The sequence below is a fragment of the Eschrichtius robustus genome, chromosome 9 (assembly GCF_028021215.1).
Source record: "Eschrichtius robustus isolate mEscRob2 chromosome 9, mEscRob2.pri, whole genome shotgun sequence".
In the NCBI taxonomy this organism is placed as follows: Eukaryota; Metazoa; Chordata; class Mammalia; order Artiodactyla; family Eschrichtiidae; genus Eschrichtius; species Eschrichtius robustus.
The window spans coordinates 46,771,050-46,843,138 of NC_090832.1; the positions used below are offsets into that span (position 1 = coordinate 46,771,050).

Below are 72,089 nucleotides of genomic sequence, written 5' to 3' on the forward strand. Positions count from 1 at the left end.
TGTCTCCAGATTAGAAGGCCAAGGTGAAGAGTAACATCTCTAGTTCAGGGGGGCTAATGAGACATGATTTATGAATCCTACAAGAAAATCTTAATTAGACACTGGAGCACTGTTTGTTTCACTGTTAAAAACTATCCAATCCGCGAAGAACTGAAGAATAAGTAAAGACTAAAATAGAAAGTAGTGTTATAATTAGGCCCCCTGAAATGAGAGTGATATTTTCCCCGCCACACACCCCAACACACACACACGGAAAGTATTTGTCACTTATTTCTCCTAAATAACTCAGTATTAGCATTTACAATGAAAGTTTGATATAAACATTCTTGAAATAGCTAGACATGTGGATACCGAAGAAACAGGAGATTATGATTCAACAAAATTCCGCTAAGAAGGCAGTTTTGTTGTGAGTTTTAGCTGCAGCAGTGTTAGTTCCATCCAAGTTAATTAGCAAGATGACTTCATTATGATTTTCTTCTTGTTCATTTAATAGGTTCTTTCTATCAAGAAACACTACTTTTTTTTTTTTTTTTTTTAAGAAACACTACTTTTTAACACAAGGATTTCATAATGCAAGGCCACATATTTTGGAACTGCTTCCCTTTATTTCACTGGCACTTTTTTCAGTCTACCCATCACACCCAAAAGGGAAGCGGGGGCGATGGGAGGAGCAGGGCGGTAACATAAAGGGATAGTAGACATTTACTCAAGCTTCCTAAAGCTAAGAGGGTGGCATACCCACAATGATATGCATGGCCAACAGGCTTTCCAGTAATATTTGATGTTCTAAATTTTGTTTTCATTAGTAGGTTCAAGATAAGAGCAGAGAGGAAGAAAAGAGGGGAGGGAGAGAACTTTGGGGACATTCATTTACAGCTTCAGAAAAATTCCCCTTGCTAAAATAAGAGGTGGGAAAAATATTGCTGGCATTTTACATACAATTAGTTACAAAGTATGCTAATAAACCAGATTGTCAAATTGTGTCAGTCCCATCTAAATAACAAGCAAATTGCCTTATGCAGATGGAAAATGTGTGAGATGAATAGATCTCCTGTGTAAACTACCTCAACTAAGATTTATGAATTTTGTTCTACTTATCTATCCTATTTAAAATCATACCCTGCATTCTTTTCAACTTCTTAAAAAAAAAAAAATCATTAAGCCTAAAGCTCATTTCAAAATCTTCAAGCTTTCATAAGTCCCCTAATCTTTAGCAGGGGGTGGGGGGAATCCACCTGTACAGAGTTCCCAAGAAAATGTCAATTGCTGTCTCCTCATCACTGGAGTTTCAGAAATGGAGCAAGAGTACACCCCATATGAAGTTTTGGGGAGCCATTTAGCAATGGTTCTAGTTGTTGTTATATTGTATAAAACTATTGGAAAAAGAAAAGCTGTTTTCTTTCCACACATACTAAACCCCAAAAATTGTGTTTTGAAGAGAATATTCTGAAAAATAAGAAACTAGCTGGTGATTTTCTTTTTTTTCAGCCAGGGTGGTCTTTAGTGCCTTTCCCTTGGGCTAAGCCAACGCGAAGTCCTTCTGGAGACTCAAGCCCCACAGCAGGAATGGGAGGCAAGAGGGGCTGGGCCGACCGGAAGCCCTGCTCCGATGTCTGGGTCAGGGAGAAATGGCCCTTGTACCTTGGTCCTCTTGAGGCTTGAAGGGCCTGCTTGGCCATGGCCACGGAGCTGAGGGGAAGCCTGTGCTGACTGGAGAAATCTCAGGCTCACAGGGTCCAGTAGGCATAGATAAGGGTCAGAAGGAGGAAGATGGCCCCAGACAGCAGCATGTTCTTCCGGTTCTCCTAACAAAGCAACTGCAGCTCCTTCTCAGAGTTGGAGGCTTTGTTCATCAGGCTGCTTTTCTCCTTCTCCAGAGACCTCCTGGCCTCTGAGCTCAGCTCTGCCCCATGAGGTTGACCGATGGCTTTCTTCTGTCCAGTGGCCACAGATAATACCTCTTGCCCCAGCTATAATGAATGTGTACTCTTATTCACAGTGATAATGGGAAATAATGGAGGGAGCAAGTGTAGTATTTGGAAATAATATAGAAGATACATCCAGCTCTGACCCTTCTTAGCTGAATGATGTTTGACCAGTTCTTAGTTCACTTCCCTGAGTATCACATTTCTAAGTGAAAGTGCTCACAATACCTAGTAACTTTGCTTTGAGGATTTTATGATGTAATATATGTGGGAGAAATGCTCTGTAAAATATCAAGCAACAGATAAGTGTACAGAAGGGACCAGAACAAGAAAGAATGGGGGAATCAATGAAATCCATCACTGCTATTTTGAAAGTTACTGAAAGCACATACTCTTCTGCCCGGATAAAGGGCAGCAAGATAAATAAACCCTAACCAACTTGGAGGGGGTCACCCGAACAGGAGGGGAAGTGTAATTTACTCTTGCATAACCACATATGCCTAGATGCCATTGCCAGAAAAACTGTTGAATGAATAATGCCAAAGTTGGCTAATAAGAATATTTTAAACATTGCTTCCCAACTTTCCTTCCCCTTTCTACATGGCAGAGTGAAAATCTTACTACTCTGCGAATCAGGAGATATGTCGTCTAGTTTCAGTTCCCTAGGTGTGCATTGCATTGTTATTCATTCATTCATTCATTGGACCAATGTTTATTGACCTCTAAGTGTCAGGTCCTGTACTGAGCACAAAAGATACAGCAGTATACTTCGCACATCCCTAGCAGGGATCACTCAAATTCTCCATCTAGAACTCCTGCATCTGTAAGAAGTGGGAAATGGGCATGATGCTCTCTTCGGTCCCTTTCAGTTCTAATGTCTTTTTTATCCTCTCTGCAGATTTTCATCCTATATTCTCCTCCAAAGACTCAGGGAGTCTTCATGCTGATCTTTCCTATTCATTAAATTATAAAATAATATTTATGAATATGTATATAAAGACATTACAACGTCTATAATGTATACACATATGCACGTATATAACTTATTTCCTAAATAGCATTCCTCCATTCATTTATGCATCACACCTTGAGAGCCTTTGAGGGGAGTCACTTCGCTATTTGTGGTGGCATGTGCAGATATATTAAACAGTCCTTTTCCTCTAAGTACTTTGTAATAGAAGAGACAAAAGATATTCACAAATAATTACATGTCAGAATCCTTTCTTTAGGAAAAAAAAAAAATCCTTTCACTTGATGGGATCAGAAAAGATTTCTTGTAGGCAGTGGTGCTAAAATGAGCCTGGAAGAAGGGATAGGATTTTGAAGCAAAGTGGAAGAAGAGAAGGTCATACAAGAAATAGTATGGGCAGAGGAAAAGACTAAGAACAGGATATCTGAAAAAGTACTGACCATATGGACATTTCATGTGTGAGACATGAAAGATGAGGCTGTTAAAGGAGACTGAGGTCAAGTGTGAATCACCATGCCAAATGCAGGTGCTGGGACTTTATGCCTTTGGCTAGCACTGTCTATAGCATATAATGCAAGCCATATACATAATTTTAAGACTTAAGTGGCCTCATTTAAAAAGGTAAAAAGAAACAAGTGAATTAATTTTAGTGATATATTTTCTTTTACCCAGTGTGGGCAATGTATCATTTCATTTCAACATATAGTCAATATAATCAATACAAAACATTTTAATGAAATATTTTACATTCTTTTTTTCATACTATGTCTTTCAAATCTGTGGGGATTTAACACTTGCAGCAATGTGCTAATGGCTAGTGACCAGTGACTACACTATTGGACAAAGCAACTCTAAGCTATGCACAGACATTGCTGGGTTTTGAGGTAGAGAGTGGTTCAGTAAAACCATTTTTAGACAGCTGAATGATGTTTTAGTATGTAGACATGTATCAGATTGTGAGGATATTATGGTCACAGGGAGGATATTATGGACACAAGACAGGGAGATGATGTTGTGGAAATAACCTGGCTTTGAAATAATTGAAGATGGATTGTGGTGGTTGACTCATGTATTATAGAAGTTTGGGAGAAATGCCAAGTCTGCACAATCCAATTGAAGGAGAAAGTAATGAGCAGTAGGCCAATTCACATAGTTAAAGGAAGAGGAGAAAAATTTGTTGCATCACCTGATTATCTTGCTTATCTCACTAGATTGGAACCTCAGTTCCACAAACATCTACTAATGAACTGTGCCAGGCTTTGGGGAGTTTATAAATATATATATGTATGTATATGTATATAAATGTTTATAAATGTATATATATGAACATTTGTTCTTAATGTAACTTAACAACATCATGGGCAAAGCAGGCATTTACACAACAGAAAGCAAAACCTGATTTTGAACACTTTGGAAACCCAGAAGCGGGAATGTACAGTTCTGTCTGGAAGAATCTAGAAAAGGTTCTTGGGGGAAGTGAGCTCAGAGCTGAATATTTAAGAATAAGGACAATTTCTACAAGTGGACATAAAGAAAGGACATCATGAGTAGAAGGAAAGGCATGAAGGAAATTAGAAAAGTATCTGGCACGTTTTGGAAACTAAATATTTGCCAAATTTAGGGTCTGTATGGACATATCATATGAAAGGAAGCTGGAAAGGTGATTAAGGAGAAATCGGGGTGAGGGAATGTCAACAGCTAGTTAAATGAACAGTGTTCCACTTTGCTGCAGAGGCCTGGAGTGTCATCAGGGAAAGAAGCCCACTTCCAGAGGTGGGCGTTGGGGAACATGGCTTTAGCTTGAGAAAAAGATGCAGAGGGGTCGGCTTCCGAGCGAGTAATATGAAGACAGTAGTTTGTACATTATAACTCGGAGTACTGACTTAGTGTCGGATATAATGATCTGCCTTTTCACTGAAACGTATCCGACATTTCACTAAATTGACCTTTTCTTGCCAATAGCAGACTCAATTGCATCATCCTCTCTGTTCAAAGTTTGAGCATAGAGCTGGCATTGTCAGGGGTACAGTGTATCTCTTGAAGGCAAGCCTTCCCTGTTTGGTACTCAGTATTCTAAGAGAAGAAAGAAATCACTACTGCTTTTTTGTTTTCTTTAAGCTACAGATGATGGGGAAATATGTCTGTATTGGTTTTCTAATGCTGCATAACAAATGACTTGCCAGCATTGCAACTTAATACCGATTTATTAACTCACAGTTCTGTAGGTCAGAAGTCCAGGTGGGCTCAACAGGATTCTCTCCGGAGAATCTCACAAGGCTGAAATCAAGCCATCAGTTTGACTGGGCTCTTATCTAGAGAGTCTGGGGAAGGATCTACTTCCAGTTTCATTCGTGGTTGACAGAATCTAGTTCCTTGTGGTTGTAGGAATGAGGTCCCTGTGTTCTTTCTGGTTGCTGGCCCGAGGTTGCTCTCACTTCCCAGAAGTTGCTCTCCAAGTCCTTGTACCTTAAGCTCTCAACAGCACATCAAATCCTTCTCTTGCTTGGAATCTCTCTAACCATCCCTTTTGCTACCAGCTGGAGAAAACTCCCTGCTTCTAAAGAGCTCCTCTGATCAGATTAGGCCCGCCTGGGTGATCTCCTTATTTTTAGGTCAACTGTTTAGCAACCTTAATTACAATCTGCAAAATCATTTTGCTCTATAAGATAACATAATCACAGGAGGAACACCAGGGGCAAAGGTCATGGAGGAAATGAAGAATTCTTCCCCACCTACTGTGCCCTTACTATATCATATCAGAATACATTTCAAATGGAACCATTTCATTTTTTCCTTGTAAATTGAAATAAGCCCCTTTACAAGATGAAACAAAGACACAAAATTTCTTTGTCTATAAAAGGACAAATTTCGTCCTTGCTGAGTGACTGATTAAACAGATGGGCAAGAAATTTATATGAGTCTCAGGGGAAAGGAATAAAATAAAAGAGACTTTCATTTCTGGCAGTGTGGTCAAATAAGTACCCTGTATCGCACTCACTATTGAAATGACTAAAATGTATGGTGAAGTAACTAAACTGTATGTCCATCTCTGTAAGTATATAACTATATCTATGAGGCTATTTGAAAGGAGGGAATCAATGGAGCCCAAAAATGAAATAAAATGAGGAATGATTAGTCAGTAAGTTCCCAAGAGAATATTACTCCGAGAATTTCTACCGAACCCTAGAATCCTCTAGCTTGCACGTTGATGGTTATGTGGGCTTAGCTTTGAGAAAAAGCAGGGGAACTGGTCAGTGCAAGGAATCTAATAAGAGACACTCATAAAAATAGTATTCTAGAAGACTATGCTGTTATTTTAAGAATGAATTAGAAATAAACCCTAATATTCCACAAGGAAATCAATTTTGGCACAGAGTGAGAAGACAAAATTCCCTGAGGATTCGTAATCACAAATTGGTCCTCCCTTGAGTTTGGCGTTCTAATTCATGCTACAGATGTGGTCCAAAAAACCTCAAGCGTTATCCCAGAGGATCATGCCCTCAGGCAACTGGCAGAAGCAAATCTGTAACTCCTTTGAAAGACCCAACTTAAACCCAGGCTTCCTGCTAAATGGGAAGGAAATCTAAAAAAGAGTGGATATATGTTCACGTATAACTGGTTCACTTTGCTGTACAGCAGAAACTAACACAAAATTGTAAATCAACTCTACTCCAATAAAAAAAAAGTCATGTTTCTTACAACATGATCATCTTAATACTCAGTTTGCGTTTGAATCAGATAGTGGCTGTATGTAGTAGAAGACATACAAGAATATGTATTGCATTATTCCTAATAATGGAGAAAACTTGAAAGCAAACTTAGGTGTCTGACAGTTGCACGTGTACTGCATATATTTTTAATTGACTTATTAAACTGATTTTATTTTAAAAAAAAACAAAAAAAACAGGCTTCCTGGGTTAAATAAAGTTCCTTAGAAAATGAACAACCCAGAATGAAGAATCACGGAACAAACAAGGAAATAAGACACTATGAGTAAAACAAAAAACCTCAACAGCCTCAGATAATGGAATTTTGGACGATATTGATAAATGCAGATAAATCTAAATAAGCAATGTTTTGTAAAACAGTAATAACAAAAATAATGCCTAACCTAGGAGGTGTTGCAGAATCACACTAGAATGAATATCCTGACCCGAAATGTACATAGTAGCTGGGAGAAAGTGATTGGAGTTAATGTGTTAAATTTGTAATTGGCATGATGATTGTTATTCTCGGGAATTATTTAACTAACTGGTTTATGTCCTCTTTTTCTACCCTTGATGAAAGTATTGTCATCCTTCTCATCCTATCAGGATATTTTTCTGGGAAGAACTGATGATCCAACCAGAGAGAGACAGAAAGGATATTAACACTTGTTAATTACTTTATACCGCTTTCTTTTCTTCCAAGCGCTATACTTTGACAAAAATCACTTTAGCACTCTTTCAAAACGTATAGCACCCAAGGATTAGATTTGCACTGATGAATGAGTATCTAGTCCTGGTACTAAAATTAATGCCAAATCTTCATAGAAAGAGGATGAATTTTCCCACAAATACTGACGGTCAATACAGCTAGATTCTATTTTGAACTCTGCCAGTCATTAGCTAAGTGGACCTAGGACTGTACCTGGACCAGGCATTGGCTTCCTCATTTAGAGAATAGAGAATAAAATAGTTATTGTCTCTCATATCTTTGCTGTTAAACTCCAATAAAACAATGTTTAAACTAGAGCTTTAAAAACTGCAAAGTGCTACACAAATAGATAGTAGCTTTATGAAAACTGTGTTTTTATGATGATTAAGTAGATAATAGGAAATCTTTCTCTAAAGTTTTTAGGTTGTTCTGATACAAATTCACTTAAATTTTATGTTAAATGTGTTGAATTTTCTGAGTCCAACTTTGAGATTTGAACATGGTGCATTCACATTTCTGTGCAATCAGTCTGCTAATGGTTTAATTCTTCACTTTAATGTTAAAATCAGCATCATCTTCAGATTATAAAAGAAATATATAGCTTAGTGTTATAGAGGTTAAAGGGGAGGAAAAAGTCGCTGCAGACAGAGGATAATGAAAACTACAATGAAATAAAAGTTAATGATAAAAGTACCACCATACTTTTAATCTATTTGTGGCATTAAGGTATTTTTTTATATACATCATTTCTTTGATCCTCACCAAAAACAAAAACAAAATTTGTGAGACAGGAAATTAGATTTAAAAGTTGACTTCCTATCTGGTAGTTAATACTATACTTGATTTTAAAATAAATATACTCAACTATTACTGAGTATGACAAGCTGAACTGATATTACTATAAAATTTACCAGCTATACAAGGCAGAGGGAAGAGCTTATCCAGTTAACTTGAGCTCTTTAGCTGCATGAGCCTACATTACTGGCATGATCTGTTTGGACCACGTATCTTAACTTAATTACCTGTATAATTGTCATCTCTCCAATTCACACTGTTCTATGTAAACACAAGATTAGAGAAGGAGAGATTCTGCTTCTGAACTTATCAGCAGGACAAATTTACTAAACTCCAGTAACTATTTAATGAAGTGAAAAGAAACTTCAGGAGGGAAAAAACATACCCTTCTTCTACAAACGTTAGTTACATATACCAATGAGATACTGAGATGAAGACTAATTGGGATTTCATGCCAAAATAAAATTCAGTTCCCATCTCTTTCCTTAAGACATCATTCTAGTAAATGAGACCCTGAAACAGAAACAGAATTAACTGGTTCCTTTTAAGTTTAGTAATTACAAATGCAAAATGAGTATCCTCCTGCAGAGAGCCAGAGGACTACTCAAGCTAACACAATAATGGTAGCTGTGATAAATTATGTATGCACAATATCAGAAGCTGAATGGAGGAAAGAAATGGAGAACCCATTTGAAAATTTGGAATTTGCTCAAAGCTGCTCCTGCAGTTAACTCCCAGGAGGATAAGCCCTCAGCCCGGAGCCGTAATAAACTCCACAGTTCTATATAATTTACCAACTTTTTCCTTTTCATTTCTAACATTGACCCTTCATGGTTAACTGAAGAAACAAAGAACTAAATAGCTTCCTTAGCCATTTGATGGAGCAATTATGAGCATCCTGACGGATACATTTTCTGCTTAATCTGCTAACAAGTGGTGTCCATTTTCCTCTTAATCTACACCCGTCTCTTCACATTCGACCTGACACATGCAGAACACCACTTCCCATGCCCTTGTTCTTGTACCCCTCTTCATTTGTTTCTTTCTCCTTACAGCTCTCTTATGTGATCATAAGAAGAAAAGAGAATTCTTTGTGACACTTTTCCTCAGCTGCCCTTGGTTAATTTTTTCAGAACGCGATTCCTATGGGCTCCCTGACGGCCGGGCAGATTGAAAGCTCATCAGTAGACTCTTTCTTAAGTGTCGGTGTCTTTTCAAAGAAATTTCATGTCTTTGAATGAGAGAATTGCTTTTCACAGTGATAGGCAGTGGAATGTGAGGCAGCCATCTTGAAAGAGTTCAAGACTATTTACACCTGGAGGCCAATAAGCACTTAACAATTGAGATTCACCTCAGGCACTAATTTCCCCCCCACTGCAATTGTCTCTACTTCCTTACGAATTAATCTCTCCTTATAAGAACACTCATTTAGTGCTAATCTGATGGAATTCCTTAGTGTAAGAGAAGTGTAGACCCAGAAGGGATTGTTAAACTCATCCCTTCCAAACCCTTTGTTTCTTGGGAGGAAAAATCAGAAGACCAGGGAGGGTAAATGATTTACCCAAAGTCACGGAGCAGGGGAGTAACATAGTTTGAGCTTCCTGTTTTGTTTTACTTTAAAGGGAGCAGAGAGGTGGGAGACAGTTTTCTGCCATATAATAGGAGCAGATTCTGCAGTCCTTGGGTCTCTGCGTTTTCTTTTTTTTTTAACGGCATACTCTTTTTTTTTTTTAATTAATTAATTTATTTAATTTATTTTTGGCTGTGTTGGGTCTTCGTTTCTGTGCGCGGGCTTTCTCTAGTTGCGGCAAGCGGGGGCCACTCTTCATCGTGGTGCGCGGGCCTCTCACTATCGCGGCCTCTCCTGTTGCGGAGCACAGGCTCCAGATGCGCAGGCTCAGTAGTTGTGGCTCACGGGCCTAGTCGCTCCGCGGCATGTGGGATCTTCCCAGACCAGGGCTCGAACCCGTGTCCCCTGCATTGGCAGGCAGATTCTCAACCACTGCGCCACCAGGGAAGCCCTCTGTGTTTTCTTATTTGCATGATAGGGATGCTGATACTGCCCTCTTCACCTCAGAGGATTCCCCCCCCCCCCCGCAGATCTATGGTAGGGGATCCCCTCTGCTGGAGAGAGTGTGTGTGTGTGTGTGTGTGTGTGTGTGGCCACATTATCCTTGCGTGGCCCATGCTCTTGTAGGGATATTGTACTTAGGACTGTAAGGCTTTGTGGATAGCTACCATGCTTCTGAAAGCAGACACCATTCCCAGGGTTGGGTACCCAAGGAAGAGATGGGCCTCAGGGAAGACCACAGAACTTAGAGGGAGAAATGAAGGGGAGTGGAATCGCAGTGCTGTAAGAAGCTATGAAGGAGTGTGTTCCTACGTGATGGGGTTAAGACAGCACCTCTCTTAAAGCCAAGCGTCTGGAAAAAAGAGGCACCGCTGTGAAGGCCCACAGCCTATACACAAGTAATCCATTCTCTGAAGGCTGGAGGGCCTGGCAGCAGGACTGTACACATAATTTGTGGGACCCACTACAAAATGAAAATGGGCTCCTTGTTCAGAAATTATTAAGAATTTCAAGGCAGTGACAGCAGAGCCTTAAACCAAGCATTCGGCCCTTCTGAACACAGAGCCCCATGCAAATACACAGGTCACGTGGCCAACAGCTAGCCCTGTCAGGCAGCAAGTTGTTCCCTTGGGAAATTCTGGTCTAAACATCCCCAACGAAGTCTTCATTTGCAGGGGGTTTTGAAGAGAGGAGTCTTTTAAAGGAAGACTAGTGCCTTTTGGAGAGTGGTCTGACTGTGGATACTTGGGTAGGAGGCAAGGACCCTCCACAGGGGAAGTGGATCTTAGGGCCAGGAGATGAGACTCTGAGGTCCAGCAGACCCCGCCCTTGTGAGGAGTCTTCCTTCATTGCCAGTCTAAGAGGATCTGGGCTCTGTGTTTAAGGGAAGATGCAGTTTCCTTACACTTTTAACAAGAGTTGACCTTGAATGCTGGAAGACGAAGAGAGTAATGAGGCAGGATCTGTGTCCCTTGTTGCCCACATCATTCCCAGCGTCTGCAGTAAACATGGCAGCACTCAGTAAACATTTGTTGATGAATGGTAACATAGGCAGTTATCTTGAGAACAGAATTTGGTGGAGCCCTTCTGGCCCTGAAAGGAAGATCTGAGATGCCGAAAAAAGAGGTGTCTATGGTAATAAAAAGAGGAATGCTTTGAAGCACATTAATAATACTGCAATTTAGAAAATGTTAGCCTGCCCAAGAAGGCGACTTTTAGAATCATTTTGCATACAAACTAATTATAAATTATTTTACAGATTTATTAACTACTCAAAAGATTTTTCTAAGACATGTAGCTGTACTTTTCTTTTGCTATCAATGCTAAGAATAACAGCACTGCATCCTTTCTCTTTAAGTTCTGTTATTTAAAGAACATAGTGGCGGGATGCAGGGAGAAACTGGAAGCAGGCACAGAAAGCTGAGGACAAAGACCTAGAAAGGTGAAAATAGAAAGAAAGGGATTACAAGGGCCTCAGAAGTGAATATAGTCTCTTTTGAATTATGGTTTTCTCAGTAGTGGGATTGCTGGGTCATATGGTAGTTCTATTTTTAGTTTTTTAAGGAACCTCCATACTGTTCTCCATAGTGGCTGTATCAATTTACATTCCCATCAACAGTGCAAGAAGGTTCCCTTTTCTCCACACCCTCTTCAGCATATATTGTTTGTAGATTTTTTTGATGATGGCCATTCTGACTGGTGTGAGGTGATACCTCACTGTGGTTTTGATTTGCATTTCTCTAATGATTAGTGATGTTGAGCATCTTTTCATGTGCCTCTTGGCCACCTGTATGTCTTCTTTGGAGAAATGTCTATTTAGGTCTTCCACCCATTTTTTAATTGGGTTGTTTGTTTTTTTGATATTGAGCTCCATGAGCTGTTTGTATATTTTGGAGATTAATCCTTTGTCCATTGCTTCATTTGCAAATATTTTCTCACACATGCACCCCAGTGTTCATTGCAGCTCTATTTACCATAGCCAGGACATGGAAGCAACCTAAGTGTCCATCGACAGATGAATGGATAAAGAAGATGTGGTGCATATATACAATGGAATATTACTCAGCCATAAAAAGGAACGAAATTGGGTCATTTGTAGAGATGTGAATGGACCTAGAGTCTGTCATACAGGGTGAAGTAAGCCAGAAAGAGAAAAACAAATATCATATATTAATGCATATATGTGGAATCTAGAAAAATGGTACAGATGAACCTATTTGAAGGGCAGGAATAGAGACATAGATGTAGAGAACGGACATGTGGACACAGAGGGGCAAGGGGAGGGTGGGATGAATTGGGAGATTAGGTTTGACATAGATACACTACCATGTGTAAAATAGACAGCTAGTGGGAACCTGCGGTACAGCACAAGGAGCTTAGCTTGGTGCTCTGTGATGACCTAGATGGGTGGGATGCGGGGTGGGGGGGAGGGAAGACCAAGAGGGAGGGGATATGTGTATACATATAGCTGATTCACTTCATTACACAGCAGAAACTAGCACAACATTGTAAAGCAATCATACTCCAATTAAAAAAAAAAAAGAAATGAATGTAGTCTCTTTAGAAAGGGAGGAGAATGGAGGAGGAGGCTAAAGAGGGAAGAGGAGGTGACAGACAGGTACACTGTCCTTTTCCCTGATGGCACTTGGCAGCACACTACACACTCGGTGGGCACTCAGGAAAGATGTGATTAATGAATCCATAAAAGAAAAAATGGATGGGACATGGTTAGTAATGTGCTGGTAAATACTTCACAACCTGCTCTTGGGGAAGGGGGATGTTTTGTAGTGTTTCTCAATATCAGTTGTATAAATCCTCCCTCCGTGGCCAATTTTAAACCACCCACATGAATTCACTAAGTGTGGAATTAGGAAGAGAGGCACAATATTATCTCCACTGTACAACACAATAGACCAAACTTTAGGAGCATAGATAATAGTAAAATGTAGTATGATAATTAGGAAATAATGAGTTTTCAATATTTATTGCCTTTGTTTTTTAATTTCTTTAATTGGGAATGTCTGTAATGTAGTTCTTAATCATGGCTTTAAGAACTAGCTTGCAAAGTACGAGCCAGCTCCAGCCCTCCGATGGATGGGCGTCATCAGATGCTGCCATTATTCACGTTGTATAGAAAGAGCTTTTTCCATTTTTCTTTCTTTAAAAGAATTGAGAAAAGCAAATAGGAGACAGTACAAGAAATCTCCTGAGAATATTTTCTCCTTAGCCACTTTTCCAAAGGTGTTTTTTTTTTTTTGATACCTAACTCATCAGAATTTACAAGTTGACTGTCTCAGAGAAGATGAGTGATATATCTATTTCTACCAATAAACTCTATAACATTTTCAACGTTAAATGAACATAGTAGGGAGGCAGAGTTGCACAATATAAAAAGCCTGAAACTAGCAGTTAGCAACCCCAGGTTTAATAGTCTGAGGCTTTGAGCAGGTCATTTCACTTTCCTAGGCCTCAAGAATGCCCACTGCCCCACTTATATCACAGGACTTTGTGGGGATCAGGTGCGGATCTTCTAACATGCTGAAATGTTGATAATCTGCTACTCATTCTGAAATGGTTTAGTACAAATAATATATATTTATATAGAGAAAGATAAAGCAAAGGTGTCAAAATTTAACAATCGGTAAATCTAGATGAAGGATATGTAATCATTCAAATTTTTCAAAATAAAAAGGTGGGGAGGGACTTCCCTGGCAGTCCAGTGATTGAGACTTCGCCTTCCAATGCAGAGGGTGCGGGTACAATCCCTGTTCAGGGAGCTAAGATCCCACATGTCTCCCAGCCAAAAAAAAAAAAAAAAAAACATAAAACAGAAGCAATATTGTAACAAATTCAATAAAGACTTTTTAAAAAAATGGTCCACATCAAAAAAAAAAATCTTTAAAAAAGAAAAAGGGTGGGGAAATGAGATTATATATTAATGAGGTTATTATACACATATGGCACTCTGTAAACCTGCAAAGTACTAAACAAAGATAAAGTACTTTTACCTGCTTAAAGAGATGTGGTATCCAGATACCATAGCTATTAGGATAGTCAAAGTTCATTTCATCTAGCTGATTCAATTATTCAGCAATTATTTACTGAGTATCTGAGACCCTAAATGCTGGTGATACAATAACGAGCACGGCGCAGTCCATAATCTCATGGAAGTTACATTGTAGTTAGAGGGACACACAGTACACAGGCAATTACAATTTGGTTTCAATAGAATTAAATGATGCTGTGCTGCCACATAGAAGGAACATGTAAGCCAACCTTGTGTGGTCGAGAAAGACTTTCCCAAGGAGCCTAAAATCTAAAAGATAGGAATTAATCCAAGGCCTGGAGAGAAGTCAGCATTAGTAGATGTGGCTAATGTTTATTGAGTATTACTATGTGTCAAACAGTGTTCTAATTACTTTACATGCTCATTTCCTACTCACAGAAGTTCTTTAGGACGGGCTATTAGTATCCTACTGGAACACCATCTATTGGTGCCCCAGACCCAATAGATGAGGCACAAAGTTATTGTTTTTAGGCTCTGGAAACTTTATGTATCAATAGAAAGGCCCTGATGCAAAACTGACCATGACCTATTCAAAAGAGCTGCAAGTTGTTCTGTCTACTGAAGTTTGTACAGAACGTGCTGGGGGAGGGCTGGTGGTAATGAGGAATTGCGGTGGAAAGAAGTAAAAGGCCTTTTAAAACCCTGTGGATAATAGGGTCCCATTAAAGAGTATTAAGCCTGAAGGCAACAGGATCAAATTTCTGTTTGGAAAGACCACTCTGTCATCAGTGTGGAGAATAAACTGAGGCAAAAACAAAACTAACAGTGGGGAGGCCAGTTAGGAGACCATAAAATCTGAGGGAAAGAGAGTGTGGCCTGAACCAAGGCAGTCACAAATGACAGTGCAGAGAACTAGGTAGAGTCTAATAGTACTTCGGAGATAGAATTTTACTGGCGGGGTGGAGCCAAGGATGATTGGATTCCAAGGTTTCTGGGTTGGGCAACCCCATCAACAGATGGGAAGCCATTCACTGAGATACTGAGGAGAAGAGCTGGGGGGAGGTAAGATGAGACGGGGTGATAATGAAAAGGCAATAAACGGATTTAACCAAGATCTTACAGAGATCAGGACAGAAGAATCTGAATCAAGTGGCAGTCAAAACCAATGTTATTTTGATCCTCTACCAAAAAATCTTTCAAAAAGAGAGTCAGTTCTTGAATTATGGGGCAAACAAGTGGGGTTCCCATGATTCTGGTTGGTTTTAATCATAAACAGTATAGTGAATATGAAAAATACATTACAAACTATAAAGACATTACCTTTCATTATTATTTTCATTATCATTATTATCATTACTTATTAATATTTTCCCTTCCTTTTATTAGGTTCAAACCACCCAAATAGCCCTTTTTATTTACCCCTCCATAAAAATGTTTCCCTCTTTTACTCTTTCTTTTCACCTGCTCATCTTCTACTTCAAGGTTCAATGGAAGGAAATTTGAGGAGAGTTGAAGTGGTTCTGTCTGCTCGCATCAGTCAATAAACAAGTATTTATTAACGGTCTCCCAGTGGTGATCATTTCTAAATGTATAGAAATATCAAATCACTATGTTATGCATTAGGAACGACATAGTGTTGTAGGCCAATTGTACTTCAAAAAACAAATACACAAACTCATAGAAAAAGAGATCAGATTATGGTTACCAGAAGCAGGGGTTGGGTGTAGTGGGTGGGAATTGTATGAAGGTAGTCAAAAGGTACAAACTTCTAGTTATAAATAAGTACTAGGGGTGTAATGTACAACATGATAAATATCATTAATACTGTTCTATATTATATATAAAAGTTGTTAAGAGTTCTCATAACAAGGAAAAAGATTTCTTTTTCTTTTACTTTGTATCTGTGTGAGATGATGGATGTCCGCTAAACTCGCTGTGATAATCATTTCATGATGTATGTAAGTGAAATCATTATGCTGTACACCTTAAACGTATACCGTGCTCTATGTCAATTACATCTCAATAAAACTGAAAGAAAAATTTAATCAAAAAAAAAAAAAAAAAAAAAAAAGCACCTCTCAGGTGAGCATCCAAAGCTCAGGGAGTGACATTGCAATCAAGGAGTCATGTTCTTTGGGGTCAGATAATTCTGAATTTAAATCCTCCTGCATTTACCAGCCACATGCCCTTGGGTAAATAATCTATTCATCTCTCTGCTCTTCAGTTTCCATCAGAAAAAAAAATAAAACAGATAATACCTCACAGGTCTGTTGTATTATGTGAGATAATAAATGTGAAAGAAAGTAACAGAGAGACTGGGGCTCAGTAAATGTGATTCCTGTCCACCCCATAAGGCTGTTGCCCAGGATAAATGAGCTGATACTCAATAGACTGTTGTGATTTCCTTGGAATAATTCTGCTATATAAGTTCAGTTGTTTTTAATGAACTTTGCTGATGTTGTTTCTCTTATCGTTTTTACTGGTACCAGGGGCTTGCAGCAACCGTGTCTACAAGCCTTTGAAGAGCACTTGAACATATCTTCATTATTATTATTTTTGAATTCCCTTATTTCTTTGTGTCAGCTTGGGAATCATTTCTTTCTTTGCTTAGTGCTGCTTTGGAGAAACAGCCAGATGTCTCTACAATTTGTCGTTTCTGGCCACATACTCTGTTATTTAGATACTCGGCTTTGTTCCGCTAAGATGCCGTGTCTATTAAAGCTTTCATAGCCTGGAGAAACTATAATTGTGCTGTTCTTGGCACGCAAAATGAAAGAGACTGGGAGATTAAAAACTGGAGATAAAGGAGGGCTTAAATGTCACTGTAGGTCTTTCACTTTTTTTTAATAAAAAGAAATAATAAATTTTTTAAACCTTTAATTTTACATAAATTGCCTATTACCAGTATGACTGCTCTGATGAAAGATTATTAAACTATCCATTAAAGCTGGCATAGCTAAAGGGAAGGGACTTTGGGGTTGGAGAAGCAGTTAACCTTCTCCCCAATTTAATAGCATTGTCTGTAAGGGTTAGATGGTATGGCTTCTCTGTGACTTGTACTCCTAGACCAAGACCTGCAACTCCCAGCTTTTAAGACTCCATTGTGGCAGATGCTTGAGCACTTCGTTATGTCATAGAAAACCGAAGAGGCATCTTGAATGTTAAATTTGCCAAGTACGTTTGGTTTTCCTTTTTTTAAATAAATTTATTTATTTTTGGCTGCATTGGGTCTTCGTTGCTGCACGCAGGCTTTCTCTAGTTGTGGCAAGAGGGGGCTACTCTTCGTTGTGGTGCGCGGGCTTCTCATTGCAGTGGCTTCTCTTGTTGCAGAGCACAGGCTCTTGGCGCACGGGCTTCACTAGTTGTGGCACGTGGGCTCAGTTGCTCCGCGGCATGCAGGATCTTCCTGGACCAGGGCTCGAACCTGTGTCCCCTGCATTGGCAGGCGGATTCTTAACCACTGTGCCACCAGGGAAGTCCACCTTTGGTTTTCCTTGAGCAAGGTTTATTCTGTGGCTGCTCTAATACTATCTCTTAGCACATGATCTGAGTGATTACAAAGCAGAATGAGATTTCACTTCCTGTGTCCTAGAGAGCCTCATTAGAAACTGCAACCTTGGCCCCCCTCACTTCTCAAAAATTCCAAGAGATTTTGACTTAAGTGTTAACTTTTTGTTTGTTTGTAATTGTGCCATCTTGCTTTGAACAGCAATTATAGTGTGTGTTAGCATTTTAATGTTTAACAGGAATTTCCATTGAAAGTTATTTATATAAAAGTGGACTTAGTGTTTTGCAATCCAGTTGCACTATTAATGAGAACTGCATTTATTTTATTCTTTTCTTGTTAAAGTATTACCCTCCCGAAGATACTAATTCTGCTTCATTTTTGTGAAGTGCCCAAATGTAAAGTTCTATCCCACAGTATCTTACTCAAGGCTCCTGTCCTAACACCCCTGCGAGACAGACATTATTATCTTCATATTACAGGTGAGGATACCAAAACTCAGAAACTTTCAGTTACAAAACTAAACAAAAATGTGACTCAAGGGCTTTGACTCCCAATCCAATGGTGTTTGTACTTCACCCTGTACAACTTGTTCATATTAGTTGAGGTCTCAAATAAATATAAAAATCTTAGTTTTCCTCAGTGTCACAGTGGGCATAAAGATGCTTTGGAGGGCATAATGGACCTTCCATAAGTGGACGAGGCAGTGTAAAGAACTAGGCCAGCCCTGCAAACAAAAGGCTGGAGAAATCAGGACTCCCAAAGAGAGAAAACCCCAGTGGGTGTATTTAAGTCATCTCAGACATAAAGAAGCTGGGCCGGCAGCAGCAACTTATCCCGCAGAGGAAAACCTTCATGGTGATAACGGGGCTCATCGCAAAGGAAGAGTCTGTGGGTGGAGCATTGGAGACTTCGAGACTGAGCGACATTCAGTGGCAGTAGAAGAAGTAATGACCCCATATTCAGTCAGGTTTAATAATCTAATGTTTACCAGATGATATGTGCGTTGCGATAGAGAACTGGAGAACTTTGCCATGATATTCTCCTAAATCTTGGGCTACTTCCCCAGCAGCCTTCACATCCTTAGTCGCTTTTTTCGTCTCTTTCCTGCCTGCTCACTCAAGCAGAGTTCAGCTGTGAGATGCCTTCATAGCTTCACTCACCCCATGCAGGTAAATGTCTCCCAAGTTTTATCCCTAAACCCAGCTATGACCCTTTGGTCCCATAATTATCTACACAAGGGACCTGACCCATTACTACCTACCAATGGGAAGGAAGAGTGTTGGGACTTTTTCCCCCAGATTCCACCTCCACCAGGCCCACCCTCCCCAGGAAGATATCAGTGGAATCTGGGAGTATTAAAGGAGGAGACATAGGAAAGACATTCCAGGCCAGTGAGGAAACTGGCAAGAGCATAGAGATGAGAGCGCAGGGGTATGGGGAGCCATGAAGAGGCCGACCTGACAGGCATGGGGCTGGTGTTGGTGAGTAATAAGAGGGAGGAAGCCAACTGCCCACGCTGGGACCTCAGAAGGAAGGGCCTGGGCTGGCAAGGGGAAGAGATTGGACTTGATCTACTGAACAACTGAAAACAGATGAGCGACAAAATAAGTTGTATTAGGAAGGTTAATCAGACTGTCTGGACCATAGGAAATGAACACAGAGACACACCCAAATGTTAAGAAACAAGGGAGGCACTAAGTGCCTGGACAGGACAAGGAGAGACGAAATTAAGGAGAGTTTACTGACCGTGGTGACCAAAGAGAAAAAAGATAATAGAAAATGATTTGGAGTTTTGTGTGTCATTCCCTCCACTGTAAAAATACAGACACAAGATTAATACAGACCTGTTGAGTTGGAATCTCTGAGTAGGGGGCGGGGGTGGGGGGGCAGGTGTGTGTTTTCTAAAGACTCTGCAAGTTCAACGTGGGGAACCACCAGCCTGTGTCGCAAAGCAGGCAGATTCCAGGCGGACTGCCTTTCAGTTAGTTTTCTCGGATTTCTCAGTCAGTCAGCGGGCTTAGCCCATTGCTAGGAGGTGTGATGGAACACGCAGAAGGCAGCAGCTAATGCTAATGCAACACTTCTGAACACTGGACTCCTAACTGTGGTTCTAACTACAAGAACAAGAATTCAGGAGAGGAGGGGGTGGACCATGGACTAGGGCATCAGCTGGAGAGCCCTTCCTAGAGGGCCTGGGACATGGCCCAGACCTTGAAGAATGGCTGAACTGTAGCTGCAGACAGACAGGTGGATCAGGGAGCTGGTGAAAGCAGACTAAGCATCATGCGGTATAGTTTTGAATGGGGAGCGTGAGTGCTACATTTAGGTAGCAGAGGAGGCCAGGTGACCCCCAGCCTCCCTCCAAGTTGCTCCTCTGTATGAGGCCGGTGACCCTCATTGAGGCCACGGGCAAGCACATTTTTACCTTTGCTTTTCCCATCTCTCCCATTTGTAGCTGGCCCTCTTCAACAACATCCTAGCTTTTACTCTCTCATACTGTTTGTGAGCACACATTAAATTCATTTACACTAAGATATAATGACACATAATCCCTTATGTTAGCCTGGCATATCAATAAACCTTTGTGTAGTGATGTCACTTGTAGAACCCTTACTTCATTCTCGTTATAGCCCTATGGAGTGGGGAAGTTAGAGATTGTCCCCATTTTATAGAGAAGGAAAAATGGTTCAGAGAATCTAAACAGCCACTGCAAGATCACTAAGGGGAGAATTTGAATAGGGGACTTGAACACAGGTTTCTTTCTGCCACCCTGTTCCACATCTTGCTGCAGTATTTGCATTTCAACAGGGATCAGAGCCCTGTGCTGAAGGTAGGTGGCTCTGAGGACTTCAGACATCGACCCAGAGATAGGAGAAGACTGATTCTTTCAGTGAAGCCCTGAGTCGTGCTACATAAGTTACTGCCTTTGCCTCCACATTACCTGCAAGTTGTGTGATCACAGGCAAGTTAGAGAAAATTGTCTGAGCTTCACTTTACCTGTTTTTGAAATGGAAATAACTGTATCTGCCTAGTAGGATTTTTCTGACAATTTCCTGAAATACCACCTGGATAATGTCCTTGTCACGCAGTCGGTCTCAACAAACCTCCTTTTCTCTCCCCCTTTTCTTCCCCATTTTATCTACACACAAGGCAGACCGACCGTGCTAAGCTAGAACCCCAGCCTCACCCACTCCCTACAAAGACCTTTCTTATTGCCTCTTCTTTGCTTTTGCTCTTAGCCCTTTCTCTTCTCCCCTAAATCCCTGTGTCCAACCACACCAACCTTCCTTCGCTTCTCAAACTAGCCAAGCTTTTTCCCTGTGCAGTGCTTTTGCGCACACTGGTTAGTCTGGCTGAAACCCCCCTTGCCCTCCTCCAGCCCTCCTTGGTCCTTGTTGCTCCAGGCATAAGCCCAAATGTCACTTCTTCAAGAAGGACGGAAGTAGCTTCCTCCTGTATTCTTTCTCACTGCATCCTGTACTTTTCCTCTGTTATTACAATTTGTAGGTACATGTGAATCCTACATTTACTGGTTTAGTTTCTGTCTTCTCCACGAGACTACAGCCTCCCATGTTGGCCACTATCTCTGGGGCACCCGGTACAGAATCTAAAACCTAAGTCACGTTCCATAAATATTTGTGGGCTGTGTGTTGGGTGAATGCTGCTCTTCTCTCTCCCTTTTGGGATGACCTCCTACAGCCTCCTCACCAAATCATATACTACATACCACCAAACAGCATTCCCATCGAGCCCACATACCTGACCATCTCCTTCATTTTCTTTTCCCAACATTTATTCATACATTATCATGAATGAGGTGGTGTTCTCTGATTGTTTCATGATTACCTAATCACATCATCAGTTTTCCAAGGGCTAAAACTCTTTAAGGATCTTTTTTGGGATCCCCCATAAACATAGTAGAATAGCTGGAAATGCTATCAGTGCTCAGTATTTCCTGATGAATGAATGAATCAACCCATCAATCCTAGTATAATCCTTTTTTGTACAGAGAAAATCTTCACTTAGCAGATAGGGAGAGACTATTGCATCAAAACAATCTCTACCCACGACCCATTGCTGTTGTCCCTCTTCTGGGGTTACCATTTTTTTTTTTTTTTAAAGTTTTCTAGTATTGTCATGTGGGCCTGTGATGCTAGTTATTCTTTTTTTTTTTTTTAATTTTTTTTTTTATTCATTTATTTATTTATTCATTCATTTATGGCTGTGTTGGGTCTTCGTTTCTGTGTGAGGGCTTTCTGTAGTTGCAGCAAGTCGGGGCCACTCTCCATCGCGGTGCGCGGGCCTCCCACTGTAGCGGCCTCTCTTGTTGTGGAGCACAGGCTCCAGACACGCAGGCTCAGTAGTTGTGGCTCACGGGCCTAGTTGCTCCGTGGCATGTGGGATCTTCCCAGACCAGGGCTCGAACCCGTGTCCCCTGCAATGGCAGGCAGATTCTCAACCACTGCGCCACCAAGGAAGCCCTGGGGTTACCATTTTGACTTTTAATGTGAAGCAAACGATCTTATCTTGAAAGGGGGATTGGATTTATATTTAATAAGAGAGACTGAATCGGAAGCTTGCTTTTTTTCCCAAAATTTAATAACAGCACTAGTAAAGCCTTACACTCCTCAGCTGGCCTTATTTCAGGTATAAGAGTACAAAGCTTCCGGGTAAGCTTCTGTCTTGATGTTAGAGTGAGGCCCATAACACCAACCCTGTTTAAATTCATTGAGAGCCAGGAGGGGGTCGCATAGCAGGGCATCTAATCTGAGCATGTTTTCAGAATCAGTCAGTCCAATCCAGGCCTGGGCAGAGGAGACGAAGGGAAACATCAGGTTACTGAGCGCCACTGTCCCCAAACATTTGAGACCCTGATAGTTACCACCGATAACCTCAGTAAGTAAAGACATAGCTTTTGATCTTACCCCCTTCCTCCGTTCACAACTAGAACAAAACGAAACAAAAAACATATCAGTAAAGCGTGTCATTGTTATGCCCCAAATACTAACTTACTGAAGGGGGATTTCAATGGCTACATTCATCCCATCATACTGAAGTAGAACCTTTAGTGTACTGGTTGCCCTGCTGCTAAACCTCAGGTTGCTCAGTTGCTCATTTAATCAGTATTCTTTGAATGATTAACAACAAAAACATATATATATTTACATATATATATGCATTTATGTATGCATTTAAAATTATATATGCATTTTAGTGTACTTTGACAGTTGCCCAGCAAGTTCTGTCCGGTTAGTGTCTTCCCTCTGGTTTAGTATTTGATCTTATAACACAGAGCAGGAAAACGTAGGTAAGTTTTGCTAAATAGCTGTCGTCCATGAACGTTGTCAAGGCTGGTATGGCATCTGTTCTTTGTGTGACATCACTTTATCCCCTGTATTCCCACCCCTGCTTGGCTTTGTGACAATCAACAGAACCAGTAAAAGATGACTGCTGATGAGTCCCCTTCTATCCCCATCTCTCAGGCTGCAGAAGTCCTGAAGGTTGATGGAGGGCCATGCTATTCAAACAGCAGGCATGGCTGAGACAGAAGCTCCTGGTGCTGGGAAGCCTTGCCGTTGGGAGTCTCCTGTATCTAGTCGCCAGAGTTGGGAGCTTGGATAGGTAGGTGATTAAACACATACTTATGCCTGTGTGACTTTAAATGTCTCTCGATTTAAACTTCCTTAGGACATAATTTTAAATCTATCCATTTGTTTTCCTCCTTCAAGATTCCCATGAAGCATGTTCTTCTGCAGTATTGATTTTGATTTATTGAGCCTTTAAAAGAAAGAGATCCAAGTTGCCCAAACCAAGGTGTTCATCAAGATCCATTTGTATTCTGTGTGTGTTGTTTGCTTTCAGAGAAGGGATAAAGCCATGTACAGTAAAAATGTCATTTACTATAGCTCTGTGTGCATCTGGTTGTTGACCTCTAGCCGTAGCAAAATAGTGATAATGTATTTATGTATCTACATTTTGAAATTTATAAGTGGGCAATTAATGTGCTACCAAGAGAGTTAAAATTATGTATGAGCCTGTAAAGGAGCTCATCAGGTTTGGAATCCATTGCCCTGGAAAGATGGCTGCAGGCTTGGGGAGTTTTAACTATGTCAATTAGCTCTAGTTCCCAGGAGCTGAACATACCAGACAAGGAGTCTGTCGCTCAGAGTAATTGCCCGGAAAGCAATGGAAGATTCACAGAGAGGAAATTTACAGAGCTAGGGTTTGGCTCTAAATAAGCCAACAGTTGAGAGGTACTAGACCTGCAGAAGTCCAGCAATGTCAGCTGGCTTCAGATTGAATGCCACTGGACTGTCCCACATCCGGTATGATTGGAAAGGATAGAGAAGTTAATTTCTGAAATTTGAAGCTTCCTTTTTTGCCCTTTAAAATTAATTCTTGCTGTTGAAAGACTGATGTATGTTCCCCATGAATTCAATTCCCATTTTCTATAAAAGTGCAGCCACACATTAAAATAAAAATATCTTCCTTACAGTTTTTCTTTTCTAATCTATAGATCTTATCACAGAACTATTTAACAAATAATATAACAGTGGTCTTTGCTTTCCTTCAGCCAGTATTAATTTTGACTGATAAAATGAACCCCTTTGATGCTTTTCAATTCAAAATTCCTAAGTAAACTTCCTACTCACTATGGGAAATGGTATAGCCCAGAGCTTATCACTGACTCCGAGTAGTTCCCTAAAGTAGTACTTGTTATTAGTGAAGAGCCTTGAGGTGGTACCATTGTCCCGTGTCCATCATGGAACTTTTATATCAAGTTCTTCCCAATACCTTTAGTTTGCTTCTAATCATTTGCTTTATTGAGTAATTGATCTAACAATCATTAACGTATTAGTTATTTAGTTGATAACTCTTCATTTTTAACCTGGTCTCTAGTCTCTAATGGGGTAGCTTTTATAGGGTATTGGATTGCTTGGGGGGCTTTCTCAAAACCTCTCACTTGAGAGTGTGAGCAGATTGTCTGAAATTGACACATACACACAGACCTGTCCTTTAGAAACTGAAGACCCTGCTCTCTGGGTGGGAGGCTGAGCTCAATTACTTCTACTGTCCCTTCCAATCCTAAAATTTCATGTTTTTTAGTCTGGGGTCCATGCCTACTCTTTAAGGAGTGGAAATAATATGATATTTTTTCCTATCTTGAGTTAGGGAGTCCAAAAAGCAATTGTTCTGCAGGGAATGAGCTCCCATGGTAGAAGGTAAATAAAGGAAAGAAGGAAAATGACCTTTTCTAGAAGTAGAGAAATTCCTTTCGAGTTCAAACAGGGAAGACACTGTTTCAGCCTCTCTCAGCCTGGGTTGTGTGAGAGAATCAAGTCCTACAGGAAAGGATTTGATTGACTGTTTCCTCAGTTCTCCCAAGGACAGCATCATTCAAGGTGCCTGGGAGAGAAGTCCATCCATTCCATTCAATGGATGACTTAAGGGATTAGGGTTTAATTCTCAACCAGAGCCCAGCAAGAGCTAAAAGATGAATTTGTGACATCCCAATCAACGTCACAATTGAAAACATACTTTGACTATGTACGTGTTGCTCCTTATATATCTTCCATTTAGAGCTCTACCATATTAATCCTATTAACAAATTTGTGAAAACAAAATTCATGTTTCTCTAAAATATTAACTGTGATTACCCCTGTTTTTTATAGTATGCCATATTTTTATGTTTTCCACAGTGAGCGTAAGTTGTTTTTAGAATCATAAAGAACCCACAAAAAAGGTAAAATGTGTTCATATATTTCCTTAAGCATTATGATAGATAGCTGTTTAAACATTGCCTAGGCCAAGCCCCTTCCCCTCAGTTCTGCAAAATGCCTTGGCATGACCTTGAGGTTTTTCCCTTCTCCCTTTAATTGTAAACATTACAGAAGATAAGAAAGGTACAGTGGGGTCTCTTGGGAAAAGCAAGAGACAGCCTCATTGCCACAGAGAGGGGAACATAGACTCCAAATTATTAGGGCAACTAGAAGCTTCATTTGGAGGAATTGGTTTAACAGCCATTTTGACTAATATTATACCCTTTAACAAGAAAGCGAAAATACCTTCTCAGATAAACTTAGGAAAGTTATAATGAATTCAGTTCAATTGCAGACTATACCCAAAAGGAAATTCAATTTACTAACCATATAAATTGGCCACACCAAATTAAATAGTCACTCCAGCCTAATATCATTGTGATTGTTACCACAACTTTCTCTCTGAAAAAAAAGCAGTGGTGCTTTTTCACTGCTTAGGGCAATGTTGAAATGGAAATCCTCCTTTCTGGCTCCATCCATTGCTTTGCTTCCTTCATGAGCTTGAGTCCCGGATTTAAATGGGCTTGACGATGAGGACCTGAGGTTTCTGACACTGCCAAGGTCTTGTTGATTTCTGGTCCCAGGTGTGGTAGGTGATATACAGCACTTGCTGTTGGCATTGGGTTTGCTCCTATATTCAGCAAAGTAAAAACATAAGCCTGACCTTTTTAGATAGAAAGAGAAAGAGAAGCAGAAGAAATATGTACTCTTCTAGCTGCCCCCAAGGCCAAAGCAGAAATTCTCATAGAATGAAAAGCTCAGCAAGTGCCAAGATTGGAATTTTGCAGGTTGATGACGCAAATAGCCGAGGGCAGAGACTGGGACCTCTTTTCAGATTATATCTCAAAGATTTTTCAGAGTCATATGAGTGCAGCTGAGCTGCAAGAAAATAATACCACATGAAACCCACAAGACGTGGCCTCCTAGCTGCCCTTTAGCCTCCCAGCTGAAGATTCTAATCTTCCGTCTTTCGTATTTTCTAAATGATGTTAACGGGTGGGCTGCTAAAAGGCTATTAGTATAGTTGGTGTCACTTGTCTGTCCTGTACTGTGAATGTCAGTACACGCTATAGTCAATTAAGAGCTCGGTGAATAAAAATTTTAAGAAGCACTAATAAAAATATTCCATCAATTATGTGTGCTTCATTTAATACAGAGTTGCTTAAAATAAAACTTCCCAAACATATGTTCATTATGGATTGCAGTAGGCGGAGAACAGTGGTTTTACTTATGCATTTAAAGTCTTGCTCTCACTGGGGAACCAGAGAAATGAGAAATTAGTTGCAGTGAGCTCCTTAGAGCATCTCTCTGTTGCTTACAGGCTACAACCCATTTGCCCCATCGAAGGCCGATTCGGAGCCCGTGGTCAGGCTGAATTCCCCCTGCGCGCCCTGCAGTTTAAGCGTGGCTTGCTGCACGAGTTTCGGAAGGGCAACTCTTCCAAGGAGCAGGTACGCCTTCATGACCTGGTCCAGCAGCTCCCCAAGGCCATTATCATCGGGGTGAGGAAAGGAGGCACCAGGGCCCTGCTTGAGATGCTGAACCTCCATCCGGCAGTGGTCAAAGCCTCTCAAGAAATCCACTTTTTTGACAATGATGAGAATTATGCCAAGGGCATTGAGTGGTACAGGAAAAAGATGCCTTTTTCCTACCCTCAGCAAATCACAATTGAAAAGAGCCCAGCATATTTTATCACGGAGGAAGTTCCAGAAAGGATTTACAAAATGAACTCATCTATCAAGTTGTTGATCATTGTCAGGGAGCCAACCACAAGAGCTATTTCTGATTACACTCAGGTGCTAGAGGGGAAGGAGAGGAAGAATAAAACCTATTACAAGTTTGAGAAGCTGGCTATAGACCCTAATACCTGCGAAGTGAACACGAAATACAAGGCAGTAAGAACCAGCATCTACACCAAACATCTGGAACGGTGGTTGAAGTACTTTCCAATTGAGCAATTTCACATCGTCGATGGAGATCGCCTCATCATGGAACCCCTGCCAGAACTTCAACTCGTGGAGAAGTTCCTAAATCTTCCCCCGAGGATAAGTCAATACAATTTGTATTTCAATGCTACCAGAGGGTTTTACTGCTTGAGATTTAACATTATCTTTAATAAGTGCCTGGCGGGCAGCAAGGGGCGCATTCATCCAGAGGTGGACCCCTCTGTCATTACCAAATTGCGCAAATTCTTTCACCCTTTCAATCAAAAATTTTACCAGATCACTGGGAGGACATTGAACTGGCCCTAAAATAATGTCGTACAACACTATGTGTTGTGCCTGGGGACACACAATGTCTCGTCTGGATTAAAATATGCACTTTTCCTATAGACACAACTGTCCAAGTCATTTTTCCATGTATACTTGTACATACGCAGTGTGTGACCAAATATAAGATCAGCTCTTTTTCTACTGAAAATTTACAAAAAAACAAAACAAAAAACAAACCAATTTGCTATCTACATAGTTGCATCTTTTATGCTATTTACAAAAAGAAGAGGTGGTGGTACTGGGGGAAAGTGACTTCAGCTATTCTCAAAGAGTTAGTCTTCCTTTGAGTCAGAATTTGTCGCCTGCCATTTTCATAGATTTAAGCCAAAAGATTAACATGTGAAAATGTACCAATGGCTGTGAAGTTTCAGGAAGTAGAGGATTCGGTTATGCATTCTTTTCTAAGGGAAAGCTGACTCTTTAATTCAGATGCTGAATTGATGCCATGAAAACAGAAAATACTATTTTCTTATTATTTAAAAAAATGTCTTATCTCATAAAATTGACATCGTTCCAAAGTTCCTGTGGTGATTTTGCACTATCGTTTTCTCATATGGACCATGGTGTCTCTTGTAGCATGTCAATCACACATTGGAAAGTCAAGTCCTTTTACTTCCGTGTTCTATGTCAGTAAAGAGAAATGTCATGTACATAGTGTATATAGTTGTAAATACTGGTTTCACTCTAAGTAATTCTATTTTGTAAACTGAATATGGCTATTTAATTTATTGTGAAAATTAAATTTATTGTGGTATTTAAAAAATGGAATGGATTAAAATTACTCTATGTGCAATTTTTTTTTACTCATTTTGTTTTATGTGCCCCTTGCTGGCTCCCAAAGTCAAAGCTGTTTATGTGCACATGAGAGCACTTGGAAAGATGCACTTCTCCGTTGGATTTCTGTACCCTTGTGATATGAAGCAAGGTTGGATATATTTTTTAAAATATCTCAGCCATCTGGAAATCTAGTATAACAGCCACCTCAAAGAGCACTTGTGCTTCTCTGCTACAACCTTGTAACAATTAACTTACTTGCAGTTGCTCCTGGTGCTAGGAGACAGACAAGAAATACTTTAACATAATCAAGGCATAGAAGAATCACAGTTTTATATGAACCTCTAATCAAAGTCAGACCAATAAAGAAATTAAATAAAATAAGATTAGAAAACTTGTGTAGCCTCTGTACTGAAATCTGCTGACGCTTCCGCAAACTCTCAGAAGTCCCTCTTTGAGATGAAACTACATCAGCCTGCTCAGGAATGATCAAATTACGTAGTGTTGCTATTACTAACATAAACATCTGGCTCAGATTTCCATCCAGAGAAATTAATGCTAAACTGGGTGCTTGCTAACATCAGATAGCCTGTACTATGCTTAAATATAATTCGGAAAACCTTGGAAAGAGGTATCAACAGAAAAAAAAAAATAAGATGGATTTTTCACAGTCATGGTTGCTTATCCAGTGGAAGATGTTTAAGGGAGTTCTGTTCACATTGAGAGTGCCTAGCAAATAACAGTGGATTCCCTTTTGATTGTACTAAGTGTTGATTTTCTCCATGAGTTGTTCATCCTGTCCAGTGATTTGATGGTGAACTTTTCTAAATAAATAGCCCTTTGCCCTTCCTTGTCGGTATATGTTGCTTCTCAAGCTACAGCCTTGGTAATCATCTCTACCGTTTCAATTAGCATTGGTGCCGTTTTCTCAGCATGGAACAGGCATGACACCAGCACACGCTGAGAGGCCAGCTTCTCACTGACTGCGCAGTGAGTCTGGAGTGAGAGTCTTGGGTCTAAATGTCAATCGCTCTCCTCTAAGCAGTGAAGGAAACCAAATATAAGGAACTTAGCATCAGACTTCTCTATGCCTCAACTCTCAGCTAACCATCAGAGTAAACTGTTTGAATACTACACTCAAGGACATAATCAACACATTATCATTAATTTTATTATAAATCTTCCTAGAGCACTCTACAGCTAGTACAGTTTTATACCAGTAACTGTCAAAGTATGCTCCACTGGAACACTGACGTTTCAAAAACTCAGCCTAGGGCTTCCCTGGTGGTGCAGTGGTTGAGAATCTGCCTGCCAATGCAGGGGACACGGGTTCGAGCGCTGGTCTGGGAAGATCCCACATGCCGCGGAGCGACTAGGCCCGTGAGCCACAACTACTGAGCCTGCGCATCTGGAGTCTGTGCTCCGCAAAAGAGAGGCCGCGATAGTGAGAGGCCCGCGCACCGCGATGAAGAGTGGCCCCCGCTTGCCACAACTAGAGAAAGCCCTCGCGCAGAAACGAAGACCCAACACAGCCATAAATAACTAAATAAATAAATAAAATTTAAAACAAAAAACAAAAAAAAAAAACTCAGCCTAGGTATTCCACCAGTAAAACTGAAAAATAGTAATCTTTGCCTAGACTCATAGAGACATTTTTAAAAGTAATGCATAGAAATTTTTCAGTGATAATCTTTTATAGTCCAAATTTTTCTTCAACTTTGCTGCTGCTACCAAGAATATATATCAGAGTTGATTCTAAGATTCTATTTGACTTGTGCTGTCTTTTATAATTTGTTATTTTTAGCTCAGTAAGCAAGTATTTCTTCATCACATGCAGAAAAAAAAAAGTGTTGCAGTTTCCAGTTGTTAAATAAGTTTGAGGGTTGTTTTAAAGTCTGGAGCCTCCTCACAGACACCTAAAACAGGAGGCCTGGCCTAGGAGGGTGTTTTTAGAGGCGGGTTTCATTTCACCAAAAAAAAAAACAAACATAAAACAAAACAAAAAACCAGTCGCAGCCACTGCTGACTGAGCTAGGTAGAAATAAAAATCCTACGACCTTAACAGCACACTCCACTGGAGGTTTCAAACCTCCTTGATTAGAAAATGTTTCCTGTTGTCATCAAACAGGCAACCGATCTCTAGAGAAATCTACAGCTCATCCCAATAGATCCACTAGGATTCTCTTTAGTAAGTTATTCCTTTTACATCATGAAAACTTTGCATTTCTTCCAGAGGCTTGGGGGCACCATACGGTTCTGTGAAACAGTTCAGGCTGCAAAGAGTAAAAAACTGTTTAGGCAATGGGGAGGTTTCTGCTGGATTGTAAAGCTGAAACTACACCATTTTGGAAGCCAGGGAATTCCAATTATAATTGTACAAACAGGAACAGGAGTCCCAAGGGAGTGAGAGAGATTAGGGAACAGAGAGAAAAGGAGACATGCAAACCCACAGACAGACATCAAATTCCAAGTCCATCTTGCAGTCACCTGAAATCACCTCACAAAAACCTTCAGTTGATGAAGGTATTAATTTTTCCCACTAATTACACTGTAGTATAGGAAAAAATCTAAGACATCAGGGTCTTTAGCTGATGTGTGATAAAGCAAAGGCACATAAACCTATTGTAATCACATCTGATCTTAGATTTGGTTCCTTTTGTGTTGATGGACCAGCAATTGCCAGAACAGTTTCCACTAAAGCTGATGAAGCCTTGTGAGAGCACTGCTTAGGGTGGTGCCCCTGGAACAAGGGCCCTGCTGGAGGACAAGCTCCAGGACCAGTGAAAAACTCCTGGGATGCTGTTAAGGGAAGGTAAGAACCAAGGACAAGTGCAGCCCCAAATCCAGCCCTGCCAATAAGCTTGTGCTTTGTGCAGTTATCAGTCTGCTAAATTGGATTGCCTTCATAAGCTTAATTTGAGAATTTTCCATGGATGGAAAATTTCAAATGATCATAAATAGTGTCTGCCTGCTGAAGTCTTTTGTACTCTTTTCACACACTCAGCAGCCATTTTCCACTTATGAGAACAGACACAGTCTAAGCAGAAAAGAAAACTTTGCTGAAAACATTCTCTCTAAAAATGACTAAATACAGCAAAATCTTAGCAATTCAGGCTAACAAGGTGAAAATATTTTAAAGCAAATTCATTGCAATTATTCCCAAGTAGACAAAGTACCAAACTATACTAACAGTGCATTGATAAATAAATATCTAATTGCACCAGCTTTACAAAATAAAAGCCTCTTAATTGGCATATTTTTTTCCTAAATGGGTGTTACTTCAAGTATTTCAAAACAGTCTGTCCTCTTAAGTAGGTTACTCAGGCCCCCTAGTATCTGTTTAGGAATTTTTATAGCAAACCTTTCTTTTACAGCTAGTGCAAGGATGAAATTTAGGCCAAAATTTGATCATTTGGTAAGGTCCTTATAAATGATACCTTATGATACATCTTACAAGAACAATTTCTTTATGTTTTATGCTTCTAAAGATTTATTTCCAATTACATTTTATCATAGCTTTAAGGAATGAGAGTGCTATTTCATAATGATTAGAAGTGGATTGGTGCATTGAAAAGGCAGAACTGAATTGAGAGCAATATGCATTTCCCACAGAAAGCACCTGATTGGTATTCCAAGAACAAGTGTCTGTTATTTAAAGGCAGCTCAGTCGAAAAGCAATAGCCTTTCAATCATATCAAGGAGGCAGCAACATGCTTGGTACCTTATCGGGCTAGTTCCATCACTTCTGAATTTGTGAACCGTATCAGTCTACCAGGTCTTGGGGAGCTGTTGGTGAAAGGGTTTATTGTTTCTAAACATACATGTCAACCCCCTTTAAAAAGAGTCCACCAAGAAGGTGAGTTGCTCCCAGAAGAATGGTAACATCATTTCAAAGAGCTGGCTCACCTCCAGCGATTCTAAATGCACACAGCTTTGCTTTACATTACCTTTTCTTTAACGGCACCAGAGAACAATCTTTAAGACCAACTGCAAAACTGCCTGTTTCTTTGGTAAGGCCACGCTGATGGCATCCTCCATCTGTGGCTCATTTTTTCCAGGAATGAGGCAAAGGTGTCCTTTCAAAGACAGTTCTCTGGGTATGCTGACCATGGAAGAGTCATACTCTCTCCTTGCCACCAAGCTTCTGGCTATAGGTCCACCCATCCTGAGACTTATATCAGGAGATACAGGAAAAAGAAGGAAACTGAACACAACATTCTCTTGCAAGTAAAGTACCGTAGCGTTTTCAAAAGTGTTTAGGAAATATATTTGTTTCATTGAAAACAAAGGAAATATAAGCTAAATGTAAGTGAAATGGGCAAGTCAATTCATCTCTTTGGGCTTGAGCTTTCTGTTAAATAAAATGGGAGCATCAGATTAGGGGATGTTTAAGCTCTTTCAAGATAACATCATACCATCAGATGAAAATGATTATTGGAGCATGCTTTTGACAGTGAATGTCACAGAGTTGAGGGCATGAAGGTGGAGAGGAAAGAGGGGTTAGACTCAATGTACTTAGCTGTTCCTGTGCGTAGAATCTCTCCCAAAAGTTTCATATCTATGGTTTGTCTTTTAAGGGATATTCTTTTTCACTCTTCCCTTGTAACTGAATTTTCTTTCTATTCAACCTTATTCTTGGCTTTGGCTTCCATTTTGCCCGTCACTTCCTGCATTAATTAACTTTTGTTGCATAACAGACCACCCTCAAAACATCCTAATTAGCTCAGGATTCTGTTGCTTATCTGGGCAGTCCTTCTGGTCTGGTCCAGCTTGGCTCCACACTGCTGGCCTTCCTCGTGCACCTGTGGTTTCTGGCAGGTCAGCTGGTGACTGGATGATCTAAGGTGATCACTCTTAAATGTTGGTGGCTTGTGCTGCTGACTGATTGGTGCTACTTGCCAATACTGACTATTGGCTCAGTGACAAAGGTGCCTGGGTCACATGTGTCTCACCACTTGGTAGACTCACTCAGGTGTCTTCATGGTAGTCAGAGGGGTGTAAAGAATAGCAAGAGATGGCAAATCCCAACGTGCAAGCATTCTTAAGCACCTGTTTGCATCCTGTTTGTTATTTCCCATTGGCCAAAGTATGTCACATGGTCAAGCCCATAGTCAGCGTGAGAGGGGATGACACAAAAGTGTGTATAGGAGAGAAAATTATCGTGGCCATTTCTGCATATATGGACCACATCTCTCAACCGTGATTCTATCATAGTGAAAGTTATAACAATTATAGTAATAATTCACAAAACAACTTTATCTTCCTCCATTCCTGAAGAAATATAATGATAATAAGAAGGGTGGTAGGCAGAATAATGCCCTCCTTCCAAAGATATATACATCCTAACCTCAGGAACCTGTGAATATGTTACCTTACGTGGCAAAAGAGACTTTGTAGATGTGATGAAGTGAAGGACTTCGAGATGGGGAGAGTTTTCTGGATTATCTGGGTGGGCCCAATGTAACCACAGGGTCCTTAAAGGTAGGAGAGAGAGAGAGAAAAGGGGACAGTCAGAGAGATGTTGATAATGGAAAAATGGGTTTAGACTTTGGGGACCTTCAGAGAGATGCAGCATTGCTGGCTTTGAAGATGGAGAGAGGTGGCCACAAGCCAAGGAATATAGGCAACTTTAAGAAGCTGGAAAAGGCAAGGAAATAGTTTTCCCTAGATCCTCCGGAAGGAAACATAGCCCTGCCGACACCTTAATTTTAGCCCAGGGAAACTTGTGTTGGACTTTTAAATGTACAGAAATGTGAAAGAATAAGTTTTTGTTGTTTTAAGCCACTAAGTTTGTGGTAAGTTGTTACAGTAGCCTTAGAAAATGAGTGCAGGAAATCAGGGGAAACAGAGCACTCACCAAATGCTGGTGTGTTTAATCAGCTTATGCTCCTCCAGCGTCGCAGGGTGAGGGGGCAGCAGCCGTCAGTCACAAAGGGCATTTCCAAACAAAGCAAGCAGAAGTCCTGAAGCATAGGACCTGAAGGATAGCACCCCTGCAAGTTCCCAAAGGTGAATGCAGGCAGAGTGACCCTCAAGGAGATAATTCCCTAGTCATCGAAACACAGAGCAAGTCTCATGTCTTCTGGGACACCTCCACTGTAGCCCAACGGGTAAGAAACAGTTTAATGGTAAATTGCAGATAAGTTTACGGCAAGGTCTAGATTATGTGACATTTAAAAGTATCTTTAACATTTTGGTTTTCACGCCGAAAAACTAAAACTTTTTCGGTCTTCTTACAAGTCCATAAAATCTAGCCTTGACCCAGAATATCTGAAGTCTCCAAAGATCAGAGCCAGGAGCCTTATTTTAGATTGGTCCCAGGATCTCCTCCAAATGGCCTTGGAAATTGTCCTGTGAGGAAAACAACCTGAGATTCTTTCTCCTGACCTTAATGAAATTCAGAGGCATTTATTGATCACCTAATATGTTCCTAGCTTCTGAAAGATTTACCGAACAATTACTAAAGGTCACTAGGAAAGCCAGAGTTAGAGGTGTGACTAGAATACAGCCCTCCAGAATTCCAGCCACTTGTCAAGAAAAGTCTCTAAATGGTTCTATTTATTATTTATGTCTACCTACTTCCTAAAAGGATTTGAGGTGGCAATTTTCTAATTAAAATTTGTTTCTAATCTCTTTCTAATCTTGTTTTATTGGCTGCATTTCAATCCTTTTGTACTTAATCAACCTTGAATGGTAACATGTATTGAGTCTGTATAAAAATATGAATTAGCATTAAAATTAAAATGTACGCACATTTAGTACACATGTAATGTTTATGGACATATTTGTATTTGTAAGCTTGTTGAAAGAAGCTGATGATAATGGTTCATTATGGGACTAATCAAAACCATTCTTTTGTTAGTGATTATCTGTCAAATTTGCACAGCTGCCTTTCTAAAAATCACATTCCAAAGGTGTCACAGTCCAGCCAAACACAGTGAATACACATAAAGAAAAGAAAAATTCAATAAATTAATATTTCAAAAGCACATTAACCGATCTGGAAACAAATATTTTGATACAAGAATACAATTTGCCTAATTAAAGTGTCACTACATATAGTATAAGTTTCAGTGGTAAAAAATATATGTTTATTTGTCTTGCTAATTCAAGAATTTTGAAGGTGCTCACATGGGAAATATTATACCTGCCACCATTGTGTGCTGTGCATGTGGACACATGTGTATGCACGTGCACACGTGTGTGTGGTTCTTGACAATTCTATAACAGTGTCTCATCCTCATGTGATTATCACATTACTCTTCAGCTTGATCATCACAAGTCTTCCACCTTGGAATTGTATCAGGTTTCTCTGAAAACACAGTAATAATTAATTAATATTAATAATGAAAATAATTATATGACAACAGTATAATTAATAACGAAACAGTGATTCATTCATTCAATCCACAAAGTCTAATTGAACAACTATCACTAGATTCTGAGTTATTTTTCATTATTTATTTATTTATTTTTGGGTGCATTGGGTCTTCGTTGCTGTGCGCGGACTTTCTCTAGTTGCGGCGAGCGGGGGCTACTCTTCATTGCGGTGCAAGGGCTTCTCATTGCGGTGGCTTCTCTTGTGCAGAGCATGGGCTCTAGGTGCGCGGGCTTCAGTAGTTGTGGCTCGCAGACCCCAGAACACAGGCTCAGTAGTTGTGGCGCACGGGCTTAGTTGCTCCGCTGCATGTGGGATCTTCCCGGACCAGAGATCGAACCCGTGTCCCCTGCGTTGGCAGTCGGATTCTTAACCACTGCGCCACCAGGGAGGCCCCATTTTTCATTACTTTTAAATGTAAAGATAAATTTAAGAACAATTTGTTTACTTGGTATTATTATCTGCATCTATTGTGCTTGAGGCACTAATTTTAAATTGCTTGAAATTAGTAAGTACAAACCTCCAAGCCTAAAACTCAGAGCATGGCATTGATAACTCTTTCTGGGAAACAACACTGAAATTAAAAGTTTTTTGAGGTGAGGGGCCAGATCATCATGACAGAATAGCCCCAGTGCTCTGCGTGGGAAAGAGCCACCTCATGGGAAAGACTGCAAAGGGACCAGACACCCACTGAGCATTATCTGTGTTTATACCCACAGAATGACCAGCTGACTTCAGTTACACAAACCCTTAATTTGGATAGAGTTTGTTGAAATTGGTCAAATTGGTGACTATGTGATTGTCCTCAAAAAAAGTTACTTCAATCTTTCCAATTTCTCCTTCAAACAATATCTTTGAAATATCTGGAGACAGAACTTAACAACTCTTTATGTGAAATTACTTCTTTCTCCATCTCTTTGGCTGGCTCATGCCCCCCATGGGCCCCGGCCCCTGCAACGTGCTCTCAGAGCATTCAGGAGCCCTCAACAGCTCCTTAGCTCTGCTGACACACAGCCAGCCAGCACCACAGGCCACCGTCAGGAGTGGCTGTCTGTCAGTACTGCAGCCAACCCTGCTGGGCACTGTGGCTTCCCAGCTGGCATTGCCACCATCTCCACATCCCCAAAGACCTATGGCAATGTATGTATGGGTATGTGTTGGGTGTGTGTGTGTAAGGGGCGGGGCGGGGGGGGAGATCCTGTCTCTCCTTATGTTATACTCCCTTTTTTTTTTAAATATTTTTTTCTTTTATTTATTTTTTATTAATTTATTTATTTTTGGCTGTGTTGGGTCTTCGTTTCTGTGCGAGGGCTTTCTCTAGTTGCGGCAAGCGGGGACCACTCTTCATCGCGGCGCGTGGGCCACTCACTATCGCGGCCTCTCTTGTTGCGGAGCACAGGCTCCAGACGCGCAGGCTCAGTAATTGTGGCTCACGGGCCCAGTTGCTCCACGGCATGTGGGATCTTCCCAGACCAGGGCTCGAACCCGTGTCCCCTGCATTGGCAGGCAGATTCTCAACCACTGCGCCACCAGGGAAGCCCTATACTCCCTTTTAAGAAGTACAAAAGCCATCCTATGTAGATATCAAAAAAGGTGCCCTTTCCACTCTGTGTTCAGAATCCACCCTCTCCATAAGGCCAGGCTAGAGTGGAAGACAAATCTGAGTAACAGACCCCATGGTAAACTCAGAATCTCATGATAGGTGTTCAATAAACCTTTGTGGATTGAACAGATGAATGACTCTTTCCTGATGATGATAGAGACTTTACTGCTGGATTAAGCGTGTCTGCCTGTCTCTTTCTTCCCTTAGAATGGGACCTCTGCCCAGGAGATTCTAAGGTCCTTTATGCAAATAGATCTCTGGTGGCCAACCCACCATACAGCCAGACATGTTCCCCAGCAATGGACATAATGCAGGCTTTTGCTGGGCTCCTGAACACCCATTATACTTTTAATGCATTGTAAGATACAGATGCTAAGAACCAAGGGCTAGCTTCAGACTCTACACTTCAAAGACCTTTTCATGCCAGGAACCAGCATGACAGTTTAAATCACTTCTCTCCTTTATGTCTCATAATATACGACAGTGAGGCAGCAGATGTCAACTTCTATTTATAAGAGTCCTGGCCCCTCAATAACATGGATCCCTAAATTTTCTCTATTAAACTGTTAAATTTTACACTTAATTTAGCATAAAGTAAAATTGTGAATTTCAAAAATAATGACCAAAACAATAAACTAATTGCCACTTTCATCACAGTAAACCATGCTCTGAATATCATTGTTTAGGGTTTTACAGTATTAAAGGTGAACAGTTTAGTTCACTAATGGTATAGAAGTACATATAGCTCACTGTTGTCGTTTTTAATTACACTTGACTTCTACCTCTTTTTCATGTTAACACATCTTAGCCTGAGAATGTGCAGACACAATACGGTGGACTCAAAGAGAAGTAGACCATTCATAGGCCACAAAGACACTGGAAAAAAACAGGAATCTATGTATACACAATAACTCTCCAGTCATAGAGTAGAACAAACACCCACTTTTATTTGCTTTGGCACATTTAGGAAATCATTATTAGATATTAATTAAAGAATGATTAAAGCTAATTATTTGATGAAGGCTCCATATGTCCAAATAAAATAACCAGACCATGGATGATCTACTTCTTTCTACTCTAATAGTGGAAGTCCCTGCAAATTGAAATTGTCATTCCCTGAGTCTAGTTGATTCTTGCGTCTCAGTTGATTGGTTACATCATATAGACACAGGCAAATCTTTTAGGAACATACTTTGATGCATGAATGATTTTGGAAAATTCAGCAAGTGAAGAGGCAGCAGCTGTGAATACATGAAAAGTCTTGACCTGAGTATCCACCTGTCAATAGAGTTACACCTGTCAGGGCAGGATGGTAATATGGTTAACATCTACCCACTGGGCTGCTTATTTCAGTATCTCACAGGTAATTCTGGCAGAGACTCAAAAGAAATGTTTCTGCCAGTTCCTACCCCTCATGTTGCAGATAAGCCGCCCAGGTGGAGAACCATTATTCTCTATTCTAAAATGTAGGTGTTGACTTTATTGTCTTAGTAAATGCAGCATCATTAAGAGAATGGTGTCTTTGGGACTTCACTGGCAGTGCAGTGGTTGAGACACCGTGCTTCCCATGCAGGGGGCACAGGTTCTATCCCTGGTCGGGGAATTAAGATCCCACATGCCGCGGGACCAGGAAATAAAAACAGAGAGAGAGAGAGAATGGTGTCTTTGTTTAACATTTCTTCTCATTGTAAGCAACGTTAGGACAAGTATTGTCATTGACATTTCCCTTTCCCTTGAAGGCCACAGACTCACACTTTGCACCACAGTAAATAATTTTAAAAAATGTTTTTCAAATGAAAAAATTATAACTATTTATTTAAATAATATCAAGAATCTTGAAAATTCATTATTTGCTGAAAAATAGCTTCTCATGCACAATACCACTCAGAGCCCACCAAATATGGATGATCGTAGATACATGCATTTAGTGTAGGACCCATCACAGGGGGTGCAAGGAGGGCCATTTGCTCCAAGACTCACACTGGCAAAGAGGTCACAGTTGGACTGGTGACATTACCTCCAAATGAGATTAGACTGCTGTTCCTGAAAAACTCTGACTTATCTTTTTTTTTTTTTAATTTATTTATTTATTTATTTATTTATGGCTGTGTTGGGTCTTCGTTTCTGTGCGAGGGCTTTCTCTAGTTGTGGCAAGCGGGGGCCACTCTTCATCGCAGTGCGCGGGCCTCTCACTATCGCGGCCTCTCTTGTTGCGGAGTACCGGCTCCAGATGCGCAGGCTCAGTAGTTGTGGCTCACGGGCCCAGCTGCTCTGCGGCATGTGGGATCCTCCCAGACCAGGGCTCGAACCCGTGTCCCCTGCACTGGCAGGCAGACTCTCAACCACTGCGCCACCAGGGAAGCCCATGACTTATCTTGTTTTTTGACTTTTTTTTTTCCAGACCACCTTTTATTACATCAGAAAAGCAACACTAGGCACTAGATCTTGCAAAATAAGTTCTGACCAACTCTAAACTTTCTGAAATTAAATATGCACAACCACTGTAAGGTTTTTAATGAACAAAACAGTTAAATACAAACTTTCATTTGCAAAATAGATTACTGTATAACTGGCAACCTCAGAGCCAAGTACTAACTTTTCTCGCACAGATTTCAGCGGCAGTGGAATGGGGAGATGTAAATCCTAATGAGTACCAAACTTAATTTTGGCTTTATATATAGAAAAAAACTTTGAGGAAAAATAGCTTTAAATTGAATAGTATCTTTTGAAATAAACAGCTCAGTCCAGCACTTACATATGTGAGGTTTATACTCAACCAGATCTGGGATGAAAATGAAGATTTAGGGTTTACAGTGACTTTAAATCCAGTTTCAAGAGTAGCCAAGTCACCTCACTTCCAGAAAGGGAAGTCTCTTTAGGATGACCATGACACTCTTCTGAAGACACTTGGATAGCCAGAGTTCCTTGGCCACAATTCCACTTTTCCACGACACTGTGCCAATGCTGTAGTGTGGAACTTCCTCTGAAAGGCAGCCAGAGCCCTACACCACAGCACTTCTCCTGGCATTTTCAAGCCTCAAAAGAAAAAAGACCTCCTGCTTCAAGTCTGCAGTTATGGCTCCGGCTAGAGAAGTTAATTAACCCTTCCCCTCCCCACTGCTTTCCCTCCTGATCTTCAGCAGGGAGTGGCAGCTTAACATTCCTTTCAGAAATAAATAGTTCAAATGAGTAATTTAGAGTTAACTTTAAAAGAGCCTCAGAAAATAGCCACTGACCATTATGTTTACAAATGAGTGAGAGAATGAATACACGTGAACACACAGAAGAAACAAATCATAGAATAAATCCTTCATTTCCCACATTCATAGGGGAAAAAAATCTTTAAAAAAGAGTATTAATTAGCGTTCGTTCTTGTGTGGATTGAGAGTCCAGGGCTCTGAGCAGGCATGGCCTTTATAAACAGGGTTGCAAGCAGCCCTCCGCACACCAAGTCAGGACTAGGGTGCAGAGAGGGGCCTTCATGCACTTCTGACAGCTCAGTACCTGTGAGAGAACAGAGGTGATGCAGGGACTTTTTTTTTTTTTTTTAAATATCACTCTTTATCTCTGGTAACATTTTTTTTTTTTTTAACATCTTTATTGGAGTATAATGGCTTTACAATGGTGTGTTAGTTTCTGCTTCTGGTAACATTTTTTTTTTAATTTTTATTTATTTATTTATTCTTGGTTGTGTTGGGTCTTCGTTTCTGTGAGAGGGCTTTCTCTAGTTGCGGCAAGCGGGGGCCACTCTTCATCGCGGTGCGCGGGCCTCTCACTGTCGCGGCCTCTCTTGTTGCGGAGCACAGGCTCCAGACTCGCAGGCTCAGTAATTGTGGCTCACGGGCCTAGTTGCTCTGCGGCATGTGGGATCTTCCCAAACCAGGGCTCGAACCCGTATCCCCTTCATTGGCAGGCAGATTCTCAACCACTGCGCCACCAGGGAAGCCCAATGCAGGGACTTTTTAACCCACAATGCATGAGGTATAGGGAAGCGTCCATCATGAAAGAACCACCAGCAGCTGGAGGGACCGCGGCAGGGCATCCTCACAGCAACTGCTGATGAAGGATTTCCCACACCATCTTCTTCCGGAACAGAGACATCTGGTGCTGAGTAAATGTGATGGGTTTGTCCCTAGAGATATAATCTGCATATTTACAAGTAAACATTCCACAATCACTCCCATTCAACTGTTGAGGAATCTCATGTGCCTTCATGAGGTAGTGGGTCCACTCTAAAACATTCAGGTCAATATTTCTTTTGGTCTTACTTTCATCCTGTAAATACTGAAGGAGAATCTCACAGATCCTGTGGCCCTTTTGTCCCATAGAATCCAGATATTTAAGACACGTTTTCTTAGCTCTGTCACTACCAGGCTCCAAGGTACCTTCTGATGAATGGGCACCAGAATAAGTTCCTGTTCAAAGAGACTGACCCCTTTGGTCCATCTTTTCACTGCTTGGTAACCCCCAGACTTTAATTTTGGATAGAAGAAAGTACTGAATGCATAAAGTGCTAGATACCCTTGTTTTTTATTTCTTTCCACCAGGAGATTCATGTAAAAATTAATGACTTCATCATTGAGCCAGTGATAGTTCTTCAAGGTCTGGATATCTCCTGGAGTGATTCATAATTTGAAAGCGCTACTTAGGATCTCATCCTGTGGGCCATGGCCTAGAGCATTACTGATTTCCTTTTCCATGTCCTCTGTAAGTTCAAGAAGATCATCCGTCCTTTTATCCCTCTCTTTGCTTGAGCAGTTTTTTTCTTTTGTCTCAAGTATTGACATCTTCCTCCTGAGTCAGCCATTGTTTCCACTGCCCAGGCGGAGTCGGGCTGACACTTCTTCAGATAGGTCAGGCTCCAGCTGGAGTCCCCTCCTACCTTCATTTTCAAGTCTGATTCCAACTGTCTTCTCTGTGTCAGAAATTTTCCCCTTTGGACACCTCTTTTCACTCCTCACTGAACATAGAGGTCCCCTTGTTTCAACAACTCTATATTGTTTTGGAACAAACTGAGTTGTTTTGACTCCATGACTTTGCTCTTGCCCCCAGCCTTTGGTCTTTAATGTGTCCATCTGACTTCTTTGAGAACTATGGTGAGTTGAAGTTACAGGTGGAACAGAGTTTCCATGTCCACCTTCTTTAAGTCACTCTAATAACCTTCGGCATTTCTCTCTTTCCTCTTTTTGAACACCCTCGTCCACAGTACAATGGGGACACCTCAGACCCTTGCCACCCTCTTCAGAAATCATCTCTGTTACAACCTGTTCCTGAGGCTTCCACATTAAGGAACTCTCCAGATTGCCTTTGCTATGGTGACGGCCACCTGGTCTTCTATTACAGGCTTCTGAGCTCAAAGTAAAACCAAAGGAAGGCAGGACTCTGCATGGCTGATCTCGAGTAACTTGTCACTCTGATCTTTGGATAGGCACTTATTCCATTAGGAGATTTATTACCCAGTTTCAGCATGTTGCTCCAGGATCCAGAACCTGTCAGTTCAGAAGATGAAGAGTTCGAAAATACCTTTCCTGAAGGAACCACATTCCGTGTTCTATTACAAGCAGAAGTTACCATGGGCTTTGTGGTCAGCTGGAATGGGAATCCAAATAAGCTGGCAGCATTGTAGAAACTGTTTTTCACCTGGTGAATAAAGCAATCTAATCTCGGTCTTTTGGCTGGTATTTCATCAGTGTCCACTATAGAAAACAGAGTGAGTCACCTCTGCCTGAGTCTCGTCTGCCAGTTGGTGCCTTCAATGTCCTGTCGTCCACAGTAGAGGCAAGGACCACTGCCCATCCACTGACCAAGGAGTGGGATTATCCTTAACCCCAAATCTACTACTGCCGGAGCCATTCTCAGACCTAGGAACTCTTCACTGGAGGCCCAGAAGAGAATCCCAAAATCACACGGAGTACAAGGATATTGAGATTTCTGCCCTTGGTTTGGATAACTTGCACCCATGTACGGCCAGAGGAGCACAACCTCATTGCTTCAGTTTTCATAGGGTTTCCTAACCAGTTACCCTAGTTTTCCAAAAAGTATTTTTTGACATATTTTTGTTAATACACCCAAAACCTCAGAAAATGGTGGTAGGCCCCTCGACCTATGAGAGGCAACAATCTCAGACTTCTGGACCTAAACTCAGGCACAACAGGATCAGTAGGATGGAGGGGGTGTCCCTTTAGCATATTCACTTTGCTTGTCCTAGTCAATTGGGTTGAGAAACAATAGCATGGGATCCACAGGCCTGCAGGAGAATGCACTTCCTTTCGAGCAGGGCGAGTGCTAGCCGGGAGAAAAAGTACAGGAACACTAACCCATATTCCCATGGAAATGCTCTGGTTTCAACATTCCTTTTGAAAAACATAGCTTCTCTAGTAAGTCGGTCACACTCCAAGAGGAATTAAGCTTGAAAGATAACAGGACTTCAAAAGCCAGATCGAAAAGACCAGACCCGAGGCTGTGAAAGGCATTCAGAAGAGAGAAGCGTTTTAACTCAGCTTTCAAAGCATGTTCTCCCTCCTCTTTGAAAATTTCTGACACTCTCAGAGTTGCTGAAGATTTTCCCATCCGAGACATCTTTCATCAGAAAACCATGAAATAACAAAAATCTCTCTCCAGGTAGAATAGGAGGAAAATATGAAAGTAAGTTCAAGTAAGTTGCCACTTGTTCTGCTTATTCTTGGGCCTAATACATCATCTCCAAGAAAGTTACTAGAGTCTTACTTATCTCACTGCAAATTATCAGGATGCACATCCTAGTGTGAGTGGAACTGAGGCCCCAAACACATGGCCCCCAACAGGAAGCAGAGGTCTTGGCAGGTTGCCAGAAATGTGTCTCCATGACCCATTTGCCGGGGGTGGCCAAAAACCAGAAGGGAAAAAATAGGCAGTAGGAATAAAAGGTGTCTATACACATCTCAACACTTACATTCCTGCCTTTTTCAGGCTACTTCCTTTACCCAGAATCCTCTGTTCTGTGTTTACCTGGGTAACCTCTGCTGACCCTTCATGGCTCAACTGAGAATCATTCCAGTTACGACTATGTGCCAGGCCCAGTGCTAGGCACAAGGAACATGACAGTGCACAGTGCAAGATGCCTACCCTCAAGGAGCTGTATGCCAGGCTCACAAGTGGGCATGATGAACAGTGTACAGGGAAAGCAATTATCCTAAGCTCATTGCTTGGCACAGAGGATGAACCAGTGTACAAGATGCCTACCCTCAAGGAGCTGTATGCCCGGCTCACAAGTGGGCATGATGAACAATGTACAGGGAAAGCAATTATCCTAAGCTCATTGCTTGGCACAGAGGATGAACCAGTGTACAAGATGCCTACCCCCAAGGAGCTGTATGCCCGGCTCACAAGTGGGCATGATGAACAGTGCACAGGGAAAGCAATTATCCTAAGCTCATTGCTTGACACAGAGGATGAACCAGTGTACAAGATGCCTACCCTCAAGGAGCACTTAGATTCAATGCTGGGCAAATGGAAAACAACAGTGCACAGGACACCTACCTCCAAGGAGCTGAGGGCGGGCTGAGCTCTGAGCACAAGGAGCTTGACAGTGCATGATGCAAGGTGCCTGCCCACAGAGGTTGAGTGCCAGCCTCGGCACTGGACCCAAGAAGCACACCAGTGCAGAATGAAATGAGCTTACCTAGAGGGAACGAGAGTCCAGGCTCAGTGCTGGACACAAGGAGCATAACAGTGCACAATCCAAGGTTCCTACTCATTGTAGATGTGGGCCAGGCTCCATATGGGCAAAATGGACATAGTGGTGCACTATGCAATGTACTTCAACAACACAACTGCCTTCCTTGAACCCCTTGGCCTGGTAATTGCTTCTACACCCTCCATTTATACCCTGATGAACATCATTTTTGAGTGAAATATTTACAGTGTTTATTTCCCCCATGAACAATAAGCATAGTGAGGGCATCAATTAGACTTTGTCTGTGTTCCCCAACACTAAGCACAGTGACCTCAAAAAACCCAAACCACCACCGGCAGTGATAACATACACATATATGGCACTGAACCAAATTACTAAAGTTCTGTTCAAAACAATGCCAAAGAAGTTACAGGGAAACATTTTGCTTGCTGTATTCTAGTTAGTACTTTTGCATCAGTGTTCATGAGTGTTACTGGTCTTCAGTACTCTTGCCTTGTACTATCTTTAACTGGCTTATGTATCAGTGTCAAACTTGTTTCATAAAAGAAGTGAGGAAGTTTTCCTTCCCATTCCATGTTTTAGAACATGTGTCAGCACATTTTTTCTATAATGGGTTGACAGTAAACGATAGTAAATATTTTAGGCAATGTGGTCCATATGGTCTCTGTGTTGCAACTACAGTTATCCTTTAGTATCCACGGGGGATTGGTTCCAGGATCCCCACGGAAACCAAAATCCAAGGATGCTCAAGTCCCTTATATAAAATGGCGTAGAACAGTTGTACCCCAGCATGTATCCATGCGTTCTCTATCCATGGATACAGAGGGCTGTGTGTACTCAACTCTGCCGGAAAGCAGCCATAAACAATAAGGAAATAAGTGGGAGTGACTGTGTTCCAATTAAACTTTATACATAAAAATAGGTGGCGGAGGGCCAGATTTGATCTGTGGGCCTTAGTTTGCGGACATTTGATCTGGAATAATTTACAGAGCAGGTGGACCATGTGGTCTTTGATGGTTTGGGAGAAACGTACCTGTGCCTGATCTTAGTGAAGAAGACTGTAGTGTTTCCCACTAAATAAGATCACAAGATGTTATGGGTTCATCTTGCATTTTCCCTGCCTCAGTTCTGGAATGACCCACTTCTCCGAAGAGCCAGTACCATACTGCTTTAGTTATAGAGGCTTTATAGTATGTTTAATGTCTGGTAGAGCTAGTTTCCCTTTGTAGTTTTACTTTTTTCATGTTTTGTGACAGGATCGTCCCTGGCTTAGCCAACCACAGAAAAACAGAGATTAGGAGGGTACATGACCCAGAGGCAGACTTGCTCACAGGGATAGGGTCTGAGAGGAGGAAGCCCAGCCCAGCAGGCCAAATGTGGGAGCTAGCAGCTCGAGTGTGGCAATATTGTGACCATGGGTCCCATGTCTTTGGTCTTGTCGAGGAAGATGAGAGTTAACACCAGGGATATAAGGAGAGGTCTGGAAGCAGTGACTCCAGGTGTGAAGGCAATCCTGAAATCCACTTATGCTGGGTAACAGCAAGTAGCAAGGATCTGCTCCAGGCAGGTTTGCTGTCCCTACAGAGGAAGGTTGCCTGGCATGGACAAGGCAAAGGCCTAAGTATAGAAGCTCAAGGTCCCAAGACGGGGACCCCAGCAGAGGAAGCAAGTGAGATCCCTTGGCAGAACTGCCAGGAATCCAAGAAGTAAACTGAGACCCCAGAATAAGGCCCAAGGTGAGTTACCAAAATGGGAGCATAGGACAGAGCTGGATAAGGACTAAGTGGGATTTAGGCTGAACTCCAAATGTCAAGCTAGAGCTCCTAAGTTCCTCCTGCTCAATGTCCCAGTAACAGAGCCTTCAGGTGGGGTTAATTACTCTGGCTTTGAAGGAAGGAAGGAGAGAGAACTTGGCAATCATCAAGGTCAGACACAAGACTTTGAGTTTCTGGGGTTGTCCTTAATTAGCCATGACTTTGGGCAGGCCACTTTGCCTCTGGTCTACCAAGGGAATTGAATGAGATTATATCTAAGGCTCCTTTACTTCTAAGAGTCAGTTGACCCCCAATTAAGAGCAATGGAGGGACTTCCCTGGCAGTCCAGTGGTTAAGACTCCATGCTTCCACCACTACAGGGGGCACAGGTTTGATCCCTGGTGGGGCAACTAAGACTCCGCATGCCGTGTGGGGTGGCCAAAAAAATAAAGAAAAATAGGAGCAATGGAGACTTGTGTTTCACCAGCACATTCTATGTGCCATACATGCTGCCAGACACTTTACATACATTAAAGGGAAGAAAACTAGTGGTTTTTGTTACCAGTGGTGATAAATATTTAACAACCAGCTCTCTTCAGGGGAGGAAAAAAAAGCCCTGATTTGTAGCATTTTCCCAATATCTGAGGTGCAAATATTCCCACCATGATTTCAAGTTACCACCATGTAGTCACCGAATTCAGAGTTGGGAAGAAAAGTGCAGTGGAACACCATCATACAGTGTTTTCATCCTACAGATACAATAGATGCAAATAGGCTCAGAACATAGATAATAATAAAATGTAATAAACTGATTAGAAAGTAATGTTATGAGTATATATATATATTTCATTCATTTGTTTTTAATATAATTTTTTTAACTGTAAATATACATAATTTTCAACAATGACTGTGTTTAACAACTGGCTCTCAACATTTCTGATAACTGATCAGTCAGTCCTTGAGAGCTGATAAGGACCAACTGCAGCACACTACTGATTATTACTTACTGTCTACCGGAGGCCGTGATTGTCACTGTAGTTCTATTGTTTCATTAATCTTCACTGTGACTTTCTGAAATAGTAATTGTTTTACTGATGAATAAAAGGATCTCAGCAAGGTTAAATAACCTACCTGGAACCACACAGCTCCTATGGTTATGTGACCTCCACCCTGCAAATCCCCAAATTATATTATCCCACGCTGTCTCTCATAGAACAAAATTTTGATTTTAAACTGTTTTATTCTTTAAGAGAGTAGATGATGTTCCATTTAAGCCAAAGTCCTCTGAATTCAGTGAGTTTGTGAACACTGATGTGTGTTTGAGGTCACTGCCACTGAGTCAGTTTGGTGACAGAAAGTGCCATTAAGCTAAACAAGATGCCATTGTGAGGCAGGACTTGACCTGTAGAGTCTTGTAGAGAAACACAGTAGGGCACCCGTTACCCAGTAACAAGTCTTCTACCCAGAGACACTGGGAACCACCTCAAGCTCTCCTCTCATTTTCCTGTCTTTTCCCTAAAGTCATTCCAACTCAACAAAGCTAATTCCTTTTTAATCAAGTCAATATTTTGTACAATGAACCTCAAGGTAAATATCCAATAACATTTCAACTACCGTTTTCAACAAATTCACAACTTTTTTTTTTTAATTAATTAATTTATTTTATTTTTTTGGCTGTGTTGGGTCTTCGTTTCTGTGCGAGGGCTTTCTCTAGTTCCGGTGAGTGGGGGCCACTCTTCATCGCGGTGCGCGGGCCTCTCACTGTCGTGGCCTCTCTTGTTGCAGAGCACAGGCTCCAGACGCGCAGGCTCAGTAGTTGTGGCTCACGGGCCTAGTTGCTCCACGGCATGTGGGATCTTCCCAGACCAGGGGTCGAACCTGTATCCCCTGCATTGGCAGGCAGACTCTCAACCACTGCGCCACCAGGAAGCCCCCACAACATTTTTTTATAGTTGTTGTAATTTTTGTGGTTCAGAGTTATTATTTCTTTTTACAACATAACATGATGATGTTTTCTTTCTAATAAATAGCATCACTAGAAGTTACAATGGAAGCCCCTGGGAAGAAAACAATTTTTGAAAATTAATAATACATTTTCCCCAAAATAGAAAGAAGAAAGAGCTTACAGAAAAAAACATATTTTATAATTCAAAAAAACTAGTGGATACAACTAGGGAATATTTAAACAACTACACAATCTACCTAAAAGGATCAAAGGCAGTTGTTCACAATCATGAGTGACTAGCCTTACCAGGAGAAGGACACCAGAACTGACTCCACTGAACAACAATACATTTAATTGCAAATACTGGCACTCTTATGTAAAAACATTTTATCTGTCACTGGTTGGTTAAGTTATCCTCATATGCCTTTATTGAGGAGTTATTTTAGGTCTTAGAATAAATGTAATATATTACTTTTAATTACAGCATAAATTTACAATATTTTTTTTCCCTTCATGTTTGCTTCAGGGACCACACAGGAAGCACTAAAGAACTGTGTGCAGCCCAGAAGCCTGATCTGACATCGAATGTGTTTCCTCTTATCTTCACGATTCTTGCTTTTCTGTCCCCTATCTTCAGTTATAACTCTTCTTGGTTCTTTCTCTGATGCTCTCATTTCCTCCTCCTCTTCATTTCTCTCCTGGCACTCAGTAAGAGAGTAGATGGAAAAGAGAAAGGAAAGTGGGTATGTGCCCTGAGGCTGGCACATGTGTAACACATCATAGGAGCCCAGGGATGGAGAGGAAACATGGTGCAAGGGCCAGGGAACTGTTCCTCTGTACCCATCTCATTCGTTATGTACTTTTATATACAAGGGTTTTGGGCACTGAAATAGAGGACACAGTGGAGGGATGGAGTGAGGAAAAGATATAAAATAGAATAACAGAGCAGATTGGGACAGGGATATCTCTTCTCTTTTTTCTTTTTTCTTCAGGATTAAACCAAAGGTTTAATCTGCTTCTCTTTTTTCTTCAGGATTAAACCAAAGGTTCAAATAAATTGGATGTGATCCTGCAAAACTATTCTATGTCGGTGTCATTGGTCCTACTGGGAAGGGCATGAGATTTACTGGACCAGGGCAGAACCCAGGGCAAAGGGGCCTGATGATGGATGATGAAAAGAGATCTTCCATTTTATTTAATGTACTTATTTATTTTAAAAGATAGACAAAGGAATATTGAATAATTTAAAGATGAAGTTCAGGAATGATTGTCCAAGGAACATTTCCTGTTCAATGCTGAGGGGATTGGTTGCTATTAAGCATATTCATAATGCTTCTTCCTGATCAGTAATAATAATGCCACTAACGATAATTTAAAATAATTATCACTCTCACTGATTGAATGTTTATTATGTGACAAGCGCTGTTCTAAAGGCTTTACATGCATTAATTCGTCTCACAGCAAACCTATGCAATAGGAGTGATTAGTATCCTAACTTTACAGTAAACTGAAGTAAAAAGAGATTAATAATTTATCCAATAACTTCTCATTATTCTAAAGATAAACTCCAGATTCCTTAGGTTTCCAATCCAGGCCCTCCATGGTGTGACCCCAAATGCTTTTTCAAAATTGGGTCCCACTCCTAGCTGACAGCAATAGTACTCATTAGGACCTGCCACATCTTCTGCTTCTTGACTCTAAACCTCACTCCCACCACTGTTCCCACCCAAGAGGCCCTCTTCCTTGCCCTTTGCCTACTTGGATCCTCCCATGACACAAAACTCTGCTCTATTGTCAACTCTTCCGTGGAGACATCTCTGACCATTCTCACCCAATGACTCACAAACCACTCTTGCCAGTCCTACCTAGTAACTCCTTGTGACTTATTATCTCGTATTGTCATTTAAATGTCCGCATCAAAGTCTTGTCCCTCCAACTAGAACTCTAAATTGGTGCAAATCATGTCTCCACAATGCCTAGCACAGTTCTGAATTCATAGTTACCCTCAGTGCCTTTTTTGTTAAATTAATGTATCCTATAGCTTATGCAGAGGTTATTCCTTTCATCAGAAATGCAGTTTGTTCTTGGTCCCACACCTCACACATTTTCAGCATGAAAAATGTTTATATGCCTGAAGATTGCATCCATTCTGGTAAAAAGAACTGACGAGATTTATCTATTAATCAGGATATTTGCTACCCCAAACTCATATTTTTTTAATCTATTTTCATATGCTATAAAAAATAGAATGTTAGAAAAAAAAATTTCCCACTGCAAGCAAACTGGTTAAAATAACATTGGAAAAACTCACAGCTTAGGCAAGAAACAATTGTTTGAAAGTAAATGATTTTCCTTCTAATAATGTACAAGACCAAAGGTAAGGCAGATATAAAAGAAGTTGAGGGCTTCCCTGGTGGCGCAGTGGTTGAGAATCCGCCTGCCAATGCAAGGGGCATGGGTTCGAGCCCTGGTCTGGGAAGATCTCACATACCACAGAGCAACTAAGCCCATGCGCCACAACTACTGAGCCTGTGTGCCTAGAGCCTGTGCTCCACAACAAAAGAGAGGCCACCGCAATGAGAAGACTGCACACCACAACAAAGAGTGGCCCCCGCTCGCCACAACTAGAGAAAGCCCACGTGCAGCAACAAAGACCCAACACAGCCAAAAATAAAATAAAAAATTAAATAAATAAAATAAATCAATAAAAAAAAAAAAATTGAGTGCCACATGCTACTGGAGTTCTTTTTAAATAACTTCAGAGATCCTTGTAGAAGGAAGAGTTACAAAAGTTAAAATGAGGAAAACAGCATTTTTAAATGGCAGGTGAACTTGGAAGTTTGGAAAACTTTCCGGGGCAGTAATTCACAGCTTTTTAAATGTACTTAAATGAGGCGGAAACTGCCAAAACTGAATTGTTTTGGAAAACTTGCCCAAAGCAGACAAAGAGCTGATGGAAGGATGACGATGGTGAACACACTGCATGCTACTTAACTCCAGTTTGGTGATGGCCCATTAGACTAAAGATGAGAAAGAAAAAGAAAAACAGTTTAACTCGAAATGAAGGAAGTAAACAAGCTAGCTACTTTCAACGTACTCTGCCTGATTTTATTTCATACTGCTCTTTGGGGGATAGAAGTACATCAGTTCCTGAAAGCAGGCAGTGGAAACCATCTTTGTGCCCCTCCCAAAGCTCATTTGCTCATAAAACAAAAGAATGAACAAGAATGCAGCCTCAACACTTACTGGTCACAGCATCAGAATTAGTGTTAACTTATTTTTAGGAGTCCTGATTGGCCAAATTCTTAGCACAGCACTTAAACACCAAGGTGATTTAATTGGATTGACGTCAGTCAAGAATTCAGGAGAAATTCATGAGGAACTGAAATTAGGTAACAGTAATAAAGGCCCAGGATGCTCTAGATTCAGAAAACTGTGGACTGGCTGCTTTAACTTCTGTCCTAAAGAAAGTATCAGGCTTTATTTTTAGAAACCAATTGAGAATACTAAGGGACAAAGCTTCTCTTCATTAAGGGGAATAAACCTGGTTGCAGGAAAACTTGTCCGCTCTCACTAACAGAGGTAGTAAGAGCTATCATTTGAAGATATTAGAGCCGAGGAGGACAAAAGGAAGAGACTACATCATAATTAGATTGCCCCAAAGGGTGTGAGAGCATTTCACACTCAGAGTAAAAGCTGTAAAGGGCAAAGTCAGAGAAATGCTAGTAATGGCCCTGTCAGCACTCAGTGTTAACACTCAGATGCAAGATAGAAAGATTCTGTAACCTCAGATTCTTAGAAGGTCTGGGGGGCAGTACCCTACGTGTGAAATTGTTATGGACTGAGGAGTAGTTTTTATTAAATATAAATAATAGATTACAACTTGCCTTATAACATGTTCCAATATGATATTAAGAACCATGACTGAGAAATGAAAATTCAATCCAATACAAAACTTGATAAACCGGGGCTATATCTCATCCATACCACCCTCTGGAGAAGGTATAAGCAGACAAAAGTATATATCTAGAAGCTTCTGAATAAAAATAAATGTCCTGTGTTTCTTGTCACAGACTTCCACTCCAAACAAATACATTTGGCCTTGAACAGAACATCTGGCCAATTTGGTCCAAAGTTCCATCAGTCATAGGAATGCTCCCAGGCAGCTGGATTAAGGATCTTTTTAATGTATTGACTCTCCATTTAGGTGTCAGGATTTTATTCAAGGGCATAAGTGACTTCTTAAGAAGGTAGGTTATTTGATGGGTGTGTTAACTCTTTTATTTCCTGACTTTGAAGCAGCAGACACTACTCTAGATTTGCACCATCACCAAACACTTATTGAGGAGACAAAACCCAAATGCAGAAAAGCATGCATTGAAATAACAAAGGGGCATAAACTATGTACCAAATGAATGCTCAGGACAATAAATGCCACAGAAAGAGGTAACAATGCTCTGGAAAAGTCAAGAAAAAATTCACAGAGAATGCAGACATGAAGTGAGTTTGAAAGTACTGGAAGAATTGGATAAATAAAGAAGAGGAATACAGACATCCAGGGTAAGGAAAATATGTCAGTAAAAATCTAGAGTTGGAATTCATCTGGCTTGTCTTATTTGAAATACAGCGCAGGATTCCTGTACTAGATATAATGAAAAATAAATTTGGAAAGATGATTAAGAGCAAAATGATGTAGTTCTTGAATGTCAGGTTTAGCAATTTGTACTCAACCTGTAGATGAAGAGATTGATGATTTAGAAAGTTTGAAAGGATATCTGTGAATGAGATGTGTTGAAAGAATGAAAATTGAAAAATCAGTAAGACTATTTCAATAATCCAAGCCAGCCAATCCAAATTCACACACTAGTGGCCCAATCTGGCCCATAGCAGATTTTATTTGGCCTACATGCTTATTTTTATGAGAGATTATTGACATATTACATTGTGCAAGTTTAAGGTGTATAACCTGTTATATATTGATACAGTTATATTCAATATATTGCAATATGATTACCACTGTCATGTTAATTAACACCCTTGTCACGTCACATGATTATCATTTCTTTTTTGTTGTGAGAACATCTACAGTCTAGTCTTTTAACAACTTTAAATCATGTAATACAGTATTGTTGGCTATAATCACTATGCTGTGCCTTAGATCTCCAGAACTTATTCATCTTCTGGTTGTAAGTTTGTACCCTTTGACCAAAATCTCCCCAGTTCCTCCCACCCTCCAGCCCCTGGTAACCGTCATTCTCTTCTCTGTTTCTATGAGTTCAGCTTTTTTTACATTCCACATAGGTGTGATATCATACAATATTTGTCTTTCTCTGTCTGACTTATCTGGCTTAGCATAATGCCCTCAAGGTCCACCCATGTTTCCACAAACGCCTACATACTTTTTTAAAAATTCAAAATAAGTTTCCAATATTTAAAATGGGAATATTTCTAACTAAAACCCAAATTTCCAATTTTTCCAGAAAGCCTGTTTTAAGACCCTCAGAGTCCCTAAGGCCTAGGCACTGAGTTTGCAGACCCCATCCCACTTTCTATCAAACATTCCTAAGCGAAACCAAATCCAACATTAAATATAATTTATACCCGGGGCTTCCCTGGTGGCGCAGTGGTTGGGAATCTGCCTGCCAATGCAGGGGACACGGGTTCGAGCCCTGGTCTGGGAAGATCCCACATGCCGCAGAGCAACTAGGCCCGTGAGCCACAACTACTGAGCCTGCGCGTCTGGAGCCTGTGCTCCGCAACAAGAGAGGCCACGACGGTGAGAGGCCCGCGCACCGCGATGAAGAGTGGCCCCCACTTGCCGCAACTAGAGAAAGCCCTCGCACAGAAACGAAGACCCAACACAGCCATAAAATAAAAATAAATAAATAAATAAATAATTTATACCCAACTTTCTAGAAGTTGATTTGCATTTGATTAGTTGGCAACAATTTAGTGTTTGCAGACATTTAATTAAAACATTTATTAATTTCAATTTGCAGTTTTGTTTTTAAAGCCAAAATTCTTTTTTTAATTCTAGGTTATCCATACTTCATCAGTTCTTCAAAAGCTCTAGACTGTAGACCATGCCTGTGGTGCCTAACAGATAAAATAATACTATTCTCCTGAAAAATCTGATCATAGCACTGGGTCCACATTTGTATAAAACTAACTTCCCTGTTAGATGGGGCTTGTGCTTGATAGACACAACCAGACTGCATCACTCATTTACATGCTGGCCTGGACCCTATTTGTGTTTACATTTGGGACCTCTGCTTTAGATCCATGCTACTTAGAATGTGGTCTGCACACCTGCCAACATTCATATCATCTGGGAGCTGGTTAGAAATGCAGAATTTCAGACCCCACAGTTGACCTGCAATTTAGCATGTCATAGACCATTTTAATAACATACGAACATTAAAGTTTGCAGGCACGATTTTGATCAACGTGTGGTCCCCAATTGGCATCATCAGCATCACCTGGGAGATGTAAATTCTCTTGCTTCCCCCCAAATCTACTAAATTAGAAACTCTGGGTTTGGGACCCAGGAATATGTGTGTTAAAAAAACTCTCCAGATGAAACTGATGAACGGTAAAGTTGGAGAGCCACTGGTTTAGGCGATGGTTTCCTAAACTAGCATAGTAATATTGTCGAATGCAAGTTTGTGTGTCCAATGCACACTGAGGTCAAACAAACCGAAACATCAGAGTTTGGAGTAGAGAAAGGTTTAATGCAAGGGATGTGCGAGGAGAATGGGTGGCTTGTGCTCCAAAGACCTGAACTTTTTGATGGGCTTCAGGGAAGAAGTTTTTACAGGCAAAATTTGGGGGAAGGGCTGCAGGTGTGTGACCCTCCACTGATTAGTCGGTGGTATTTCAGGACTCTTAATCATCAGCCTTCTGGTTCCAACCAGTCTGGGGTCCACATGCTTATGCTTAGCCTGAAGTTACCATCCTCCCCCCTGGGTAGGGGTCCCAGCTCCTATAGAAGAGCTCAGAGATATGTATCAAATTGTTATGCACATCCCGAGGAGAAACCAGGACCCTGCCCCATCCCTGCACTACTGTTTCTAGACTGCCATTCCTTTGTTTCTGCATTCCCTCACCCCCTGCTAATTAGTAACTGTTCTAATCTGCCCTTTGGAGCTCAGGGAACGTGTAGGAGGCTGAAGCCTTTTTCCTACAAACAAGAAACAGGGGACACGGGAGAGCCCCACAGGGTTCTGCTTGGTTTCAATCTCCCCCCTTTTCTTTGATACTCTTCAACCTTGAGGTGAACAGGTGTTGGACAAGAGAGGGAATAATGTTTTGGATAAAGATAAACTGGGCAGAGGAACTCGGTTTTAGGGGGACTTGGTTTCAGGGTGAATTTGGTCATTTGAAAGCCATCACTGTCTGCTGCAAGCATACCTTTTGAGAAGGTGCTGGAACCAGAAACTGGGGCAGCAGTTGAGGGCAGAGCCCTGTTGCGCAAGATGGCTGTTAAAATCCCACTGTTAAAAGGAAAAATTCCAATGAAGAGACGTTTCTTTAGATGAGTTGCAAAGAGGAAAAAGCATTTGCCCGCAGACAAATTGCAAGTGTGCCTTCCAGGCAAGGAAGCCAAATGAGCAAAAGCAAGGAAGCCTGAATTGTCAGGGTTTATAGTAAGATAACAAAAGTTTAGTGCATGACTAAAGGACAGCCGGGGGTGTTGCCAGGGAAGGGCTGGGTTTGAAGGGCTGGAATGAAGAGCTTGGCAGTGTAGGCTGGAAGCGGCTTGTAAAGCTGGGGAAGGAAGTGGGGAGGAGGTGAATAGTTTCAAGCCTTGAAATACCTTAATTAGATATGCACTTTAAAAATCTGACCCTAGGCTATTTGGAGTATAGGCTCAAGTGGGGTGTGAGGCTAGCAAAGAGCTGGGAAGACACCATTATATCCATTTCATCAGTGGTTTCCAAAGTGAGAAGAATGTACCCTAGGAGGGGTACAAGTGTATCCATTATGGCTCAGAAAGGAAATTTCAGAACTTCTGTTGATATGTATTTGTTATATTGTCATCTGAAAAAAATAAGGCTTAATAGCATTTAATATATGGATTAATACGGGGACCTTCACTTGGTTTGTGTGCCAGAGGGACACATGCTGCTGCTTATCGTGCTGGAGGAGTAGAGAGAGTTCTACACTGTAGAAGAGATTTTGCAGCCAGAGCTGCTCCAGGTCTTTGGTCAAAACCTCCACCCTTAGCAGGAGTGTCCTTTCTCACAACCCTCCAACCCTCACCTTTAGCAGGGGCTAACATAAATCTTTAAGTTAAAGGGTCCAGAAATAAGAAAGGAAGACACAAACAAACCAAAAAAAAAAACCAGATGGAGCCAGCTGGGACCAAGATGGTGAGGAATCTGACCTCCAACAGACCCTGAGTCTCATTATATGCTGATTTTACTACATTAACATATTAAACGACACACCTACTGGTGGCCATGACTAGACTTTAAGGACCAGAAAAGGATAAAAAGTGGGTGGCACCCTACTCCCTCAAAAAAGCCCCGCCCCTTCCCCAGTAGACTAGTGTAGATGCCTCCCCATCATTAGCCTCACTCCTCCTCTCTTTGTTTTTACTCTAAAATTAAACCCCTCTCACCGGGTGGGAGAGAATTTAACCTGTGAATTAGTTCCCGCTTCTCCATTCTTTGGCCACTGAATAAAACTTGTGCTGTAATTGGCTGCTCAAATCCAAACAGAAAAAGAGCTTCCCCACTGCCAGGCAGAGAGCCTGTGCCGGGGCTAGGGCCCTAGCAGGGTCTATACAAATTAATCTGGTAACGTTGTTAGGACACTCCTCACCTCACATACTTTAAAGTGCCTGTTTCAGCGAACATGTGCCCAGTTAAGTGGATTCATGGATTATATTATCTAATTTAAACCAAACTCACCCTCACCAAGTGAATACATGATTTATAAACGATAAATCATGTAAAAGTAGTAAGATGTTTAAGTAACAATATTGTTACTCACAATAGGAGTAAATCTCAGAAACTTCACATTGAGCAAAAGAGGGCAGGCACAAGGAGGATATGCTATTTGACTGCTGCCATATAAAGTTCAAAACAAGTAAAACTCAACTGTGGTGTCAGAGGTCAGCCTAGTGATTATCCTTGGCAGTGGGGGAGGAGGGAATAGTGACCAGGAGAGGGTACAAGGGGAGCTTCTGAGGCACTGGTCATGTTCTATTTCCTGTTCCTAATTTAAGTTACACAATTACACAACTATGTTCACTTTGTGAAAATTCATGAAGCTGGACATTCACGATTTGTCTTCTTTTCTCCTTGCATGTTATTGTTAAATAAAAAAGTTTACTTACAAAAACTTTTTTAAAGTCAGATGTTTAATAATAAAGTCTCAAGTACGTTGACAAATTTCTATAATGTGTGAGAAAATTGCTTTTGTGCTGTTAAAAACACAACTTTTAAGATATTGTTTTGGGGAATTCCCTGTGGTCCACTGGCTAGGACTCTGCGCTTTCACTGCCAGGGACCCAGGTTTGATCCCTGGTGGGGAAACTAAAGTCCCACAAGCCATGCGTCGCAGCCAAAAAAATAAAATTAAAAAAATAAATAAAATTTTAAAAATTATTGTTTTGTTCAATTTTACCTCCTCTAACATTTTATTTATAATATATAAAATATTAGATAAATAGTGCCTGAATTTAATTTCATCAAATATAAAAATATATATACTGGGGAGTTTGAACTCATCAGTTAACTGATGGAGATATGCCATAAAAAAATCTCATCAGTCCAAGCAAAGGTTGACAAGAGTGTGAATTCCCAGTAGTATTGGGGATGAGAGAAGGAAAGAAGAGTCACTAGTGGCTCCCAGGTTTCAGTGTGGGCTCTGAGAGGCTGGTAATGTCCTTCACCAAGACAGAAAGACATTTAGCACCTAAAATGATTGATTTATTATTTTCTGAAGCCACACAAAGAAGAGTCACACCTAAGAGGAAATCTTAACTAATTAATGTTATATACGTACGGTTATACGTTGCTTTTGAAAGATGGTCTAGGAAAAATTATTCTCAAATCAAGTACTGTAATTATTTTTATAAGTGTGGAAAAAAGTGCTCAGTATCTTATTATCAGGTCTATGAAAAAGGGCAGTATAATTAGTCATCAATTATATTCTTAAAATTAGGCTTCTTTTAAAACATAACAGGCAAAGAAATGCATTCATTTTTAATTGAGGCTTTAAGAATGCGTTTTAAATTAACATCATGAAAATGTTATTAAGACAAAAATCATTTGCACTGCCCACAAAAGACGCCGTTCTCAGTAATGTGCATCAAGTGTATTGTCTCTAATAAGACTTTGACCTTTCTTAGCTTTTTTTTTTTAAATCTAAAAAGCTTCTATTTCTTTACAAATATTTATCCCATGTGCCTCATGAGGATAACTCTTTGAGAGATTAAACCACAAAAAGATGCCTGCCTTTCCCTCAGGTCACACCGTGATGGACTAAGTGACACATGCAGTGAGGGACAACCCAAGGGAGACTTCACAGTGTCCGTGTTGCTCCCTTTACTACAGTAAAAAATTATTCTACAAAGCTATGAAAGGCTATGGGAGGCCTTAAAATGTGTTGGAGGACAAGAAAAATACCCCCAAAGAAGAAAGGAGACTATTGGTGGAAGAAAAAGAAAAATGGCTCCAGCATTTGAAGGATCACTCTCCACCATCATCTCTCACTCTTATTCGATGTGTTTTCTTTCTCTTACATTCACTCTCTGTAGCTGATTGAAGTTTCCCTTCCCTTCTTTTCCCTTCCTTCACTTCCTTCCCTTCTTTTTCTTCCTTCCTTCTTCTTTGTTTTCTCCATGGTCATTCACTGATTGCTGACTATAGGCGGGTACAGTGCTGGCATTAGGGACACCAACATAAGTAGGACCCAGTTCCTACCCTCAAGGAGAACACAGTTTAGTAAGGAACTTTAGTCAAGGAAAGACATACCTTTTATACATTTTGTTGGCCCACAAAGCATTTAGACTTTTTAGTTCGACCAGGAAATTACCAAGATTTTTGCTTTGAAACCTTAAAACACTGATAGATTGGCTTCTTGGACTGGTCTTTTAGGGATTTAGGTAAATCCCTTTCACAAAGGACTGAAAGGCAAGGCAAGTTGGCTTTACCTGTGGATGATGTCTTTCCAAGGCTGGGAGTGATTTTTTTTTTTTTTTTAATTTTATTTATTTATTTATGGCTGTGTTGGGTCTTCGTTTCTGTGCAAGGGCTTTCTCCAGTTGTGGCAAGCGAGGGCCACTCTTCATCGCGGTGCGCGGGCCTCTCACTATCGCGGCCTCTCTTGTTGCGGAGCACAGGCTCCAGACGCGCAGGCTCAGTAATTGTGGCTCACGGGCCCAGCCGCTCCGCGGCATGTGGGATCTTCCCAGACCAGGGCTCGAACCCGTGTCCCCTGCATTGGCAGGCAGACTCTCAACCACTGCGCCACCAGGGAAGCCCTGGGAGTGATTTTTTAATATAATTATTTTTATTGATACTGATGCATACAGGAAACATTTCAGAGTGCCATACTAAAACCCCAGGCTCAGAGGTATATAACTTAAAAAATCCTAGTTATCTTTCTCCCCTCCCTCACATTTTTTGGTCATTCCAAGACTGTTCGGGATAACAAATCACAGGCACAAGCAAGCATGCTTTCCTTCTTTTTTTAATTAATATTTATTTATTTATTTATTTACTTTTGGCTGCGTTGGGTCTTTGTTGCTGCATGCGGGCTTTCTTTAGTTGCGGTGAGCAGGGGCTACTCTTCGTTGTGCTGCGCAGGCTTCTCATTGCGGTGGCTTCTCTTGTTGCGGAGCACGGGCTCTAGGTGTGCAGGCTTCAGTAGTCGTGGCACGTGGGCTTCAGTAGTTGTGGCGTGTGGGCTCTAGAGCGCAGGCTCAGTTAGCTGTGGCACACGAGCTTAGTTGCCCTGTGGCATGTGGGATCTTCCCGGACCAGGGTTCGAACCCGTGTCCCCTGCATTGACAGGCGGATTCCCAACCACTGCACCACCAGGGAAGCCTGCATGCTTTCCTTCTAATGGGCACTGCAATGTTCCTATAATTTCCCTCCTTATTCCTCAGCTAGCTGTTAAAGTTGGAAGATCTGAACTTTCCCTGCATGGGCCAGAGATTTCTGGGAGATTCACATCGCACTGGGGTCTGAATACAGAAACCACCCTGCTGTTTGCAAGATCCAAGACTTAGGTTGGATGTAATGAAATGGATGAGTGAACTTCAGCCAGTGCACCTGAGAGTCCTCCCTCAGGGCTCTGTGTTGTATAAAGTGCTTTGACGCGATTGGGAGAATGGGGCACTCCCTGGGATGCGTCTGTTGCCCAGCACAGAGTAAGTATCTTCCACTGACATAGTCAAATGAAAGGGAACCACAGCCACTGTGCAGATGAAGCAGATTTTTGCCTAGTGACCTGCTGTAAAATGTAATCAGAGCTTTCCTTTAATGGACTGAAAATCCAAACCAATTAGAAAACCGACCCAAACCACAGTTCAGTTCAGACTATGAGAGAAGCTATTGTCTCTAATGTACTTCACCTCTCCCCTGAAACAAGCCCTGGTGCTTTCAAAAAAGGTTAAAATTATGCCCAGGCAACAAAACTATAAATGGCCTGCCTTTAAAGGAGCAGACTTCAAAATGATATCCTGAATCCTTACCCTCAGCAAGATAAAACCACAGACACTGGAGAAGCATGGCTGCTAATGTTCAGGCAGAAGATCTGGAGAAGGAAAGAGAATCTTTAATAAATTGATACTTATTAAAATAATAATGAGAGGAGTTTCAGGTGCTTTTCATGGACTGATTCAGGAGGACAGCACAAATTCCTGAATGTCCATGCACAGAGGGAAGGAGTCTCTATTTCCCAGCAGGAGATGCACGGATATAATGGGACTGCCCATGAATTCCAGAGCCTAGAAAATCAAACCCTAGGAGAAAAGTTTGCACAAACTAGCTAAAAAAGTTTTTTGATCTGACCGATATTCTGTAAGGTCAGTATGTTAAGGATTGTTCTCTCATGCAAATCAGGAGCCCATATTGACCATTAAATATAGACTGAAGTAATAAAAGTTTTTAGTAAATTAATAACTAAATATATATATTTGAAAGACTTAAAACGAGGAATCCATGGAGGAAAAATAGTTTTTAGATATTTTAATAATTATTTTAAGGTAATTTTAAAATAATTTTTAAAAATAATTTTAAAGGTCATTGGTGAAGTAAAACATGAGAAATCCTTGATGCTCAAACCATTCCCTTCCTCAAGGAAATGTAAAGGATGTCAGCTATTCATGATTCAGGAGTGTTGTTCTCTCTAAAGAGATAAGAACTATTTACAGACATTAAACCATTCGATCTTAGTCTGTTTTATGCCTGGGCAGTTATCTTTCACATTGACCATATGCCCCCAAATTACTATCTTTCCATATCATTAACTCATGACACCACTGGGATTTCTTGAATATGGAAAATGCATTACTTAATCTAAATGGGATGTAGTAATAGGCACCCCTGTTATCTTTTTTTCCTGTAGGAAAAGGACCAATCAACAAGGAGTACTTAAATTAAATTCTATCAACAATATATACTTATTTGATATCATAGACAAACTGAAGGTACAGTGTGTGTGAACAGCAGGGATAGTAGCTCTATGATCTTATAGTTCTTCCTCAACTTAACAGTGGGGTTAAGTTCCAATAAACCCATCGTAAGTTGAAAATAGTGTAAAGTGAAAAGGCACTTAATACACCTAACCTACCAAACATCATAGCTTAGCCTAGCCTACCTTAAACGTGCTCAGAACACTTAACGTTAGCCTACAGTTGGGCAAGATCATCTAACGCAAAATCTATTTTACAATAAAGTGTTGAATAACTCATGTAATTTATTGAATACTGTACAGAAAGTGAAAAACAGAATGCCTGTATGGAAACAACATGGTTTTAAGCGTATTGGTTGTTTACCCATGTGATCTCATGGCCGTTGAGGAGCTGCAGCTCATTGCCATTGCCCAGCATCCTGAGAGAGTATCGTACTACATATCACTAGCCCGGGAAAAGATCAAAATGAACAATTCCAAGTATTATTTCTACTGAATACATACCACTTTCAAACCGCATAAAGTTGAAAAATCATAAGTCAAACCATTGTAAGTTGGGGACCGTCTGTAAATGGTTAGACTGGGAAGGAATTAGTTTGGGGGAAAAAAAATAGAGGTAGACCAAATTAACCAAAATATTGCTTTCTTCAGCTGAATCATCTGCCACCCCATATGGTTACATGAAAGTCCTGAGCAGACTGACAAGAAAAACTAGAGAAATTTCTCAAATCATATGTGGAAAGAAAACATACAAGAACATCTAAGGTAGGCTACAAGCCAATGGATTTTTTGTGCTGTGGAGATGAGAAACAGGAGGGGCAGACATGCATCAAACACTATTACATGCCGTAGGGCCTCACGGGGGGGTTTGTAACTCGGTGGGCCAGTTATTAATTGATTGTCTCACAGCTCCAAATCCACTCTTCTTTGCCCTGCCTTGTGACAGTGGAGTGGGTCCCTGTAAAATTATCTTCATTGCTGGCTGGATCATATAAGGCTTTGCCAATAGAGGGCACTAGAGAGACTCTTCAAGGCCAGAACAGGAGGCAGGGATTTTCCTTCCTTCTTCCGGTGGGATGTTTCCACTCAGCAGTTGGCAGATTTGGCATGCATGGTCAACCTACACCCTCCAGTAAGGTTCTCCAGCACCAGTGGGCCACATGTACCCTCTTCTCAGAGGTTCTGAAGCTCAACCTGGGGTTGAGGGAGGAGCTTCCTCTAAGTTTCTAGTTCCTTCTTGTTCACTCTCTTTCTGCCTAGGCATAGATGCTGCTTTACCTCTCAGAGTCCTTTTTCACTCTTTTTAGTTAACTGTCTGTTGCAATTTAACAATTCTTCGTGTTAAATTTTCCCTTTTCAATTATTGGTGTGATTTCTGTCTCCATGAGGTCTGCATGGAGATAAAGCCTCCAAGGGTTACCATGGTCCAGGGTCTGGCACTTGGCTTTGCAGATCTGGAAACTCAAAGAATATGAAGAATTTAGAGCGTACTTTATCACTGGAATGACTTGAATTTCAATCCTGGTTCCACCACTTCCTAGCCTTGTAATCAAGAGCAACTTGTATAAATAACAGTTCTACTTATAGGCAATGATTCATTCATTCAATACATATGTTTATTGAGAATCCTGCCATGTATCAGGTACTATTGTAGACATTAAGGATTTTGACAAAAACCCCTGCCCTCAAGGAGCTTATATTTTGGTAGGGGAAGACTGGCAATAAATAAAAGCAATATATGAAATACATAGTATGTTACATGGTCATAAGTTCTATGGGAAAAAATTAAGCAGGGAAGAGGATAGGAAACATTGGGAAGTTGAAAGTTTAAATAGAATGATTGGGGAAAGCTTCTCCGTAAATATAACATTTGAGTTAACATCTGAAAGAGATGAGAGAATAACTGGGGGAAAGTATTCTAGGTTAGGGATTGTTGCTAAAAGTGCTGCTTCAAGTCTTCATGGGCCAGATCGGCTGGAGCAGAGTGAGTGAGTGAGAGGAAGGACTCCAAGAAATGAGATCAGAAAGATAACAGGGAGCGAGATTGTGAAACACGGAAATCTCTTAACCCAGTGCCAGGCACACACTCCCTAAACGGTAACTATAATTGTTACCCTTGGGACTGAGCTCCTAAAAATGAGAGAAGCCCTCAGAGTGGGAATCACATCCTATTCACTTTTGAATTTCTAGCACCTACGGTAGTGCCCAGCACAAAGAAAGTGCTGAATGAATGATGAACAAATTACTCCAATTACACACATGGGACTGCTGTGTCAGGTCAGAACATTAATTCATAACATGTGATACACCTCTTGAATGTACTAATTATGTCAGTCGGCTAACTAGGGCACTTCCTACCAGATATCAAGGTAGTTAGGTAGCATAATTAATCAAGAGAATACTGCATAATAAGCGTGGAATAAGGTCAAAGAAAGCTGGAGAGTCTTAAGGGATGTTACTTGCAGTCCTGTCTTCCCTGCCCCGGCAATTTTACATATCAGAAGACACGCCAGGCTAGTAAATTGGATCAAAGCAGGAAATGGAATAAGCACACGAAAGGGATCTTGTTGGTTGCCTATCCAAGACTCAACCCTACCCCATAGTTCCTGGCTAACAGACACCCAGGGGTTACCTGCTTCAAGGGGGGGCTGGGCCCCATCCCAGTCCCAAAAAGTGACTCACAATTGATCTAAATCAATCACAGTAATCCCATTTTCCTTGAAGGGATTACTTAGGCAAAAGCATATGATACCATTTTGACTAAGACTGAGGAGAGGATTTTGGAGGGTGGTATGGGACTACTGGAGAAGTTTTTTTTCACTCTTAAATGGATTTGCATGAGGAGAAGCCTGCTTTTCTGCTTCTTATACAGCTGTGTGCAGAGGTAACACTTGGGGCTATTAGCTCTCTTGTATCCATGCATGGACAAGCCTAAGGGTTAAAGTTCAATATGCTAAGGGTGGCAGGACAGGAAAATGAAAAGAGCCTAGGTCCTTGTTCACATTATTGAGCTGCTAATTAATCAACCCTGGGAATGTCCTAACCCTGGAACTCTCTATATTATATGAAGTGATAAATTTGCTTATATTTAAAGCAATTTTGTTTGGATCTTATATCAGTTTGTTAGAGCTGTCATAATAACATACCACAGACTAGGTGGGTTAAGCAACTGAAATTTATTTTCTCACAGTTCTGGAGGCTCGAAGTCCAAGATCAAGATGTTGGCAGGTTTGGTGTCTCCTGAGGCCTCTCTCCTTAGCTTGTAGTTGATCGCCTTCTTACTGTGCCCTTATATGGTCCTTCCTCTGTGAGTGCATCCTTGGTATCCCTTCCTCTTCTTATAAAAACATAGGCCATATTGGATTAAGGCCTTATCCTTATGACCTTAGTTAACTTTAATTACCTCTTTAAAGGTCCTATCTCCAAATTCACATGTGGTTCATATATCCATGTATGAACCACATATGAATTTGGGAAGGACACTATAACTGTTCATAACGGGTCTCTTCTTATCGATAATATACTATCTCTTAGGTGATTGTGAAAATTTTAGAGTGTCAGTGAAAACCAATTCTCACAACATTTTCTTTTTTTTTAATTTTTAAATTTAATTTTATCTTTTTTTATACAGCAGGTTCTTATTAGTTATCTGTTTTATACATATTAGTGTATATATGTCCATCCCAATCTCCCAATTCATCCCACCACCACCACCCCCCATCCCGCCACTTTTCCCCCTTGGTGTCCATACATTTGTTCTCTACATCTGTCTCACAACATTTTCTAATAGTGATTATAGGTTTCCCATCAAATTTTCAGTTTGCATAATATAATCAGATGGTTAGACTAGATGAACTTTAAAGACCCTCCCAACTCTGAAATTCTGTGAGTACATTTGTTTATTGTTAATATTCTTTAAATTATAATTATTTATATGATATGCAAGTTGAATTACTTCCAGGCTCAAGAAATACAAATATCTTAAAAAAAACAATGCAGCTAAAAGCGACTTAACCACATCACATAAAAAATCCAGAAACAGAGAAGTTCCAGGGTTAGTTTAAAAAGTTGATTAATAAATCAACAGGACCAAGAATTTTTCTTCATTCTAGCCTGCCAGTTGTCAGTGTTTCAGCACTTAACCCATGGTCACAAAATGACTGCAGCAGCCCCAGGTATAACATCACTACGCAGCACCTCCACAGGCAAGACAAGGAAAAGGGAAACATCTTTGCTTCCTTCCATTTTTTTTAAGAATGAAGAAAGCATTTCATAAAGCTTCCCTATTAGGCTTTTCACTGGCCAAACTTTTGTCATGTACTTACCATGATTGGTTTAAATTAGCAGACTTCCCCTCACTTCTCTTTCATAGAACCAAGTAGCATACATGCCACATCAATCAAAGGCAAATGAGGAAAAGGAAACCAATTATGAGTCTTCCATGGGGTCAGCTTTCTCTAAAGCAATTGCCTCTTGGAAAAGAGTTACCAAATCAAGGTTGCTTTAGCAAGGATAAAGGACAGGAACCTCTGTTGGTTACAGATACAACAACCACATTATTAAAATCCCAAATCAGACCTGACTGTAGAAATGAATATTTGGTATCAAGATTGCCCTGGGAAATCTGAGGGACCACAGTGATGGTGCCTACAGTGGTTTCCACTCTGCAGTTCCCTAGAAATATCAGAAGGTATTGATGGAATTTCTTAACTATTTTCAATATCTCAAAAACCCTAGGAGAAAAGTTTGCACAAACTAGCTAAAAAAATTTTTTGATCTGACCGAAATTCTGTAAGGTCAGTATGTTAAGGATCGTTCTCTCATGCAAATCAGGAGCCCATATTGACCATTAAATACAGATTGAAGTAATAAAAGTTTTCAGTAAATTAATAACTAAATACATATATTTGAAAGACTTAAAACGAGGAATCCATGGAGGAAAAATAGTTTTTAGATATTTTAATAATTATTTTAAGGTAATTTTAAAATAATTTTTAAAAATAATTTTAAAGGTCATTGGTGAAGTAAAACATGAGAAATCCTTGATGCTCAAACCATTCCCTTCCTCAAGGAAATGTAAAGGATGTCAGCTATTCATGATTCAGGAGTGTTGTTCTCTCTAAAGAGATAAGAACTATTTACAGACATTAAACCATTCGATCTTAGTCTGTTTTATGCCTGGGCAGTTATCTTTCACATTGACCATATGCCCCCAAATTACTATCTTTCCATATCATTAACTCATGACACCACTGGGATTTCTTGAATATGGAAAATGCATTACTTAATCTAAATGGGATGTAGTAATAGGCACCCCTGTTATCTTTTTTTCCTGTAGGAAAAGGACCAATCAACAAGGAGTACTTAAATTAAATTCTATCAACAATATATACTTATTTGATATCATAGACATTGGCATTTTATACCCTGTAATCACCATCTGCTAATAGTAATTTAATTCTTTAATAAAGAATACCAAGGAGAATAAACATTAATGAAAATTGTGAACATTTTATGGGTCCTTCTAGTTTTATTGTTCAATAGTGACAACTGTACTTAATCATTTTAAAAGAGCATTAAGCAAAGTCAGAGAGTGATGATGAAAGATGGTTACACGACTCTTGAATATTAGATGGCCAAAGGAAATATCAATTCTAGAAGTAGTGTCTGGGGAGAAGAATAAAGCAGAGCATAAATTGTCAGTATGTTTTGAGTATTTGTTCTGATGCTAATGTGATTGGGTAGGATGAAAACAATTGGCTAGAAAGAGAATGCACTGAGATTGCATCAACACCCTCAGCCTTGTGCCTTTTTATTAGGCTGGCACCTTGTCCTGCTTGGCAGCTAAAAGATGAAATTAGCCTCCTTAAGAATCATCTTCAGAGAAGACGTTGATCTCAGATTGTTGGAAGACATCATGGGAAGAATTTTTTTATATTCCTTTTTTTTTTTCTTAAGTGAATGACTATGGCTTGCATTCATACCCTGGTGAAGTGGACACTAAGCAAGGAATATATCTGATACTCCATGTCAGACAGGAGGACCACTGTCCTAAGGAACTTTTTGTTTTCTGGGAACATAGACTCAAACTAAGTCAAATGAGTCAGGGTATTAGGCACATCTAAATGGGATAAAGAAAAGGGAATGTCACAGATATACAGAAAGAGGAGTCGGAAGAGGGTCAAGGCTCAAGTGTCAGGAAGAATAAACTGAAGGGTGGGGCTTAATCCAAGATTTCTCAGGAGTCCTCAGCAGTGGGATGTCTTTGCTGCAGTGCTCCAAAATTTACAGAGCACCACCTCTTCTCCATATGCCTTCTCTATTTTCTTTTCCTATGAACTGGCTTCTTTACTCTCTAGTGTGTTATTCTTTTCTCCATCTTCAAGTGTCTGTTCATTCGTAACCATAGCTCATGTATAGTTTTATCTCACCCTTGACCTATTTCTATCTCACTCCCTTTCACTTTCTCTCCCCATTCTAACACTTTATTCTCTTGGAATATCCCACTTGAAATGCCCAAGAGAGATCAGCTGATTGTCTCAGAGGATCTGTCCATGCCCAGGTCACTAAATAGCTCATACAGTTGACTGGCATCTCTAGTAAAACAACTAAATGAAGAGTACTCAGTCAGAAGACACACCCGTAGGTAGCTGCAGTATCTGATTTGCAGATCTTCATTGAGTCATTAAATTGGATAATCATTCCATATCATTTTATGTAATGTAATCATAGTCTATACTTCTTTCAATTTAAAAGTAAATGTTAGCAATTATGAGAGATATTTTTCAAATGCGTGGGAGTTGTTCTTGATGCAAGTAGTTTCTTGAATCAACACAATTTCAATAGATCAAGATCCATGGGAATCTACCATCTTCTCTAACTCCAATGAAATAAACTCCCTGTGGAATCCGTGAATCATGACTATCCACTATGTTGCTAATAAATTCTGTAGGAGACATTTCAAAATAAAGGGCAGTTTATTATTATTATTATTTTTAGAGAGATCATATTTATTAAATGTGCTGATGGTATTGAGGGAAATTAGAAGAAAGTACTCCAATGGACTAAGAGACCAGATTAAGAGACACAGGTCAATACTGATTACCATAAACCTACTGCACCCATTCCCCTGGCATTTTTTTTTTAAACATCTTTATTGGAGTATAATTGCTTTACAATGCTGTGTTAGTTTCTGCTTTATACAAAGTGAATCAGCTATACATATACATATATCCCCATATCTCTTCCCTCTTGCATCTCCCTCCCTCCCATCCTCCCTATCCCACCCCTCTAGGTGGTCACAAAGCACTGAGCTGATCTCCCTGTGCTATGCGGCTGCTTCCCACTAGCTATTTTACGTTTGGTAGTGTATATATGTCCATGCCACTCTCTCACTTTGTCCCAGCTTACCCTTTCCCCTCCCTGTGTCCTCAAGTCCATTCTCTAGTAGGTCTGAGTCTTTATTCCCGTCCTGCCCCTAGGTTCTTCATGACCTTTTTTTTTTTTTTTTTAGATTCCATATATATGTGTTAGCATACAGTATTTGTTTTTCTCTTTCTGACTTACTTCACTCTGTATGACAGACTCTAGGTCCATCCACCTCAGTACAAATAACTCCATTTCGTTTCTTCTTATGGCTGAGTAATATTCCATTGTATATATGTGCCACATCTTCTTTATCCATTCATCTGTCAATGGACACTTAGGTTGCTTCCATGTCCTGGCTATTGTAAATAGAGCTGCAGTGAACATTGTGGTACATGACTCTTTTTGACCTATGGTTTTCTCAGGGTATATGCCCAGTAGTGGGATTGCTGGGTCGTATGGTAGTTCTATTTGTAGTTTTTTCAGGAACCTCCATACTGTTCTCCATAGTGGCTGTATCAGTTTACGTTCCCACCAACAGTGCAAGAGGGTTCCCTTTTCTCCACACCCTCTCCAGCATTTATTGTTTGTAGATTTTTAGATGATGGCCATTCTGACAGGTGTGAGATGATATCTCATTGTAGTTTTGATTTTCATTTCTCTAATGATTAATGATGTTGAGCATTCTTTCATGTGTTTGTTGGCAATCTGTATATCTTCTATGGAGAAATGTCTAATTAGGTCTTCTGCCCATTTTTGGATTGGGCTGTTTGTTTTTTTGGTATTGAGCTGCATGAGCTGCTTGTGATTTTTGGAGATTAATCCTTTGTCAGTTGCTTCATTTGCAAATATTTTCTCCCATTCTGAGGGTTCTTTTTTCATCTTGTTTATGGTTTCCTTTGCTGTGCAAAAGCTTTGAAGTTTCATTAGGTCCCATTTGTTTATTTTTGTTTTTATTTCCATTTCTCTAAATGGAGGAGGGTCAAAAGGATGTTGCTGTGATTTATGCCATAGAGTGTTCTGCCTATGTTTTCCTCTAAGAGTTTTATAGCGTCTGGCCTTACATTTAGGTCTTTAATCCATTTTGAGTCACAGTCTCAATCACAGTCTCAATTTCTGTGCTTGTGATTGGTCTGTTTATATTTTCTATTTCGTCCTGGTTCAGTCTTGGAAGGTTGTGCTTCTCTAAGAATTTGTCCATTTCTTCCAGGTTGTCCATTTTATTGGCATAGAGTTGCTTGTAGTAATCTCTCATGATCCTTTGTATCTCTGCAGTGTCAGTTGTTACTTCTCCTTTTTCATTTCTAATTCTATTGATTTGACTCTTCTCCCTTTTTTTCTTTTTTTTTTTTTCCTTGTGATGAGAGCTTTTTTTTTTTTTTTTTTTTAAATTTATTTATTTATTTTTATATTTATGGCTGTGTTGGGTCTTCGTTTCTGTGCCAGGGCTTTCTCCATTTGCGGCAAGTGGGGGCCACTCTTCATCACGGTGCGCGGGCCTCTCACTATCGCGGCCTCTCTTGTTGCGGAGCACAGGCTCCAGACGCGCAGGCTCAGCAATTGTGGCTCACGGGCCTAGTCGCTCCGCGGCATGTGGGATCTTCCCAGACCAGGGCTCGAACCCGTGTGCCCTGCATTGGCAGGCAGATTCTCAACCACTGCGTCCACCTGGGAAGCCCCCCTTTTTTCTTAATGAGTCTGGCTAATGGTTTATTAATTTTGTTTATCTTCTCAAAGAACCAGTTTTTAGTTTTACTGATCTTTGCTATTGTTTCCTTCATTTCTTTTTCATTTATTTCTGATCTGATCTTTATGATTTCTTTCCCTCTGCTAATTTTGGGGATTTTTTGTTCTTCTTTCTCTAATTGCTTTAGGTGTAAGGTTAGGTTGTTTATTTGAGATGTTTCTTGTTTCTTGAGGTAGGATTGTATTGCTATAAACTTCCCTCTTAGAACTGCTTTTGCTGCATCCCATAGGTTTTGGGTCATTGCGTTTTCATTGTCATTTGTTTCTAGGTATTTTTTGATTTCCTCTTTGATTTCTTCAGTGATCTCTTGGTTATTAAGTAGTGTATTGTTTAGCCTCCATGTGTTTGTATTTTTTATAGATTTTTCCCTGTAATTGATATCTAGTCTCATAGCGTTGTGGTCGGAAAAGATAC

The 72,089-nt window shown here is 40.6% G+C and overlaps 1 protein-coding gene and 1 pseudogene across 1 annotated transcript; one reads left to right on the forward strand and one right to left on the reverse strand.

The window, feature by feature from the left end:
- Window positions 1-23,206: 23,206 nt before the first annotated feature.
- HS3ST5 (heparan sulfate-glucosamine 3-sulfotransferase 5) lies at window positions 23,207-27,894 on the forward strand. Its single transcript, XM_068551407.1, has 2 exons — window positions 23,207-23,313; window positions 26,833-27,894. Exons 1-2 carry the CDS (start codon window positions 23,207-23,209, stop codon window positions 27,761-27,763), a joined length of 1,038 nt encoding a protein of 345 aa, XP_068407508.1. The 3' UTR covers window positions 27,764-27,894.
- A 13,683-nt stretch (window positions 27,895-41,577) lies between these two features.
- Window positions 41,578-43,335, reverse strand: LOC137769324 (sentrin-specific protease 2 pseudogene; annotated as a pseudogene).
- Between the last annotated feature and the right edge of the window lie 28,754 nt (window positions 43,336-72,089).

Bases quoted from the DNA above. Each gene is read 5' to 3' on its own strand.
- HS3ST5 (XM_068551407.1), top strand. From the start codon at position 23,207: ATGCTATTCAAACAGCAGGCATGGCTGAGACAGAAGCTCCTGGTGCTG. The intron at 23,314-26,832 runs GTAGGTGATTAA...TGTTGCTTACAG, and splicing joins AGAGTTGGGAGCTTGGATAG to GCTACAACCCATTTGCCCCA.